The 69,187-nt window shown below is 44.9% G+C and overlaps 5 protein-coding genes across 7 annotated transcripts in view; 2 read left to right on the forward strand and 3 right to left on the reverse strand.

Moving 5' to 3' along the window:
- Window positions 1–1,363: 1,363 nt before the first annotated feature.
- LOC113448384 (uncharacterized) lies at window positions 1,364–9,254 on the reverse strand. Its single transcript, XM_026719050.2, has 6 exons — window positions 8,894–9,254; window positions 6,847–6,898; window positions 6,015–6,202; window positions 3,540–3,698; window positions 2,387–2,497; window positions 1,364–1,879 (listed from the first exon to the last, which is right to left on the reverse strand). Exons 1-6 carry the CDS (start codon window positions 9,035–9,037, stop codon window positions 1,766–1,768), a joined length of 768 nt encoding a protein of 255 aa, XP_026574835.1. The 5' UTR covers window positions 9,038–9,254; the 3' UTR covers window positions 1,364–1,765.
- Window positions 9,255–10,409: 1,155 nt separating this feature from the next.
- On the reverse strand, window positions 10,410–17,329 carry LOC113448362 (uncharacterized). The gene is made up of 6 exons (XM_087940635.1): window positions 17,186–17,329; window positions 16,414–16,465; window positions 14,415–14,605; window positions 14,049–14,213; window positions 11,687–11,797; window positions 10,410–10,634 (listed from the first exon to the last, which is right to left on the reverse strand). The coding sequence occupies exons 1-6, from the start codon at window positions 17,327–17,329 to the stop codon at window positions 10,521–10,523; spliced, it is 777 nt and encodes a 258-aa protein (XP_087796761.1). The 3' UTR covers window positions 10,410–10,520.
- Window positions 17,330–21,266: 3,937 nt separating this feature from the next.
- Window positions 21,267–46,595, forward strand: AARS1 (alanyl-tRNA synthetase 1). Of its 2 annotated transcripts, XM_087940621.1 has the most exons (23): window positions 21,267–21,325; window positions 21,412–21,496; window positions 22,571–22,716; window positions 24,389–24,549; window positions 25,544–25,732; window positions 26,333–26,478; window positions 28,534–28,725; window positions 30,994–31,138; window positions 31,417–31,562; window positions 32,474–32,582; window positions 33,196–33,346; window positions 33,941–34,065; window positions 34,851–34,995; window positions 35,299–35,477; window positions 36,161–36,274; window positions 37,909–38,115; window positions 39,528–39,712; window positions 40,839–40,947; window positions 41,405–41,518; window positions 42,561–42,680; window positions 44,074–44,160; window positions 44,667–44,780; window positions 45,855–46,595. In XM_087940621.1, the coding sequence occupies exons 4-23, from the start codon at window positions 24,409–24,411 to the stop codon at window positions 46,038–46,040; spliced, it is 2,904 nt and encodes a 967-aa protein (XP_087796747.1). In that variant the 5' UTR covers window positions 21,267–21,325; window positions 21,412–21,496; window positions 22,571–22,716; window positions 24,389–24,408; the 3' UTR covers window positions 46,041–46,595. The 2 variants fall into 2 exon arrangements, with proteins under 2 accessions (XP_087796747.1, XP_026574745.1); XM_026718960.2 differs by lacking the exon at window positions 22,571–22,716.
- Window positions 46,596–49,018: 2,423 nt separating this feature from the next.
- EXOSC6 (exosome component 6) lies at window positions 49,019–51,766 on the forward strand. Its single transcript, XM_026719070.2, has one exon. It carries the CDS (start codon window positions 49,213–49,215, stop codon window positions 50,347–50,349), a length of 1,137 nt encoding a protein of 378 aa, XP_026574855.2. The 5' UTR covers window positions 49,019–49,212; the 3' UTR covers window positions 50,350–51,766.
- A 2,450-nt stretch (window positions 51,767–54,216) lies between these two features.
- The window catches only part of LOC113448409 (RNA-binding Raly-like protein), a 17,790-nt gene continuing 2,819 nt past the window's right edge, over window positions 54,217–69,187 (reverse strand). For both annotated transcript variants that reach the window (XM_026719087.2, XM_087940636.1), the window contains exons 2-7: window positions 69,167–69,187; window positions 60,713–60,763; window positions 59,511–59,659; window positions 58,313–58,426; window positions 56,535–56,692; window positions 54,217–54,589 (exon numbers count right to left, since the gene is read on the reverse strand). The exon at window positions 69,167–69,187 is cut by the window's right edge and continues 58 nt beyond it. In XM_026719087.2, coding sequence (XP_026574872.1) covers window positions 54,551–54,589; window positions 56,535–56,692; window positions 58,313–58,426; window positions 59,511–59,659; window positions 60,713–60,763; window positions 69,167–69,187 — 532 coding nt within the window. In that variant the 3' untranslated portion in view covers window positions 54,217–54,550. The remainder of the gene's footprint in view (window positions 54,590–56,534; window positions 56,693–58,312; window positions 58,427–59,510; window positions 59,660–60,712; window positions 60,764–69,166) is intronic.

Consider the following 69,187-nt stretch of genomic DNA (forward strand, 5'->3'; position numbering starts at 1 on the left):
CTGAGGCAGGCATTTTCTCAAAGTTCCATTTTATTAGGGTAGTCATAATGGCACATCTGGGAAACCCCAAATCTGAGAGTTCCAGGTTTCCTCACCCTAATTCAAAACACAAACACAAATCCACCCCCTGCGCCCATCAGTCCATCCCGCTAATATGGCTTCCAAAGCTGACGAAACGGAGCTCGGGAGTCTGTTTTCAGTGGCAGAACGCTCGGGCCTCCACAGGCCCCCCCACAACACAAATGACGTTGAGCTGGCCACGCCCACCCTGGCCCTCCGAGGTCAAACACCACCCTGATGCGGCCCCCTCAATGAAATTGAGTTTGACACCCCTGATCTATGGGAACCTTTCTGGACTGGGAAGTTAACAGGATCTCTTGGTGAGCGTTCCACGGACCATGATCTTCAGAAGCCTTCAGAACCTGGCACTGCAACAGGGAGAACTTGAATTTTGAATTTAAACAATAGATTGTAGCAATTTGATATATATATTTTTTCAATGAATGGAAGGAACAGGAGATATATTGAACTACATCATGAAACATGTCATGTTAGACCGTCCGTCCTGTGGAAGAGAGCCAAAAAAGGAGGCTAAGGCATTTCTACTGTTTTTAACTGCAGTCTTTGGAAATGGAACATTCTGCATCATATTTTCTAAAATGTTTTCGAATCTATTCCCTCACCGCCATATATCTATAGACAATAAATACTTGGTCACACATCCATGTTTTAATATTTAAAGTCTTAAAATATGACTTCCTGGCCTAACTGTTGAACAGCAGGTAGTTTAAGCAACTGGAGTCATGTATGGATGACTTAGACTTTAGATGGGTGCTTCACAAAAGAAAACCAAAATAAGCCTAATAATAATAATAACTTGCTGTGTGATAAAAACAACTGAACTCAATCTAAACATCTGGCTGACTGCAGAACCAATGCAATTGGTAGATAAAATTGTCAAACCCAGTCGAAACATCTGACTGGTTGTGTGACCAATCATGATTATAATAATAGTAACAATAGTGGTGGTGCCTTGGGTTCAGTTCCAAAACATCTGGAACATCACTTGAACACCATCAACATTGACAAAATCATCTGTCAATTGCAAAGGCAGTTTTACTTACTTACATCCCATGGCAACCTCTAACATCATCAAACAACAACATTTGCCGATCTCAAGTCCTTGAGAAAGGCTTGATAGGTAGACAAAAATGCCAAATCCAGTCTAAACATTTGGCAGACTATGCAACCAAGTATAATAACAATATAGCAACTAAGAATCACAGAAAAGAGCTGGAGAATACTTTATGTTGCATTATTTCCAGCAGAGGTAAGTCAAATTTATGGATGACAAACCCACAACTAATTTAGAATTGAAATTTATTCCAGCCAAGGACTTTATCTACAATACAAACAAGTTAAAAGTTGGAGGTCACTCCCTAGTGAAAATTTCCATCTTGATTGATTGGTTGGTGGTTGGACAGTTGGTTGGTTGAATAGTTGGTTGGTTGGTTGGATGGTTGGTTGGTTGGTTGGTTGAATGGATGGATGGATGGATGGATGGTTGGTTGATTGGTTGGTTGGTTGATTAAACATATTTCTATACCATCAAAATCAGAACTACCCTGGTAACTTACAGCAAATGCATTATAAACCATACATGATACAAACACAAAAAACACAACAGTGCTACAAAAATACAATTTTAAAAAAGATCAATATACCCAACACCTTTTTTTTTCTTGGTGGATAGGACAAGCATATCTCACCAAGGGAGTGTGTTGCCTTCCCAGTCGAGAAAGGCCCCATTGGAGGCTGATGATAAATTCGCCAGCACATTGAGGATGCCTTGCACACTGTTCTGCACAGTCACAGGAGCCTGGGAGAGAAAGAGAGGCAGAGTTACTATCCTCAGGGAAGAAAGCTTGAGCCCTGGACTCTTGACCATTCATTCTCCCTCTCTGGCTGAAACCACAGCAACAAAATAATGGCTGCTACAACCACCGTATAGCATAGCATCGTGTTTTTCAACCTTGGCAACTTTTAGATGCATGGACTTTAAGTCCTAGAATTCTCCAGCCTAACTCAGAACTGGCCCAGGGTTGAGATGTATATGGATGGTACCTGACCCCAAACTGATAAATGATCTCATATAACATGTAGATGTCACCAGTCACAAAGAAAAACCATCACAAAATGATGCCCCACACACACACCTCCAGCCCCTGAAGTTGATTCAAAAGGATATTATGATCCACAGGATGAAAAGCTATTGAAGATCAAAGAGCAATGAGAGGGATTACACTGCCCCATCTCAGCACCAGCATGGGACCACGGCTGTCTCTGTCGTAAACCCTGGCTCTCCCTCTTTCATCCTTTATGGTACCTGCTGTGTTCCCATGTCTGTTTTCACCCAGCCGGGATGGATTAGACTACACAAGATCCCTTCCTCTTTTAGTTCCAAAGCGAAGCAGACCGTCACCATGTTCAAAGCAGCCTGCAAAGAAAATTAAACTCTTAAGATCAGCTCCTCATCCTTTTCTTTCATTGGAAACCTCTCTGCTCTGATGCCCTGACCCAATTGCACAATCCACTGCTATCAAAGCGTTGGCGTGATTGAACGCAAGAAGGGCAGGTTTTATCCCATTCAAATATTCTGGGCTATGACTCCCTAACCCCTGGCTCCATTGGCAGGGTTTATATGAACTGTAATCTCAAAGAACTCGAAGTGCTTAAAAGGTTATAAGGATTATACAGGATTAAAGGCTTAAGGGAGAATAGAATAGAATAGAATAGAATAGAATAGAATATAGAATAGAATAGAATAGAATAGAATAGAATAGAATAGAATAGAATAGAGATAGAATAGGAATAGGATAGGAATAGGATAGGATAGGAGATAGGATAGGATGATAGGATAGATAGATAGGATAGATAGATAGAATAGAATAGAATAACAGAGTTGGAAGGGACCTTGGAGATCTTCTAGTCCAACCCCCTGCTTTGGCAAGAAACAATTTCGATTTCATTGTGCACGTGTTGTGCATTGACAATAAACATTTGATTGATTGATTGAACCCTATACCTACACCACTTCAGACAAATGATTATCTAATCTCTTCTTTAAAACTTCCAGCATTGGAGCATTTACAACTTCTGGAGAGGACTAACATAGGACCAGGATAATCTGCAGCAGAATCCACCCCCACCCCAAAACAGCACAATGTCCATGCAAACAAAATTCTGCCTCTTTTTTAGATGTGTCACATCTGCAACACATTTTTGAAAGGGTGGTCTGTGATTGTAAGTGAATGGGCACCATCTGAATAATTCCCAGCCAGATCCAAGGAAAATGGGTGGGATATAAGATGAATGAACGAATGAACGACGAATGAATGAATGAATGAATGAATGAATGAATGAATGAATTGTTCCCAAAAGCAGACAAGATCTGATAGACTGGACACATAGATATGTTCTGCTGTCTCACCAGCTAATTCTGAATGAGAGGAAAATCAGACCCTCCAAGGAAAACCTACCTTGCTTGCACGATAAGGGTACATCGGTGCCTTCATGACTTCAAAGCCCCTTTCAATGGAGGCCAACTTGGAGGTTATATTTATGATGGCTGCCCTCTGGCAGCTCATCTCCTCTATAGCTGCCTCTCGAGCTGCTTTCTTCAGCAGAGGTAGAAATTCCTGAGGGAAACAAGATACATTAAGTTGTGAAATGAGGCCATGATGACCCAGAAACTGAATGGCTGGTATCAGAATCATGTACTTGTCTCCAACATATCACCCCTTGTTTTTGTTGAATAATGCTATCTTTGCTTCCCCTTTTCTTTGTCTCAGCAGACCTATTCCTTCATTACTCTCTTTCACGTCTCCTTAGTCGTCACACTTCCGTCTCACATCCAATTCAACATCCCAACAATCTTTACCACTTTCTGTGATCACTGAACCCACTTCAGTTTTAACTCGGAAGCTTCTACATGTTAATAACACCTTACAATAGATGGGATGGAATTCTTTATTGGCTGAGTGTCATTGCACACAAGGAATTTATCTCTGGGGCATAAGCTCTCAGCATACACACAAACAGCATGGTCATAGATCATAAACCACCAAGGACCTGTATACTGCACGAGTCAAAAAGAGGGCTGTGAAAATATTTACAGACCCCTCACATCCTGGACATAAACTGTTCCAACTCCTACCCTCAAAATAACACTATAGAGCACTGCACACCAGAACAACTAGACACAAGGACAGTTTTTCCCCAAACGCCATCACTCTGCCAAATAAAATAATTTCCTCAACACTGTCCAACTATTTACTAAGCATGCATTACTATTACTATTAATCTTCTCATCCCTCATCACCCATCCCCTCCCACTTGTGACTGTATGACTGTAACCTTGTTGCTTGCATCCTTATGATTTATATTAACTGTTTGCTACTATGATTGGATTGCTTATTGTACCCTGTGACTATAATTAAGTGTTTTACCTTCTGATTCTTGACGAATGTATCTTTTCTTGTTATGTACACTGCAAGCACATGCACCAAGACAAATTCCTTCTGTGTCTAATCACACTTGGCCAATAAAGAATTAATTAATTAATTCATTCATTCATTCATTCATTCATTCATTCATTCATTCATAATATTGTAGAACATGTTGGGGTGTGATGCTAGTTCGCCTCCTCGTGGTGCGCCCTGCCTAGCACAGAAGTGTGAATCAAATGATTAGCAACAACTGGCAGCCAGACTACATTGAAGCATTGGCAGTTAATGACAGTTGGCAGCCAGACATCTTTGCAGAACTCCTGGCTCTCTAAATACATGGCAACAAATACAAGACAGATAGGGGCTAATAGGACCTATTGAGGCTGGTTTCCAGCAAGGCATAAAAACCACAGCTGTGTTCATCGACCTTACTGTAGCAGACGATACCCCTCAGTGTGTCTGTGTCCAAATGTCCGTCAAGAGCTTAGACCAGCCCAATGCCTGGTAAGTCCATGTATTTGCCATATGCTAAATAATAAACAAAATAAATAGGACATGATAGGTGGGATTTATGATAGGATGTGAATCAGTAATCCATCATGCATTGCTAAAAAAGCCCAACAAAGAATGTTCTGTTTGTGTCAAATCACAAAGCTCCAACTGCCCAAGGAGCTGCTGATCCAGTTCTACAGAGGAATTATTGAGTCTGTCATCTGCACCTCTATAACTGTCCAGTTTGGTTCTGCAATCCAACCAGACAGACACAGACTTCAGAGAGTAATTAGGATTTCAGAAAAAAACAATTACTACCAACCTGCCTTCCATCAAGGACCTGTATACTACACAATGGCTGTGAAAATATTTACAGACCCCTCATATCCTGGACATAAACTATCCCAACTCCTACCCTCAAAATGACGCTATAAAGCACTGCACACCAGAACAACTAGAGACAAGGACAATTTTTTCCCGAAAGCCATCACTCCCTCAACACTGTCCAACTATTTACAAAGTCTGCACTACTATCACTATTAACCTTCTCATCACTCGTTATTGCCCATCCACTCCCACTTGTGACTATATGTCTGTAACTTTGTCACTTGTATCCTTACGATTTATATTGACTGTTTCCTAGTATGATTGATTGCTTATTGTACTCTATGATTATCATTAAGTGTTGTACCTGATGATTCTTGACTCTTGACAAATGTATCTTTTCTTTTATGTACACTGAGAGCATATGCACCAAAGACAAATTCCTCATGTGTCCAATCACTCTACTCTACTCTACTCTACTCTACTCTACTCTACTCTACTCTATTCTATATAACTCCAACCACCTGCGTGGTGGTCAGTGGTAATAAATATTGGGAGCTGTGGTCCAACACCTCTTAGAGGGCCATAGGTTCTCCCCTGTTGGTTTAGTCTACCATGTTTTGTAATACATGAGATCAAATTGTCATTCTCTTGTTTGAGAATGAGAGAACAAGTCAATGATTCTCTTACCTTAACCACAAGGATGGGCCCTACCACATTGGTGTTGAAAGCAGACAGCATCTCTTGCTGCTCCACAGTTTCCAGAGTGGCATAGGAGTTCACACCGGCATTATTGATCAGCAGGTTTAAGCCTTTACCATGTAGAAGCAACTCAACCGCCGAAGCAGCTGCCTTCACACTGGATTGATCCTCCACCTCTTCCAGGGACATATGAAAAAAATGAGATCCTTATCAGAGAAGCCAAAAGCGGATGTGGGGCCTAGTGGATTGTGGGTCAGCAATTGGGAAGGAACCAAATTTCAGTTGCCCTAGCTGGTACCTACATGACATTTTGTACAGGCGGTCCTCAACTTACAGCCATTTGTTTAGTGGCCATTCAAAGTTACAACGGCACCGAAAAAAGTAACTTAGGACCATTTTTCACACTTATGATCATTATCGCATCCACATGGTCACTTGATCAACATTCAGATGCTTGCCAACTGACTCATAGTTATGACAGTTGTCATGTCCTGGGGTCATGTGTTCAATTTCTGCAGACTTCTGACAAGCAGTCAATGGGAAAACCAGATTCACTTAAGAACCATGTTACCCACTTAACAACTGCAGTTATTCCCTCAACAACCATGTTAAGAATGGTCATAGAATGGGGCAAAACTGACAACAACTATCTTGATTAGCAACGGAAATTTTAGGCTTGCAAAGATTACCTTTATTGAGATACAAACATTTAAAAGCTAAAATACACATACGGCATGGTCAAACTGTCCATAGTCCATGCAGATTCCCCAATGGATTTTAAAATTGTAACAGAAAAATAAAAGCCAGGAAGCTCTCATACCCAGTTGGATGATGTGAATGTTGGAATGCTTGCTAGCAAGATCATTCAAGATCTGGAATTAAAAAGAAGAAGTCAAGACAAGAGAAGAAGATCCAAGGAGCGATGGAAAACATTTGCTTTCTAACTTTGGGTCAGATGTGGTATTAGAATAGAATAAGAATAGAATAGAATAGAATAGAATAGAATAGAATAGAATACTTTTATTGGCCAAGTGTGATTGGACACACAAGGAATTTGTCTTGGTGTAAATACTCTCAGTGTACATAAAAGAAAAGATACATTCGTTAAGAATCAAGAATCACAACGTACAACACTTAATGATAGTCATAGGGTACAATCAACAATCAAATCATACTAGGAAACAGTCAATATAAATCGTAAGGATGCAAGCAACAAAGTTACAGTCCTACAATCACAGGTGGGAGGGGATGGGTGATAAGGAGTGATGAGAAGATTAACAGTAATAGTAGTGCACACTTTGTAAATAGTTGAACAGTGTTGAGGGAATTATTTGTTTAGCAGAGTGATAGCTTTCGGGGAAAAACTCTCCTTGTGTCTAGTTATTCTGGTGTGCAGGGCTCTATAGCGTTGTTTTGAGGGAAGGAGTTGAAACAGTTTATGTCTGGGATGTGAGGGGTATTCAGCAGGTTCTAACCAGTTCTGGAGAACCAGCAGCGAAAATTTTGAGTAGTTTGGAGAACGGCAAATATCACCTTTGACTGGAGATTTTACAGTATCCTTTCCCTGCCATGCCCACCAAACCAGTAGTAAAAAAATGTGAATCCCAGCACTGCCTTGGGTCCTATGGAACTTTCTCTCAAGCCATTCTAATTGTTCTTTGATCTCTTTTACTTAAATAGGACTGTATTTTTAAAAAAAATAATTTTCACGAAAAGGGTTTTCAGCAAAAAAATAAATTTTGAACTGAAGATAAAGAGGAACAGGGAAAAGAATGAGAAAGTCAAAAAGAAATAAAGTAAAAGAAGTTGAAAAGAAAATGCAAAACATAAGAAGTGGCATCTGATCTTAACAGCAGCTATACGTACACTTTTATTTTACCTTCTAAAAAGATTACATCGCAATTTCCTTCTTTTCATAAACTATCCTTTGTAGCCATCAAATCCATAAATCGCCAGTTCATTTCTTTTTCTTTTCTTTGTTCAGCAAAAAGTATTAAAAAGTTTAAAGCGGAACTTTATTTCTGAAAATAATTCATTCTGGATAACTATTAGAGTTGTGCAAAAAAAAAGTTTTATCTAGATTTTCTCTTTCTTGTCCTGTTCTGTATCTCATGTCAGTGATTTTAAAACAAGTCAAGACAGGCAAAGCTTCTAATTTTGCTTTCTGGGTCATGTCTTCCTTCTAGGTAAGGTGTGGCTGACAGCTGGATGGGATTCCCTGTTTCTGTGGGCCTAGAGCTCCCTAGATCACATTTGCTCATTGCAACCCACCATCTCAAGATAGCAAACACACCAAAAGCAATGCTTCAAAAATAATGACAGTGAAATTATGTTGTCTTCCAATAGCCAGTGAACAATTTTTTTATTCTGCCCAAGTTTTGGATCTGATCTTATTTCCTGTGCAACATTGCCCCGTCTGAGTCACCAAAAAGTAATCCATTTTAGAGCTGTAGTTTGGTTAATTGTTTTGCTATTTCCATCTCTTCAGGTGTCTGTTCCACAGTAACTGCCAGCAAGACAGCACTTCCCACACGTGCTGTAGATGAATGCACCTTGCAGAATTATCTCTGTCAGGTGGCTCCTAAAAATAGTACTGCTCTAGATTAAAAGCTAGGTAAATGCCTTGTTTCTTTCTTCTCTGGATTTTTAAGAAGTTTTCTTTTCTTTTCTTTTTTTTTAAATTAAGCTTTATACCTTACTTCTTTGGAGTGAAAAGTTTGTCTGTAGGTTCTGCTAACTTCTGTAGCTTTACTCCTCCAGCAATATTAAGGTAACTACAGACAATAGAGAAGCTACCTAACGAAGCTGCTTGGAGCGCAGCAGGAAATCTTCTCCCTGCTGTTCAATCACGATAACTTTCTACAAACCTTCCCTGGAGATCCAGTTGGGGTCCGGCAAGTTGCAAAGATATGTTCTGGAGGCTCAGCCATCTTCACCAGTTGTTGGATCAGTTCAAGTCCGATTCCCCGATTGGAACCGGTCACCAATACGCTACGAGCTAACGGAGCCATCCTTTCCCCTGAACTTTTACTTTTTCCTACTGCCTGGACTTTGTTCAGTGGTTTAGTAACTGTAGTGTTAGGACTCAGGGAAGAGGTGTGTCTCCTGACACAATCTCTTCATTTGCCTGGGGCTATGGCATGCAAATCTTTCCCTGGGAAGAGCAGGTCTTAAGGCATTGTCTCGGTGACAGATCCTTCGATGGGGTTTTCAAGAGCACAGCAGGAAGAATTGCTGGGGAAAACAGGCCTGGCATGTTCTGGGGCCAATCCTTGACACTTGTCAAAGTTTGTAGCCTTTGGGAAAAGCATCTCCAAGGATGAGAAGAAATGTAATGCTCCTCCTGTCTGCTATCCACCCAATTTGCACATCCTTTGGGATGCTTCTGAACCAGTGATGCGATTCAAAATTTTGTTACGACTGGTTCTTTGGGTGTGGCTTGGTGGGCATGGCAAGGGGAGGATACTGTAAAATCCAATCAGAGGTGGCATTTGCCCCTTCTCTGAACTACTCAAAATTTCCACTACCGGTTCTCCAGAACTGGTCAGAACCTGCTGAATACCACCTCTGTTCTGAACCTTCCCTCTTAGGTCTGGATTCGCACAAATAAATCACAGAAATAAATGGCAACAGCAACCACTCCATGGGAGACAAACTTTTCCATATGTCATGCCCCTGTTGGAGTCTGATTCTGAAAGGTGGAACAGCTGACAGGGAGTGGGAGTGTGGCTCCGGTGGTTCTGGAAGAAACTGGGGAAGGGCACAGTCTGACTGGGCTTTCAGAGGAAGACCCAGGTCCATCGCCTCTCCATCCTAGGGCACGTAGGGAGGAACAGATAAGGGAGCAATGTGAGTTGTGTGGTTTACAGGGGAGGAAAGGGCCCTGATCCCCTTCATTGGCTGCAGCTGGGAAGACTGTTTAAAAGGGCAAACTGTGCATGGCAAAGTTGGTGGAAGCAAAGCATGAAGTTATTCTGGTTTGTCACGTCTTATCTGAGTTCTGGCATCCTCCCAAGTGTGTGTGGTTCGTTATCTTTTGACATCTTCAATCCCTTATCCTCCCCCGTCTCCTTAATTGCTACAGTGCGGTTTGTGTTGGTTTTTACTTATAATTTATATATACTCTGGGTTCAGATGGAATTTCTTCCTTTTAAAAACTGTTTTTGGGAGTTTTTTTTTTCTCCAGTTGATGATAACTGGACCTTGAGGGCCAACTTGGAGGTATTAAAGGGATTTTACCTATTTTTGTGACTTGGTTGCTTTTGTGCCATGCCCTGGGTCATCACACCATATGTGGCACTTGGGATAAAAGGTGATAGCAAGATTTTCCATGACTGTGGTGTGTTTATTGATAATGAACAACAGAGAAGCTGTCATTCTGTGTTTGGAGACAAGGTTCTTCCTGCAACAGAAACCAGAGGGAAGATTTCTCCTTTCAGTTCACAAAGATTGGATTCTTTTCCCCAGAGAGAAACTCAAGGAGGCTTATTCTGTTCACCAGACTATGTTTCTCCCCTGGTAATCCAGAAAAGTGCCAGATGATGATGAATCTAAGCCAGCAGTGACCTTCACCAAACCTTTAGTACTGGTCTCCACTGTCACAGGGGCCTGTGGGAAAGGGAGAAGCCGGATTATGGTTCTGCAAATTGGTTGACCTTCTTATTTTTATTCTTGTTGTTGTTATTTAAGATTTAATTTTCAATTCGATTCACACTCTGGGATTAGAAACCTGGTTGGATGACTTTGGGCCAATCATCAGGAGATGGTGAGTTCTAGTCCCCTCTTAGGCATGAAAGTAGTTGGGTGGCCTTTGGCCAATCATCAGGAGATGCTGAGATCTAGTCCTGCCTTGGGCATAAAAGACAGTTGGTGACCTTGGGCCAATCACCAGGAGACCGTGAGTTCTAGGTCCCCCCTTAGGCACAAAAGTCCCTTGGGTGACCTTGGGCCAATCACCAGGAGATAGTGAGTTCTAGTCCTGCCTTAGGCACAAAAGACAGTTGGTGACCTTGGGCCAATCACCAGGAGACAGTGAGTTCTAGTCCCGCCTTAGGCACAAAAGTCCCTTGGGTGACCTTGGGCCAATCACCAGGAGATAGTGAGTTCTAGTCCCGCCTTAGGCACAAAAGTCCCTTGGGTGACCTTGGGCCAATCACCAGGAGATAGTGAGTTCTAGTCCCGCCTTAGGCACAAAAGTCCCTTGGGTGACCTTGGGCCAATCACCAGGAGATAGTGAGTTCTAGTTCCACCTTAGGCACAAAAGTCCCTTGGGTGACCTTGGGCCAATCACCAGGAGATAGTGAGTTCTAGTCCTGCCTTAGGCACAAAAAACAGTTGGTGACCTTGGGCCAATCACCAGGAGATAGTGAGTTCTAGTCCCACCTTAGGCACAAAAGTCCCTTGGTGACTTTGGGCCAATCACCAGGAGATAGTGAGTTCTAGTCCCGCCTTAGGCACAAAAGTCCCTTGGTGACCTTGGGCCAATCACCAGGAGATAGTGAGTTCTAGTCCCGCCTTAGGCACAAAAGACAGTTGGTGACTTTGGGCCAATCACCAGGAGATATTAGCGAGTTCTAACTGGCTCTCATTTACTACATTTTCAATTTTTTGAGAATATTTATTATTCACTCCCCTCCCCTGCACGCGCCACCTTATAGTACCAGGTCTGTTCCCATTTCAGTCTTCACCCATCCAGGATGGAGCAGAACACATGTAATTCCATCTTTTTTCAGTTCCACTGCAAGGCAGGCATTGACCATGTTCAGTGCCGTCTATTAAAACAAAACATGAGAGAATGAATGTTAGAACCTGAGGGGGAAGATAAAAAGAGGGATCAGCCTAGAATCCCTACATAGCCACAAGTGAACTAAGCAACGCTTCTTGAGTGCTATGGACCCCTATTTAGATCCAAGCAGGTATTAACCTTAGCGGGGTTCTTTTAGAGTAAGGTTTTTTTAGATTAACAGAGTTGGAAGGGACCTTGTAGGTCATCTAGTCCAACCTCCCACCCAAGCAGGAGACCCTACACCATTTCTGACAAAAGGCAGTCCAATCTCTTCTTGAAAGTCTCAAGTGATGAAAAGATTCCTGTTCAAAAAAAATTCCTGGGTGTAGCAATAGCAATAGAACTTAGACTTATATACCTCTAAGCTAATGACGTCTTTAACTCCACCCTCCAGTGCTGCCTACTTTTCTCCTACAGTGTATGTATATCACACCAGTTAATAAAGTTAAATTATTGGAAAAATAGCACTAGCACTTAGACTTATATACTACTTCCCACTGCTTTACAGTCCTCTCTAAGAGGTTTCACAGAGTCAGCTTCTTGCCCCCAACAATCTGGGTCCTCATTTTACCCACCTCGGAAGGACGGAAGGCTGAGTCAACCCTGAGCCTGGTGGAATTCAAATTGCCAAAGTGCAGGCAGCTGGCAGTCAGCAGAAGTAGCCTGCAGTACTGCACTCTAACCACTGAGCCACCAAGGCTCTGTAGGCATTTAGTAATACAACAGTTTGCGATAGTGGAGAATATCTGTAACTTGGGTGTAGGATGAGAGTGAAGGTTCGTTCTCCGAGCTTGTGGGTTGGTTTCCTAATGTTTCATTACCAAACTAGGTAATATCTTCAGCAGAGTTTAGGGGATGTCCAGGTAGGTGTTCTGCTTATAAGGCCAAGTGGTCAATAGGTCTGTGATTGGGAGGTCACATCAGGTGACAGTCATGTCAGGCAAGGATCTCGTGATGGGACTTGTGATGGGTAGATGTGGATCGCATCAAGTGAGAGTCTTGATTTGTGATGGGTCTTGTGTTGGATCTGACGACCCAAAGATGACCCACACCTGACCCATCCCAAGACCCATCAGAAGAACCTGAAATATTTCTATTAGGAATGGTTCCTGAGGATGATAATAAAGAGAAGATTTATTTAATTTTAGATGTATTAACAGCAGCTAAAATTGTATTTGCTCAAAATTGGAAGAAGGATAAGATACCAATAAGACGGAAAAGTAATTGAAAAAATATTTGAAGGTGCAGAAATGAATAGATTAACATTAGAAATTGAGGAAAAAGAAGAATCTGAATATTACATGGCATGGGATTTGTTTTACCAATGGGTAGAAAAATAAACTAAACTAAAAGGAACTAGATGCATTTATAAAGCAATAATTGACTGTTTCCTAGTATGATCTGATTGCTTATTGTACCCTACGACTATTATTAAGTGTTGTACCTGATGATTCTTGACTCTTGACGAATGTATCTTTTCTTTTATGTACACCGAGAGCATTTGCATCAAGACAAATTCCTTGTGTGTCCAATCAGACTTGGCCAATAAAGACTTCTATAAGAGAAACTAGCGTAATAGATATATTGGATATCATATATATATATATATATGTGTGTGTGTGTGTGTGTGTGTGTGTGTGTGTGATTATTGTTATGTTGATATACTGATAAAAAGAATATTATTACTAATTGTTAAGCAATTGAAATATGTACCTAATCAGCACACGATTGAAATGGAATGGATTTATTGTATATAAAAATAAAAAATTAATTAAAAAAACAAAACACAAGACCCACCAGAAGAGAAGACCCTCACTTGATGCGACTCAAACCTACCCATCAGAAATCCCATCGTAAGACCCTCGCCCTCATGTGACCTCCCAAACACAAGACCTACTGATCACACAAAGCTCTTACAAGCAGAAGAACACCAAGACTAACCTCCCCTAAGCTCCACTGAAGATGCTACCTAGGCCGGTAACAAAATGAAACCCTCCACCCTCAATAAATCAATATCGCTAAACCTGCATGTGCGGACCTGAATTTTCATCATCATTTTGACTAGTCTTTCCCTGGTGGTCACACATCTTCTGAACCTTGGTCCTAGTCCAGTTTCACTTTACAAAGACTTCACCTTGATCAGAGGCTACTGGAGCCAGAGACTGACCCAAGAGGGGCTATGGGCACCTTGGACTATCTCGTCGGTTATGTTCAAAATAACAAAATTTCTGAATTACCTTGCTGGCACGATATTGGTACAATGGAGGAAATTCTATTTCAGTTTTAAAACCCTGCCCAATGGAGCTAATGAGAGAAGATATGTTGACCACAACTGCGGTGTGGCCTCCCATGTTTTCTTTTGTGGTCTCCTTGGCAGCCTTCTTCAGGAGAGGCAGGAATTCCTAAAACAGATAGGAAACAGTAGAGCGAAATGTTACATTTCTCTTCTTCCTGGGTCTCACTGAGATCCTTGTTTTATTCTCACTGGCTTTTTTGATTTCCCAAGTCATGGCTTTTTCTTGGTGCCATTTCTAATCCCATTGGGTCATGGTGGACCTTCTTGGACTACCTATGCAGCCCCCTGGCCCCTACACCAAACTTACCTTGACAACAAGGAGAGGTCCCACTGTATTGATCTTGTATGACAATAACATATCTTCCTGATCGACGTTTTCCAGAAAAAAGGCTTGGGAATTTCTGCCAGCGTTGTTGATTAGCAGATTGAGCCCTTGTCCTTTCAGATGGGATTCCACTTCTGATGCAGCCTGCTTTATACTGGCAAGGTCTGTCACATCTACCACAAACAGAAGGAAGCTAACAGGGGCAGGGGTCAGTAAAAATGACTTGGTTCCTAGTTTGATGCATGCAGGTAACGTGTAGTGGAAAAGAAAAGTCTTTTGGAGACAGGCGGGAAAACCCTGCGGCCTAGATAATGATCTCAGAAATGAAATTTGCCCACCTAGCAGTTGGAAAGCATGCAAATAGATAAATAGGTACAGGGATGGGATTCAAATTTTTTAACAACCAGTTATGTGGGTGTGGCTAGGTGGGCATGGCCATGTGACTGGGTGAGCATGGCGTCTTCTTCTTTTTTTGCAGCACCCCCCCTGCACTCCATTTTTGGGCATCCTGAGCCTCAGGGAAGCCTTCTAGGGAGGCATTTTTGATCCCAGGATGCTTCCCTGGGGCTCAGCAAGGCAAAAAATGGAGTGCAGGAGTGTGTGTGTGCACAGGGGGTCCTCCTGGGCCTCCGGGAAGCCTCCGGGGGAGCATTGGTAGGGTAGGGTAGGGTAGGGTAGGGTAGAGTAGAGTAGAGTAGAGTAGAGTGGACAAGAGTGGACAAGAGTAGACTAGAGTAGTAGAGTAAAATAGAGTAGAAGAATAGAATAGGATAGGATAGGATAGGATAGGATAGAATAGGATAGGATAGGATAGGATAGGATAGGATAGGATAGGATAGGATAGGATAGGAGTAGACTGGAACCATGATAACAGAACAGAATAATTTGGCCAAGTGTGATTAGACACACAAGGAATTTGTCTCTGGTGCAGAAGGTGTCAATGTACATGCAAAGCAACAGAGTAATAATAATCATAATATGATGCCAGTAAGAGGTGGTAGTAAAGAAGGTGAAAGAATAATAGTAATAATTCTACAACCACACAACATGGGTAAGTATCCTTAGACATAAGACAATACTGTAGGAAAAAACTGTCCCCGTGTCTAGTTGTTTTGGCATGGAATGATATTTAGTGGCATCCAGAGGGGAGCAGTTGAAAATGTCCAGGATGTGAGGGGTCGGTAGATAGTTTCTCAGCCCTCTTTCTGACCCCTGCTGTATACAGGTCCTCAATGGAAGGCAGGCAGGTGGTATTTTCTGCAGTTCTAACTATCTGTTGGAATATCTGCTCTGTTTGGTTGCTGTACCAAGTCGGACATTTTTTGTGAGATAGTATAGACAAAAAGCACAACAGGACAACAGGCAATCCTCAACTTTTAACTGCAATTGACCCCAACATTTCCATGGCTAAGCCAGACAGTTGTTAAGGGAAGTTAGCCCCATTTTACGACCTTTCTTGTCACAGCTGTTAAGTGAATCACTAAAACTGTTAAGTTCGGAACAGTTCTTAAATGAACCTGGTTTCCCCATTGACTTTGCTTGTCAGAAAGTCAAAAAAAAAGGTGATCCCATGACCCTGGCACACTGCAACCGTCATAAATACATGCCAGTTGCCAAGTGTCCGAATTTTGATCACATGACTGAGAGGATGCTGCCATGGTCGTAAGTGTGAAAACGGTCATAAGTCATAAGAGGATTAGCCGTAGTGGCACTATCTACTGTAAGGCTATATTAACAGAATCTTGGAAATGTGGAATTATGCTAAACAAGGACAAATCTTAGGAAGATTTGCTCCATTTAAAAAAATCACTCACCTGTTCAACTGATAGGGCTACATTTGTTACTAGAGAAATGAGCATTAAAAAATCCCCAAACTGACAATTACACTTGACTTTTTATATACTCATGCAATTTATGATGATAGATATGGTCATGTTTCGTGGCTTTCATTATAATTACCCAGAGAGTAAACATCCCATACCTAACTGAACCACGTGAATGTTGTCATGCTGACTAGCAAAATCCTGCAAAGCCTGCAATTGAGAAAGGAAATGGTAAAAAGAACAGGTCGAATAAATAAAATATAAAAAAGCATCTTCTGCAATTTCAGTTCCAATATAGCAGATTTTCTTTTTATAGCCTTTAAATCCCTTTTATTTGGGTTGTAGTCAGAGAGACTGAGTAGAGCTAAGCATTTACTGGCTGTATGCCCTTTCTGATGCCTACACTGAGTTCACAACAAATATTTTAGCTTTCTGCCCTGATATCTGACATCTGCTGCAGGGATTGAACTCTCAACCTTCCGAGTAGGAGGCAAGCATCTTCACCTCTAACCCACCACACCATTCTTCAATTCCTCTACAGCAGAATATCTCAATGGATTTGTTTTTATCAGCAGCTATTATAATTTGCAGACTGTATTTTCTTAACTAGAACTAGCTGTTCATATACTTTTTTTTGTTTATATTATATTATTTTTTGTTTATATGTTGGTATTGTTGTTCTTTGTGTTAAATTCATTTAAAACAATCCGGGTGGTGCATAAACCAGGTGAGATTTCTGGTTCGGTATGTCTTAGCATGACATAGCCAAGTCACGTTGCATTATTCAGTGGATTGTGATTCAAAAAATCCTGGCTTAATCTTTTGTCTCAAATGCCTCAGGTCATTGATGCCTGCAGTGGAAGCCCACATCAGTACATTGCCCCAGCTTGAATCTTAAAGATGTTGAATTACAGTTGATCTTCTACATACCTTTGATTCAGGTCCACGAGGGTTCATACAAGTTGCAAAAATATGGCCCGGAAAAGGATTCGTTTTCACCAGCTCTTTCACCAGTCCAAATCCAATTCCCTGGCTGGTGCCCGTCACCAGGATATTCTGAGCTGTTTGAAACATCCTGACCGTTGACTTTTGCTCTTCAACCCTGTTCACCTTTGGGCAGGTGGTGACACCTGCATCTCCGAATAAGAAGAGGTTACCATTATTAGACTAGCCTGAAGTGGATTCTCCTGGAAGTATAAATACAATAACAGAGAATCCTTGACTTACAACTGGAATTGGAACCAGAATTTCCATTGCTAAGCAAGGCGGTTGTTAAAGAGAGTTGACCCTGGTTGTCTGACCTTTTGTGCCATGGTTGTTAAGTGAATCACATAGTCATTAATGGAATCTGGCTTCCTCCATTGACTTTGTCAGAAGCTGGTTGGGAAGGTCTAAAAATGGCCATCACGTGACTCTGGGTGGATGCAACTATCGTCAGTTGTACAAAAGCCCAAATTTTGATCATGTGATCATGCTGTGACAGTCATTAAGTGTGAGGACCAGTTTCCCCTGGCACAAAACCATTAAGGAGCGAAGAACATGGTGACTGCACACTGTACATTTTATTTGATGTGTATGGCTATGTAGCCATTTCTGCTACCGATCTATAGGGCGATATAATAATCCTCCACTATCCTTTTTACAGAATAAAGCAGAATTTCTAACACCTACGTTACGTACTGTATCTATAGGCTTCATTGTTGCGGTTTCATGGGTGTGTATGCTCTTCCTGTCTATGTTAGAAAGCTAGACCAAGACATAACTAGGATTAAATTAAGCTAAACCTAGGACATGTATAAGAATGTTTACAGGATTTGGGTTTGACTAGTCTAGAGAAAACAAGGACTCGGCGTGACGTGATGGCAGTATTCCAGTATTTGAGGGGCTGCCACAAAGAAAAGGGGGGATCTATTTTCCAAAACATCAGAGGGCTGGACAAGAAACAATGGTTGGAAAGTAATCGGAGAGAGAAGCAACCTTGAATTAAGGAGAAACTTCCTAACAGTGAAGACAATTAACCAGTGGGACAGCTTGCCTTCAGAAGCTGTGGTGCTCCATCACTGGAGGTCTTTAAGAAGAGACTGGACAGTCACTTGTCTAAAAAGGTAGCAAAGAATTGGACTGGAAGGCCTCCAACATCCCTTCCAGCTCTATTCTGAATTACCTGTATACATATAATATTTCTATCATTACTCACGGCTTAGACTGTGTAGTAAAAGCAGGTTAGAAAGTTCCTGCAGAGTCACAAACATTTAAGATTGGCTTTGCTATTCCTTATCTAATCAGGCTATCTTCCAGGTATCTTACCTGAAGCAAATGGAAGAGTTCCAAAGAGATAGATTGTCCTGGGCAATTTAGACCGAGGGAGAGAAAGAGTTTTATTTGTTGCGATCTATGACTGTCCTACACCCCACCAAAGCAGTATTGTATAACACTTTCCACCTCCTCCTTTCCCTAGCACCATTTCTGTGTTTCTGTTTTCCACTTCATCTAAAATTATGCCTTTCATACCCAAAACTATTTCAGCAGCTGTAAGGACAAAGATAGCTTCCTCACTGACTGCATGACTATTATATTATGACATCATTTCTCTGTTCCTAAGGTTATGATTGCCTGCAGTTTCATTCACTGGACCTCTGTTGATTTTGTGAGGTATTCATATATATTGCTGGTCCATAGATGATGTGCCGTACGCTAAATAAATAAATGTTGACCTTACCATCAAATGGAAAATTTGGATATTTTTATGATGCTTACTGAACTGCACCTGTGGGCAAGGTCATGAATATAGGTGGAAGCTTAACAACGAGAGATTACACTGTCCACAAAAAATGCTGGTTGTTAAAGGGAAACTACAAATAAAACATATACAATAAAAAAATCAAAAACAAAGAGAGATCCTAAGGGAAATTTCCTGACAACGAGAGCAATTAATCAGTGGAACATCTTGCCTTCAGAAGTTGTGGGTTGTCAACACTGGACGCTTTTAGTACTGCCCTCTAACCACTGTGCCACCACAGTGTCGATTTTATCATGAAATGGAAAATTTGGAGACCTTTATGGCGGTTACTGAACTGCAGCTGAGGGCAAGACCAGCAACCAAGGATGGAAGCTTAGCAAAGAGAGATCCTAAGGAGAAATTTCCCAACAGCGTGAGCAATTAATCAGTGGAACATCTTCCCCTTCAGAAGTTGTGGGTGCTCCAACGCCGGAGCTGGCTGGGGAATTCTGGTTGTTGATGTCCATCCATCTTAAAGTGGCTTAGATTTCAAGACACCATTCTATGGAAATAGTTACAATTAGAAAGACTGCAGGGTGTGATAAAAAAAAGTCCACACAGGACCATATAATTGAAGCTCCATCCATTTTTATATGAATTAGTACACCTAAAATAAAAAATTTAAGCTTTGATCCTGTTAGAAATAAGAAAATTCAAAAATAAAATGTAGGTGAATAGAATAGTATATTATAGTATTAAGAAGACCGTTGCTCTATAGACATTTACTATCTTGATGTAACCTGTAGATATATTTTCTAATACATTTACTCATTGTTAAACATGCACCTGCAATCTATCACATCCTCCTGTGTCAAGTAATGCCAGCCCTATGAATCGGTAGGTATCTCAAACTGTCAAGGCAATTCACATACACGTTTGACATAACAAAAGAGCACTTAGGAGGATAATGTGAGAAGAAATAAACCATGGCCCCAACTTTCTTTAATCAATTGAAGTTAGATTTTGTTTTTCAAAATCTTTTACTTTGCATAGATGTTAGAAATGCATATAAGAAGAAGTGCTGAATGTAACGATATGTAACAAGTGTGGTATTAGGAATAGATATTTCTTTGTTCTCAGATGGTTAGTAAAGGGGTCCTGCTGAAGGGACATTCTTTAATGCCAGGAAAGATAAGATGTGATGGGAGGTCATTGGGAGGTATCAAAGTAGATGATGGGGTCTCCATAAGGCATCCCGGATTAGCTGTTCTTGGTCACTGGGTCGATGTAGGAGGGATGTGGCGGAGTGTCGGGATAGAAGAACTATAAAGTGTAATGGATTGAAATCTTAGCTGTGGGTTCTTGGCTCAAACTTCATGTCGAAGTCAGCTGAGATACCCCACTCTTTGCAAACAGCCTCACAAAATAAAATCTCTGTGTTTTCCAAGTTTTTTGTCATTTGGATTCATTTCCAACCATCCCACCCTATCAGGCAGCATCTTGGTTTGTTTGTTTTTTAACCACATACAATTGGGCATCCTTGCTTACGCTATTTTGCCTCGTTTAGCTGATTATCGGGACTTAGAGACCCTTAGTCCTATTTTTGTGTACAACATGCCACTTCAGAGCAGTTTTATGAAAATATTCATTCAATGTTTATGTGATCTTCAGAGGTGATTATCCCTCATAATTTCTATTATGGTTTTTTTTCTTATTTTATGCAATGGGGTGCTGTTTGTACCATGCTTGAAGAGTCCTACACACACACACACAAATCCACATTCACATATCACGGAGCAGAATGTTCCAGGAAGCAAAATTGTATTCAAAATATTCAAAGGACTTATTTTTACACACACATATAATAAATATATAATATAAATATATAAATATTTATAAATGCACCATTCTTTATATATAAATATATAAAGATGGTGCATTTTAAAGACGTGGTCCTTCCCCCATCATCTATTATCCCATCCAACCAATCTCGAATTATTAACTATTCTCTGTAATTAGATCTTCCCTTCCACGCCTCCCGGGCCAGCCCCTTCCCTTAATGGCGGCCCCCTCGCCGCCTTCACGCCCTTTCCTGGCAGACCACGTGATTCCCGTTTCGCAGCCATTGCATCAGCCGGCCCAAAACATCAAATCTCAGCATGCGGTGCGTAAATGCGGGCACTTTCCTTTTTTAAGATGATAGACAAGACTTGACACCAATCGCCACCCACCTTTCAGCCTCCAGGCCAATAGGACGTGCGAGCTAAAGAAAGGTCCGCCCTTTGACTCGGCTGCGTAGTGAGAGCGCCGCCGAAGCGACCTCGCGGGTTTGTGGGGAGCGGCGGGCGAAGGTAGGTAGGCTGGGGTCGTGTGAACGGGAAGAAATGAAATAAACACGTTTCTTCCATTCCGGCATCTCTTCTTGATTGTTTTCCAGGCTCAAAAGGCGGCGTCCTCCTCCTCCTCGGTGGTTCTTTCCTCCTCCCCCCCTTCCAGTCTACCCGGCACAACAGCCCTGCAAGGTAGGCTGGGCGGAGAAAAACCGGCTCTGAGTCCTCAAGCGCGCAATAAACGGGGTGACGAGACGGTTGCTTGTATGTTGTGTGCATGTTGGACGATGGAGCCTCCTTTGCATTTTTGCCCCTTGGCTAAACTAGCTTCCCGCCTGTAAAAAGGATCTGGGCTTAGGTTGCTGGCTTGGGGTGGACAGTTGCTTAAATACCCCATGCTGGGTGTGTGTGTGTGTGCATGTGTGTCCAGGCTTGTGTGTCTACAGAGCTGCTCAATCATCCAGGTCACGGATGTCCCAAAAGTTGTGCTTTTCCCCAAAAAAGATAAAATTGGACTTTCTTGGATTTTTTATTTATTTATTTTGTCAAAAGCTTCCAATACAATAGAAATAAGAATAAGCACAAGTTTAAATATAAGAAATAGGAACTAATAATTGGGGACAATAGGAGCGCAACGTTGACCACTCTGTTGCTGAAATCACTCTTCCAGCAATCAAATTTGTGTTTTTTCCACCCTCCTTTGAAAACATTTCACTTGTCATTCAAGAAGCTTCTTCGGTTCTCACTGACCGGTGGGGAAAGGAAAGACTTGAGTGTCACACCCTCACATCCTGGACATAAACTGTTTCAACTCCTACCCTCAAAACGACGCTTTAGGGCGCTGCACACAGAACAACTAGACACAAGGACAGTTTCCCACCAAACGCCATCACTCTGCTAAACAAATAATTCCCTCAACACTGTCCAGCTATTTACTAAGCGTGCATTACTATTACTATTAATCTTCTCATCACTCTTTATCACCCATCCTCTCCCACTTTTGACTGTATGACTGCAACTTTGTTGCTTGTATCCTTATGATTTATGTTGACTGTTTCCTAATATGATTTGATTGCTTATTGTACCCCATGACTATCATTAAGTGTTGTACCTGATGATTTTTGATGAATGTATCTTTTCTTTTATGTACATTGAGAGCATATGCACCAAGACAAATTCCTTGTGTGTCTAATCACACTTGGCCAATAAACAATTCTGTTAAACAAACAGATGACTGCAAAGGATATAAATCTTTCCATTCTCCAGCGGTCAGTGAAAACAGAAGAAACTCCTTGGATAAGAAGAGAAACGTTGTCAAAGGAAAACAAACAGAGTCCAGTTACCTTTTGAAAAGAAAGAAGGAAAAAAAACACCTTTTTGTAACTCAAACCCTGAGGCTCAGGGTGTCCAAGGTGAATTTGATTGATGGCCAGCAGCACTTCAGCCATGGGTCAAAGTGACATACTGTATCTTAAGGCCCATTAAGGACCCCTTGTCCTAAAGTGGAATCATGGCTTCATCTTAGCCTGTCCTGGGAACTTCGCCATTGTGGTTTGCAAATAGTTTAAGGGGTATCATCTCTTGTGAAGGGGTAGTATTTGCTATGTTACGGAGGAACAAATCCTCAGTTGTTGACAGTTATGTGTTAAAGGGCTTTGGCTTTTGTTCTAAGATTGATTAGAAAAAATGAGTTTTAGGTTTATGTAAAATTTGGTGTGGATGGCGAGTTAATTTCTGAAGCTGGGTGGTCCAGAGTTGGTAAGTCTTAAATATCCTCTGGGTGGTGAATGGAACAATGGTGGAAGATTTGGGAGCATGTTAGAGGCTCCGAGATGGCCTTGTATAAAAAAAGCCAGAACAAGGGAACACCCTTGCCTGGAGCAGAAGGATGGATCTGAAACCCAGAGGATTACAATATTCCTGAAGAACACTAGATTGTGGAAAATGCTGGCTGCAATCCACTTTGGCCAGTTGGACATTTCTCTTCTTTGGCCTGTTATTTTGGAAACTGCATTTGCGTAAGCTGTTGGCAAACTGATCATTTGCTTAGGCCTGCTGTGTAGGGAAGAGAGTGTTTTGCCACAAGTTTTTAACCTTCCCTCTGAAATTCAGAGGTTGCGTTCATACAACACCCTTAACTTGGAGACTGGCTGTGGATCCATTTGTGGTTTGCCTAATACACTGAATCAAAAACATTATAATCAATTAACTAATTCCCCTCTCAAAACCTTCCGCACAATATCCTAACTCTTAGCTCACCATTGGTACGAGAGGGATGACATTGTGCACGATGAACTTGAATGTGCAGCTGCCAAATCTTTTAATTCGTCTTTTAATGATTTTGTGCAGCCCTAAGCAGGTGGCTGATAAAGGTTTTGCTTTCTGCTCGACCCGTTAATATCAACTGCCGTAGGAGTTCTGATTTCAGTCAGTGCCGGCTTCAATTTGATCAGAAGGCCAGCAGCCATTGACAACTCAAGGTGGCAAGGACAGGTATTCCTTGACTTACAACAGTTCATTTAGTGGCCGTTCAAAGTTACAATGGCACTGAAAAATGTGACCACCATTTTACACAGTTATGACATTTGCAGCATCCTTATGGTGATGTGATCATAATTCCGAAGCTTGCCAACTGGTTCATATTTATGACTGTTATGATGTTCTAGAGATCCCCTTTGGCGACCTTCTTACGAGCAAAGACAACGGGGAAACCAGATTTACTTAACAACCAAGTTACTAATTTATCAACTGCCGTGATTTCACTTAACAACTGCGGCAAGAAAGGTTGTAAAATGGAGCAAAATCCACTTCGCGTATGTCTCACCTAACAGCAGAAATTTTGGGCTCAATTGTGGTTGTAAGTCAAGGACTACCCTGTGTATCTAATGCTCCCTCCTCATCCTATTTTCTTCACAAAAACAACCTTGCGAGGTGGGATGGGCTAAGGGAGAGTAACCAACCCCAGATCACCAAGCCAGCTTTCAGGTGGGACTGACATTTGATAACTTTTCCTTACTTTCTTCAATCTGGTGTTTCTTTTTCCCATCTCTCTCTCTTTCTCTCTCTCTCTCTCTCTCTCACCAGTGCTGGGCGGAGATCTCGCAATGGAGACCCTGACAGCCAGTGAGATCCGTCAACGCTTCATCAATTTCTTTGTGGACAACCAGCACAGTTACGTCCACTCGTCTTCTACCATCCCCCTGGATGACCCTACCCTCCTCTTTGCCAATGCTGGCATGAACCAGGTCAGTGATAACAGATGCCTATCAATTGGAGGGAATTGTACTCTCTTTTTCATATTCCAGGAATTTGGCGCCGACAAAAAGAAAATAGCAATAGCACTTAGGCTTATATACCTGTTCTGACTTAAGCTTCACAAAATCAGGAAACAACTCCTTTTCCCGACAAAACCCCTTTTTATTTGGCTAATGTGAATTCCTATCATTCACATCCGGTAAAGTCCAGGCAAACAGTCTTTCAAGGGTGAATTATAACCATAGACCTTATCATGCTTGGACAGTTGCCAGACTGATAGCTTCCAAGCACAAGCTGTCCAAGGAAATACTAGGAGTCTCTGAGAGTCACAATCAAATCTTCACCCTACTTAAATAAACAAATTGTCTCCTGCAAACACCACTCCCCTTTCGCTCCTCTTTATTCCCTATGGGAGGGGCCATTCACCGTCCACCTGTGCATTTACTCCTGAGTCAACCCTTGTTCCTTAACTGTTCCCTTCTCCTGGCAGCTCTGTGCATGTGCACATTGGGAACAAGCTCCAGCTGTTCTTCTGCCCCACTGATCTCTGACTCTGAAGGCAGCTGATAACTGTCGGACAGTCCTGGCCTCATCTCTGCCGCCAATGCAGATCACTTGTCAGAGCCTTCCCCAGACTCTAGGACTGGCCCATGAACCTCCCCAACCTCCTCACCGTCCGAATCTGCTGCCAGCTCCAATGGCCGCTGGCGGGCCTCTCTAAGCAGCTTACAGAGTCAGCCTATTGGACCCAACAATCTGGGTCTCATTTTACCCACCTCAGAAGGACGGAAGGCTGAGTCAGCCTTGAGCCTGGTGAGATTTGAACTGCCAAACTGCAGGCAGTCAGCAGAAGTAGCCTTGCAGTACTGCACTCTAACCACGGCGCCACCGTGGCTCACGTTTAAAAAACGTTTCTTAAAAGCTCTCCGCCTACTTTGCACGGAACTCCAGAACTGAGAATTGTTTCCTTCTTCGTTGTCCCAGTTCAAGCCTATCTTCCTCAACACGATTGACCCTTCCCATCCCATGGCCAAACTGACGCGGGCCGTCAACACCCAGAAGTGCATTCGAGCTGGTGGCAAACACAACGACTTGGACGATGTGGGCAAGGATGTGTATCATCATACTTTCTTTGAGATGCTGGGCTCCTGGTCTTTTGGCGATTACTTCAAGGTATGGCGGGAGCACAGCGGGAAGCTCTCAACTCGGATATTCTGGCCTCGATTGTGGGCATACTGGCAAGGGTGGGCTGCTGGGAGTTTGGGAGAGCCCCTAGCTGTGTGCAGTTCAGAGAACCCCCAAATCTCACTCCTGGCTGGTCCCACCCACGTCTCCCAGGAGTCCCCACACGGCCCGTTTTGGATGCAGGTAAGTGCAGGGTGAGTGGTGGCTTGGGGAGGGTGAAAAACGGGCCTCCCAGAATTTCGGGCCCATTTCCGTCTTCCAGAGAGCCTCCGGAGCCCGGGGAGGCCATTTTCACCCTCCCGGAGACTTGAGGAAAGCCTCCAGAGGCCAGGGAGGGCAAAAACGCCCTCCCCTCCTACCATGGTGCAGGAGGCTGACTAGGCCACACCCACCATGGCCACGCCCACCCAGAAACCGGGCAGAGAACCCGTTGCTAAAATTTTTGAATCCCATCCCTGGCTACCTGTCTCTACGTGGCTTGGTGTTATTATTGCCGCCATTAGAAAAAGGTGACATGTGAAAAGGAAGGCGGTAGATTGTTCTGTCTGGCAAGACTTTCACAGCCCTGTTTTCTCTCTGTCCACTCAGGAACTGGCTTGCAAGCTTGCTCTGGACCTGCTCACCGAAAAATTTGGCATCCCCATCGAAAGGCTCTATGTGACTTATTTTGGTGGCAACGAGGCAGCCGGCTTGGAGCCTGACTTAGATTGCAAACAAATTTGGCTGGATCTCGGGTGAGTTGGGGTTACCCAAGAAATTCTTCCTTAACTGTCAGGAAGCAAACCCCCCAATCCTTCCCCAAAGAAGCGAAGGGGGGTTAAAGACCAGGCAAGGAGGTGTAAGAGAAATCACCTGTCTTAGTCTTTCCAAACTGTGCTTTAAATTTCCCCCTTTCTTTGCATCATGCAAAATCTCTTGTGCTCTAAGAAAAAAAATAAACATGGAATAAATTTAACGGATTCCAGGTTTGTTGTTACTTTTGAATTAAGAATTGTGACTTAGAAACAAGTTTACTTTAGTACAGTGCTTCTTAAAGTGTATTCCCAGGACCTCCAAAAAGGGTCTGTGAAATTGAAATTATTTGCTGTGTTTAAAAATAATAGTGCCTTAAAATCCCATCACTGTTTTTAGAGTCCTCTGTAATTTTTGAAAGCGGGAAGGGATCCTGAAAGAAAGAAAGAAAGAAAGAGAGAGAGAAAGAAAGAAAGAAAGGAAAGAAAAGAAAGAAAGAAAGAAAGAAAGAAAGAAAGAAAGAAAGAAAGAAAGAAAGAAAGAAAGAAAGAAAGAAAGAAAGAAAGAAAGCTTTGGTTTAGTAGAAAGCAGGCCATTCAGAAACCACATCTTGATCTTCTGGCTTGCTTCTCATATTGGATGTTTTAAACCACCATTTTTATCAAGAATCTTCCAAAGTGGTTTATTATTTGGCTGTACAAAATAAGAAGGGAGCAACCCAGCTGATGGGGTGTTCCTTGTCAGTATTTATAGTTTTGAAATAGCACTACCTTAAATTTGCTAGTGTAATAACAATATTCTTTTAAAAAAACTTGCTAGGTGGACTACGGACACCAACTTTCCTAACCTTATACCGTCCATTTGTGATGGGACTACTGTTCTTGGAGTTTTATATGTTCCCAGGGTCACATCTGGAGAGCACAAAAGTGGGGGGAAATAGCAATAAGCACTTAGACTTATATACTGTTTTACAGCCCTCTCAGCAGTTTGCAGAGTCAGCATATTCCCTCCAAGGATCTGGATCCTCATTTTACAGACCTCGTAAGGATGGAAAGCTGAGTCAACCTTGAGCTGGTCAGAATCGAACGCCTGGCAGTGAGCAGTTGGGTTAGCCTGCAATACTGCCTTCTGACCACTGCACCACCACGGCTCTTATGCCTGGAATTTCATGCCATTCTTTTATTTGTTAAAAGCAACCAAGTCCATTTATTGCATGGACACACCTGCTAGATTTTTGGTCTGGTTATAGCTTTTCCCAGCGTGATTATGTAGAATTGAGATCAAGAAGCTGCTCACCAGCTATTGAATGATTTAAAAGCTGCTTAAAAATATTGTGGTCACCTAATTAATCCAGAGCGTTGTGGCCCACTGGCGGCTAGCGGAGCTGGCCGCAAAGTCAGACAGTGAGATGGTTGGGGAAGAACCTGGGCCAGTCCTGGAGGCTGAGGAAGGCTCAGAGGAGGGCTCTGCGTCAGAGACAGAGATGGGGCCAGGGCAGTCTGGCAGTTATGAGCTGCCTTCAGAGTCAGACTGCAATGAGGCAGGGGAGCAGCTGGAGCCATTTCCCAGCCTGCACATGTGCAGAGCTGCCAAAAGACAAGCACAGTTACGAACTAAGGGTCGACGTGGGAGTAAAGCCACAGGTGGACAGTGAATGACCCCTCCCATAGGGATTAAAAGAGGAGCCAAAGGAGAGGGGGCTTTTGCAGGAAGCAATTCGTTTGTTGCAGCAGTGTGAAGATCTGTCTGCAACTCAGAGACTCTGTGCCGAGTCCTTCCTTGTCAGCATTGCGTTTGGAAATATTCACTTGGCAACTCTCCAAGTTAGATAAGTTCTGTGCTCCTAATTACACCCTTGAAAGACTGTTTGCCAGGCCTTTGGCTGAATGTGAGTGCAAGAAATTCACCTTTGTTTAACAAACGGGGTTTTGCTGGGACAAAGAGTCTGCTTAGTGCTTTTGGGGGAAGAAGCCCAGGTCAGAACACAGAGCACTGAAGTTATGACTTGTGAGCTCTTTCTTCATGCTTGTTACTCAGGGAGTTTTTTTCTCCTTCAGTCTGGCAGAGAGCAAGGTTCTTCCAGGTAGCATGAAGGACAACTTCTGGGAAATGGGAGACACTGGGCCCTGTGGCCCCTGCAGCGAGATGCATTACGACCGGATTGGGGACCGAGACGCTTCCCACCTTGTCAATCAAGATGATCCCAACGTGCTCGAGATCTGGAATTTGGTGTTCATACAGTTCAACAGGTGATGCAGGAATTGGTTTCCTTTGGCTTGACATCTAGCTGTGGGCTTTCCAGTCAGCTGGAGGAAAAGCATTGAAGAATTCCATCCCCACTTTTATATTGATGCATATATGTGCATGATATATTTGCTCTATCTACGTACAGGTAGTCCTCGACTTTTGACCACAATTGAGCCCAAAATTTCTGTTGCCAAGTGAAACATTTGCCCCATTTTGCGACCTTTCTTCCCGCCGTTGTTAAGTGGAGTTAACAATTGTTAAGTTAGGAAAACGGTTATTAAGTGAATCTGTCTTATCAAAAGCCACAAAAGGCAATCCCGTAACCCCGGGACCAGTGGTGGGTTTCAGAGCACACACTTTGCATGCATGCACCAAATGCACACTTCGCGCATGTGCAGTGGCTTCCCTACTTACCTCTTGCACGCTCCTTGTGTCTCCCACGGCTGACGCGCGCGCACGAGAGAGAGAGACTTTTGGCTTCATGCAAGGAAAACAGCAGAAGTCTTTCTTTCTCTTCCCCAAACTCCACCAGAAATGAGTCTTTGTGAGATTTGTCACAGCCTCTTGGAGCAGGAGGCCTTGCAGGTCCCAAAGACTCATTTTTGGCAGAGTTTGGAGGAGAGAAAGAAAGACTTTTGCTGCTTTCCTTGCATGCAGCGAAAAGCAGAAGAAGAAAGAAGCGGAAAGAAGCATCCCAGTGGCCAGGCCAGGCGTGTGGGGCAAGTCCCCCCCTCCATCCTTTCCCCCATCCCCTCACTACCTCGTGTTGTTTGCAATGCAAGCAACGCAAGCCTTGTGTTCCCATGAGCCATGTGGATGGCGCAGCCTTGTGTTCCCGTGCAGCCTGGATTTATTGCTTTGGAGGGAACATTTCTCTGTGGACATCAAAATTTTCTCACAGACCACCAGTGGTCCCCGGCCCACTGGTCAGCGACCACTGGTTTACTGTCATTGCACCTTGTACAACGAAATTAAATACCACCTTCAGTGTGCATTATGACTACGAAAATAAACAAACACACCTCCTTCACATTCTATACCCAGGATGGCGAACCTATGGCATGTGTGCCAGAAGTGGCACACAGAGCCGTTGCCCCAGCTCAGTTCCACTGCGCATGCGGGCATGCCTCCCACCAGCCAGCTGATTTTCGGGTATCTTCCACGCACATGTGAAGGGCGTGGCGCATGCGGGAGATGTGTACGCATGCAGAAGGGGGCGTGGGGAGCGCAGGGGGGTCCTGCACACACGTGCGGGGGGCGCGGGCATGCATTGCATTATGGGTGCAGGCTTACATACGCACTTTCGGCACACAACAACAAAAAGGTTAGCCGTCACAGTTCTATACGTTGAATGGAAAACGCCTGATACTGCATTAATATTGCACTATACACTAGAATTCAACAGAGCTGCTGCCAGTGGTGGTATTTGCCCGGTTCTGCCCGGTTCTGGAGAGCCGGTAGCAGCAATGAGCACTGGAGACTGAACCGGTTCTCTTCGCTGCTCTGTGGTTGGCTCACCTGCCCGCCTGGGCTCCCATACTCTTATGGCCAGAACTCAAAGTGCAGCTGCTTTGCACAGCGCAGAATAGCGCCGCACGGCAGCTGCTGCAGCGACCACCATCGTGCAGGCTTGCAGGAGGCAAGTTAGAACGCCTCTGCGCCTGCGCAGAGTGCGTGTTTGGCACGTGCATGGAAAGTGTGCATGCGCGCAAAGCCACCAAGCCACACCCACTGAACCGGTGGCAACTTTATTTGAATACTACCACTGGCTGCTACCCTGGGATAGAAGCTGTTTTTCAGCCTGTTTGTCCTTGTTTTTATTATTATCCTCTACCGTCTGCCAGATGGTAATAGTTTTAAAAAAATAGGGTTCCCAGGATGAGATAGATCTTTGAGAATGTTTTGAACTTTCTTAAGGCAGCGGGAGCTATAAAGCTCTTCCAAAGAGAGGTTAAAAAAAAATATTTCAAAGATTACTTGAACATAGGGATCCTGCAATGGTCATAAGTGTGAAAAACGGTCATAAGTTACTTTTCAGTGCTGTTGTAACTTCGAGCGGTCACAAAAAGAACCATGTTGTAAGTCAAGGATTACCTGTATTTCATTGCTCTATATTGGTTTTAATTCGCTTTTAAATACATGGTTTAAAATTGGAATTTCTAGTTTGCATGAAGTTGGGATGAAAGGGAAGGACTGGACTTCTGCTCATGTTTCCTAACCATTATTGTTGTTGTTATATATTATATATTATTTTCTTCTTCTTGGGCCAGAGAGGCTGATGGGACCTTGAAACCACTGCCGAAGAAAAGCATCGACACTGGGTTGGGGCTGGAACGGCTGGTGTCCGTGTTGCAGAACAAAATGTCCAACTATGACACCGATCTTTTTGTGCCTTATTTCGAGGCTATTCAGAAGGTAGGCCCCCAAGTTGAGGGTGGGTCAGTGTGTCAATACATGGTTCGGCCTCTGGACAGCTTAGCTCGGGCTGCCCTTGAAAGCCTTTTGGAAAAAATGGAGTGTAACAGAATAACAGAGTTGGAAGGGACCTTGAAGGTCTACTAGTCCAACCCCCTGCTTGTTGCGGTTCGCCGGCGGCAAGTGCGGATGGCTGAGGTTTCAGAGAGCGAAGACTCAGGTGAGGGGCCTGCGTGCGATGCATTCCCGTTTTCGTTTCTTTTCTTTTTTTTCCGTAGGGGACTGGCTGCCGACCGTACACCGGGCAGGTTGGTGAGGAAGATGTCGATGGCATAGACATGGCTTACCGAGTCCTGGCTGACCACGCCCGAACCATCACCATAGCCCTTTCAGACGGGGGGAGACCCGATAACACCGGCAGAGGGTGAGGCTTCCCCTTAATTCCCCAGGGTGAAGCCTGGATGAAACCAAAGGGAATTCCTTGAAACGGCACTGAAGTTTTTTCCCCCCCTAATGCAGTGATCCCCAATTCTTTCCAGCTTGGCAGCCCTGGTGGGGGAAGGAGAGAAGGGGGGGTTCCGTGCAAGGGGCAAGCGAAGGGCAAACAGCTCTGTGCTGTCCAGACAGTTTAGAGTTAATGGGATTTGGGCTAATTAGGAATGGTGAGCTGTCCCCTTAAGGGAATGTATCATGGTAAATGGCGTTAAGGTATCCTGGGAAATGTAGTCCATGTCTAGTGGCCACATCTGTAATCCTGATTGGTCACTAAGTTGACCCTTGTTGGGTTGGAGAAGGCTCCCTCTCTCTTTGCCTGAACACACAGCCTTGTAGCATCTCTACCCCCTGCCTCTACGGCTATGGGATAGAAAGGTTAATATCATTTACACTACGATTTCAACTGTGCAAAGAATTGGACATTAGATGCATCTCGACATAACTGCGAGTCGCCTTGAGGATACCTTAATATAATCCAATAAAAGAAACTTTGCATGGAAGGATTTGTAGAGTTATTCTTATCTGCCTTTATATTCAGCAAGTGAATCGTAAGACAGGATAAGCTCCATTTTTGTGGCCAGCGGGCATGGCTGCTCACACAAACAGCGGTTCATGTAAGTGTCAAGCACCCGCCATTTATGCAAACACACACACACACTTTGCCTTTCGTGGCCCAGTTCCAAATGAGCCACAGCCTAGTATTGGACTGTAGCCCCTAGATTGGGGACCTCTGCCCTAATACACTCCTCGTCGGTTCTCTCTGCGTCTCAAATGTTTTCAGAATTAGGACTGGTCAGAATGTAAACCAGATGTTTGTTTACCTCCTGTTCCTTCCTGCAGGTATGTTCTGAGGCGCATCCTCCGACGTGCTGTGCGCTACGCTCATGAGAAGCTCAGTGCTCCCAAGGGATTCTTCGCCACCCTGGTCGATGTGGTGGTTCAGTCCCTGGTAATCCTACCCTTGCCTTTTGCTCTCGAGTGATTCCGCCCAATGTCCTGGCCTGTAATTATAAAATAGAATCACCCAGAGCCACTGGAATTCTGGGAGTTGTAGTCTCCACATTAACTAGAAAGCACTCCAGAGGGTTAGCATCATTGCCCAGAAGACCATTGGTTACCCTCTCTCCTCTTTGGAAGAGTTTTATATCTCCTGCTGCCTTAAGAAAGTTCAAAACATCCTCAAAGATCTATCTCATCCTGGGCACCCTTTTCTTTTGAACTATTACCATCTGGCAGACGGTACAGGATAATAAAAACAAGGACAAATAGGCTGAAAAACAGCTTCTATCCCAGGGCAGTAGCTCTTTTGAATTTTGCTGTATAGTGCAGTGTCGGTGCGGAGTTGGGGGGTTTTCGGTTCAATGTGTGGAATGGGAAGGATGTGTGTTTGTGTTTATTTTCATGGTCACGATGTGCACTGAAGATGGTGCTTGATTTTGTTGTACAAGGTGCAATGACAATAAAGTAAATCAAACTAAACTAAAAAGCATCAGGGAAGGCTGCTCCTAACCCTTCTCTGTGATGCATAGATGGCTGACTTCACTGAATCCTGTTCCTCTCAGGGTGGAGCCTTCCCTGAACTGACCAAAGATCCAGACATGGTGAAAGATATTATCAACGAGGAGGAAGTGCAGTTCTTGAAGACACTCAACCGAGGACGCCGCATTCTCGACAGGAAGATACAGAGCTTGGGAGACAATAAAATAATCCCTGGTATGTAACATGTTACCCTTCCTATTAATAGTCCCTATTAACTCAGAAGATCATGTGAAGTCATACATCTCTCAGGATAATCTTACTTCTCTTTAAAGGTCATTAAGGGTAGTAGAACATACGGTAGGGCTGGATAGGAATCTGTCAGACCCGCCCCAGTCTGATCCCTCAGGAAAGAAAAACCCTCGACTCCCATTTGATTGTAGTGAAAGGTATTTGTACTAAAAGATGCTAGTGGCAGTAAAGTCGGGTGGAATCTGAGTTTCTTGGGCATCAATACAGAACTGTTGTCCTTCACTCCCCATCGCTCCCGCTGCGGCCAGTCCAAATACAAGGAATGCAGTGCCGCTGAGGTGTTTGGGGAACACTGAGGAGTTTAGGCTGATAACTTCCCACTCAACCTTGAAGATGCGTGGCACAAACTGGTTCTCTGTGAGGTCCTTCTTTTTCCTTCTCCTCTTGCGTAGAGAGCATGAAGAGAAAGGAAAACTCAGCTATGAGACAGGATGACTCAACAAGGAGTGTTCCTTTTGCAGATCGAGATGTTTTCACGGCGCTTTGACCGTTGGTTCTTTCTTTCTGGTCCCTGTCCAGGAGACACGGCCTGGCTGCTATATGACACGTACGGTTTCCCTGTGGATCTAACCGGGCTGATTGCAGAAGAGAAGGGGTTAAGAGTTGACATGGAGGCCTTCGAGGAAGAAAAAAAGACCGCTCAGGTAGGGCCGTGCTACTGCCAACCCAATCTCAATCTTATAGGGCATCTGTTTCCCTGAAAATACAACCAATCCTGGAAAGTAAGTCCTAGCTTGATTTTACATGTGCACCCAATATAAGCCCTACCCCCCAAAATAAGCCCTAATTAAAATCCCACCCACTTCAGAGTGGACAGGTAAAAACCAAGTTAGGGTAGGAATTGCAGGGTGGAGCTGCCCTACTACTTAGCTTTGGGCAGTTGTAGCCAGGCCTCGCACACTCCTACACCTGTCTTGCCAGCCCATTTCTTCTGCAGCCAGTAAGGCTGGCAAGGCTTTCTCAAGCCCGCTGTAGCTGGTAACGAAGCTCTGAATTGATCCTGAGCTCTGTTAGCGGCTACAGAGGCCTTCAGGAAAGCCTTGTCAGCCGCAGAAGAGGCTCCTCTGACAGCGAAAAGGAGACCGGGGGTGACATCCCCCCCCCCCCAAAATAAGACCTGGTGCCTTTTTTGGTGGGAAAAAAAATATAAGACGGTCTTATTTTCAGGGAAACATGGTAGGTGGTCCTTGACTTACAAATATTCGTTTTGTGACCAGTTCAAAAAGTGAAAAGGGTGGCTTTTTATTCGTTTATAATATAAAACACAAAAAAAAATAGTGGGAAAATAAGGGAGGGGGAAAAAGGGAAAAAGAGGAAGAAAAGGTGTTGACTTCTGACTTCCTTTGGTGCAGTAGAGTAAGATAATAGCATCAAACCTCAACTTAGTCCCTTAATCCAGCCTTCACGCTTAGGTTTGTTACATTCCTAGCTGAAGTCCCAGGGCAAGGGAGGTGGTGATGAAGATCTCATCATGTTGGACATCTATGCTATTGAAAGTCTCCGTGACAGAGGTCTGGAGCCCACCGACGATTCCCCAAAATACAACTATCGGTCGGATCCAGAAGGCTTCTACGGTGAGTTCCAGGCTGTTCCTTTAGTGCAGCCTCTTCTGCCTGTCCCAGGGCCAGCATGTTTTCCTAGGTATCTAATAAAACCTTCAGATGAGTAGGGACTCGCAGGCAATAAATTCTGGGGGTTGTGTCCCAACACGTTGAGTTCAGGAAGGCTGGCCCTGAATGGTCTCTTCTGCCGGGGTCAAGGCTGTCCTTGCCCATCTTCTGCATGGTCCTTGTTGCTTCCTGATGGGATACGAAGTTCACCTGTCTTTTTTTTTTTTTTTTTTAACCCTATTGGGGGTGTTTCGTTTTGACCTACAGAATTTGGTAACCCTGGGGCCACGGTGAAAGCGATCCGACGGGAAAACACCTTTGTGGAGGAAGTCCATACAGGCCAAGAGTGTGGGGTTGTACTGGACCAGACCTGCTTCTATGCTGAGCAGGGCGGACAGATCTACGATGAAGGCTACTTCATTAAAGAAGACGACGGCGCTGAAGATGTAGGTTGGCCGAGTAGATTTGGTGGGAACCTTGATGTCAACTCATAAAACGTTCCTTTGCCTGTTTTAGTAGTTGCCATTAAAAAGCGGGGGAGGAGGAAGGAACTCTGGAAGAGCAGTGCAGCAGTTTGGAAGCGAAAGTACATTCCAACACTTCTCTTTAAAAGATTGTAACTAAAATACCAGAGCTTTTGCCCACGAATATATTTAATTGGAGAACGTGAATGATGACACCCAGCCCTTGAACGTCCTTAATTGGGGAATCTGATTGATGACACACCCAGGGGGAGGGGGGAAACAGGGTAAGAGGTGACTGTAAATTATGAATGCCAGAGTTGGCTTCATACAGGGCAGTGCCAGCATGTCGTCTCTAATGAATCCTTTGAAGTTTTTTGAAGTTTGGCTCGAGAATCATGATTTAATTAGGGCGATTGCTGGAATCCTGACAGCATCCCTTTCAGGATGGAGAGGGCTTGGCGGACAAATGCGCCGTCCTCCTCCCCCTTAATGCCTGCTGACTAGCAAGTTGGAGGATCACAACTGGCTCTTCAGTCTAGGAAGAGATGATCAGAACCAGTTCTAGGTTCTGGCATGCTCTCGGTTCGTTGGGATCGGTCTTGTTATCAATCTCCTTGGTTGATGCGATGAACCACGTCCGCTGACTCTGCCCTTTTGCTTTGCAGAAGACGGAATTTACGGTGAAAAACGTACAAGTCCGAGGAGGTTACGTGCTCCACGTGGGCACAGTCTATGGGAGCCTCAAGGTGGGCGATTTTGTGCGCTTGTTTATTGATGAGGTGAGTGGCTCGCGGAGGGAAGAAGGTAAAAAAGAAATTTGACTTGGGTTCTTCCATCTAATCCTTTTCTTATGGGTCAAACCAGGATTAAAATTCGATGCATTCGCCCAGGATTCCCAATCTTTCCGGCTTTGAGGGACAGGAGAGGGTATGATTCCACGCCAGCAGCCAGCAAGTGTGCATGTGTATCTCCATTTGTATGAGTGGCAGGCATACATGCTCCTTGCTGGTGCAAATTTGTTCTGACTCAGCTCCCCAAACACGACAAACCCCTGAAATTAACCCAGAGATTCCTTTATTAGGAGCCCCAGCAGCCCCGACAAAAAGTTTCTCTCTTAACTCAGTTTAACAAGTCCATCCAGCCAGAAGATGAATAGTTTTCTGCCACATCTATTCATCTCCACCTGCTGCCTTTTATCCCCAGAGCTCAGATGGGGCTTCGCTAGCAGCGGTGGCTCTTCCATCCCAAGGACCGGCCCATAGATTTCCACTGCTCTCCTCTCCTCTGCCTTCTGAGCATCTGCAGGTCAGGCAGTGGACCAAGCTGCTCCTCCTCCTCCTTCTTCATCAGTCACCTCCAGTCCTGGGGACTGTTGACTCTCCTGAGGGCTGACGGATGGCCCGGGTTCCGCCTCTGTCTCTCTCTCCGACAGCTTCCTTCCCTCTTGGAGATCTCAGGTTGCTTTGATGCTGACCCTGACTCCCAAGCTGCCGCCTCCTCCTCCTCCTCCTCTGATCCGGCTGCTGGACAGGCCACAACAAAATTGAGTGCTCATGCACGCTCTCGCCGGCTGCTCGCATAAAGTAGGGATGCTTATCGACTGCTTCTGCAGCTCGGTTCCGGACAGCTCACAGCCCAGTAGTGGGCTGCAACCCCGGGGTTGGAGACCCCTGCACTAACCCATTGCCCAGATTGCTTATGGTGTTGTGGTTCACCGGCGGCAGGTGCAGACGGTTGAGGCCTCGGAGAGCGAGGACTCAGATGAGGGGCCTGTGTGTGAGGCAGGGATGGGGCCAGGACCATCGGGGAGTAGAGTGCTGCCATCGGAGGTTGTGGAGGCTGGCAGCGGTGAGGAAGAGGTTCCCGAGGAGCCTGTGCCCAGTGCGCATGCACACAGGGCTGCTTGAAGGAAAGAGCAGCTGCAGCAGCACAGGCGACTCGGGAGTAATGCTGTAAGGTAATGGCCCCTCCCTTAAGGGATAAAAGTCAGCCTGAGAGACCGGGATTCTTTGCAGGAAGCAAAGAAATTCTTGCACTTCAAGCCTTGTGGAAGTTCGGACTATCTTGGTTGGTGTTTGAAGACTTTGTGTTTGGAATATTTCTTAGTAACTTTATCTGGTGTTTATGGCAGCCTTGCACAACCTCGGCAAGGCTCGTTTTTATCAGAGACAATTAGTTTTAATAGCCTTTTAACCGTGAGTGAACAGAATTCGCAGAGAAGCATTCAAAGGTTTTGCTTTTATCTCTGTTTGGTGTTTGTTTCCTTGGAACAAGGTTTGGGTCAGAACACATGATCCCCAGCTGGCTGTCTAGAATTGATCCTAGAATTGATTTTTTGGATCCTTGATGAGACTGGATCCTCCCTTCCCTTGCAGATCCTCTCATCTCCAGTCACGTCTCTCTTACCTTTCAGCCGAGGCGAAGGCCCATCATGAGCAACCACACTGCCACCCATATCCTCAACTTCGCTTTACGTTCCGTGCTGGGCGAAGCCGACCAACGAGGATCCTTGGTGGCTCCGGACCGATTACGGTTTGACTTCACCGCCAAGGGAGCCATGTCTACCCAGGAAATCAAGAAAGTGGAAGAGATTGTTAACGGAATGATTCAAGAAGCCAAGGTAAAGTGAGACAGAGAGTGCCAGTGTCCTTGCGTTGAATCCCTTTGGAATATAATTCCTTCCCCAAGGGGATAACTAGAGACAACTGGATTTCTCTATCCAGATGCATATCAGGGTATACAGAAGATAAGTCAGTCTCTACTTTCCCTACCAATTGGCTTTAGCAATAGACTTATATACTGCTTCAGTGCTTTTACAGTGGTTTACAGAGTCAGCCTATTGCCCCCAACAATCTGGGTCCTCATTTTACCAGCCTCGAAAGGATGGAAGGTGGAGTCAATCTTGAGCCTGCTGAGATTCTATTTTGTCTAGTTTGATGAAAAGAAGGACCAGGGGAGACATGATAGCAGTGTTCCAATATCTCAGGGGCTGCCCCAAAGAAGAGGGAGTCAAGCTATTCTCCAAAGCACTTGGGGGTAGGACAAGAAGCAATGGGTGGAAACTAATCAAGGAGAGAAGCAACTTAGAACTAAGGAGAAATTTCCTGACTGTTACAGCAATCAATCAGTGGAACAAGTGGCCTCCAGAAGTGGTAAATGCTCCAAAATTGGAGGTTTTTAAGAAGAGATTGGATAACCATTTGTATGAAGTGGTTGTAGAGTTTCCTGCCTAGGCAGGGGGTTGGACTAGAAGACCTCCAAGGTCCCTTCCAATTCTATTATTCTAAGATTCGAACTGCTGGCAGTCAGGAGAATTAGCCTGCAGTGCTGCATTCTAACCACTGCGTCCCCATGGCTCTTAACACCTAGATTTTTCCCCCTTCTTTTATTTATTAAAACCAGCCAAGTCCATTTATTGCATGGACACAGCTGCTTGATTTTTGGCCTGATCCTAATTTTTCTCAGCCCGATGATATAGAGTTGAGATTAGGAAGCTGCTCACCTGCCTAAAGGAAATCAAACTGAAGCTTGGGTTGGCATCTTCTGGTATAGTTAGGGGGGGGCAAATTTGGCTCGCCTATACCGGGGCCTTATGCCTTGGCAGAAAAAGAGAATGATCTTGAGATTGTTGCACTAAGAAACACTAGGTACAGCAACTGGATCCTCTCTGCTGGAATTTATTTGTCAGGGTAGTGATTTAAGAGCTGACCAGCTGCTGCAATGATGTAAGGAAGGGAATGAGTCAGCAAGATTTTTGGCTGTTATCCCTTTAAGAGCCTGTATAATAAGAAGAGGCCCTGTTAGGTCGTATTTCTCTCTCGCGCGCACTATGTGTTTTTCCCTGCTGTAACTGCTTCTTGTTTGACCTCTGCCTAGAGCATATGTATGCATAGTATATATTCTTTTGTAGATAAAACCACTTTTTATTACAAACCTCTGTTTGCTGTTATTGCTCCTGGGTTGTCTCGCGTAGTAAAGCTGGCCGCACACTGACACTGCTAATCTTCGGTGTCTCTGTGATCAATTTCCCAGGTTGTGTACGCCAAGGACTGTCCGCTGGCGGCTGCCAAGGCCATCCAAGGCCTCCGAGCCGTATTCGATGAGACTTATCCTGATCCTGTACGTGTTGTCTCCATTGGCATACCTGTTGAGGACATGCTGAACGATCCTTCCAGCGCAGCAGGTGCCGTCACATCGGTTGAATTCTGCGGGGGCACGTGAGTACATCTGGGTCGCGAGGGGAGGCGGGGGAAGCCCTCCACCGGGGAAACCAAAACTACAGATCATGCATTCCCGAGCAGATTAGGTCTTCAAATCCAGACATTGATGCAGGTTGCTGAGACGAGAGGTATTAAAAACTCGCCGTCAGCCTCTGAACTTGCAGAGATTCTCAGTCATCCAGGTCATGGTTATCCCAAGGTGCTTTTTCAGGTGTGGGACAGTCAGTGGTGGGATTCAAAAACTTTTACTACCGGTTCTGTGGGCCTGGCTCGGTGGGCGTGGCAGAGGAAGGATACTGCAAAATCCCCATCATCCGTCCACCCCGCTAACCTGCTTTCCAGCTCCGTTCTCCTGCGCAGGGCAACCAAGGAAGACCCAGCCAATCAGCTGGGACTCGGGAGGCGGAGAATAGATGGGGCGGGACCAGTCAGAGGTGGGATTTGCCGGTTCTCCAGAACTACTCAACATTTCCGCTACCGGTTCTCCAGAACTGGTCAGAACCTGCTGAATACCCACCTCTGGTGTGGCAGTAGGAATGGATTTCCAGAGGAAAAATTGCAGACTCCAGGAACCAGGAGCACTAACTCCGGTGACCCTGAGGATACAGATTAAACCCCCAAGTGCTTCAACGACTTTCTAAAACAGGAGTGTCAAACACGGCTGGATGCGGCCCACGGGATGCTTAGAACTGCTCCGCGGGGCCGCCCTAGCAACAACGAAGGACTGGCCTGTGGTGCCTCTGCTAGCCAAAACAGCTCCATTTTAGTTGACAGAGGGTTGCAGGCGAAAACAGAGCTCAGGAGGCTGTTTTCTCTGGCATTGGGCCATCACAGCCCCTCTCCCCAACACGAGTGACTTGATGGCCACGCCCACCCTGGCCTTCCGAGGTCAAGCAACCCTGATGCAGCCCTCAATGAAACCCGAGTTTGACACCCCTACTCTAAAAGGATGCAGATGACCTGCTGTCTGCAAGGAATATAAATCCTTCCCTTCCCCGCCGTCCTGTCAGAGCCGAAGAAGCTTCTTGGATGAGAAGCGAAATGTCTTTAAAGAAGGAAAAACAAGAAAGTCCTGGGGGAAAAAAAAAACGCCTTTGGGACTGAACTTGCCATGTTTTTACAGGCATTTGCAGAACTCGAGTCACGCCGGACACTTCGTCATTGTGTCGGAAGAAGCCATAGCGAAGGGCATCCGGAGGATAGTGGCCGTCACTGGGGCCGAAGCACAGAAGGTCAGTGGAGAAGGAAGAGAGACGGATGCTCTGGGGAAGCTGAGCGAATTGAGAACCTGACCTGTTTAGATAACACCTGGACTGCTGATCCATTGGACGCCTGTTTAATTTTAAGTGAAGAGACCAGTCCTTGCTCTTGTCAACCTGATTGTTTTCCCTTTAGGAGTGCTGGGGTCTCAAATGGTCTCTCTTCTGTAAACCTTACCACATTCCTTTTCTTTTCTTTTCTTTCTTTTTCTTTCTTTCTTTCTTTCTTTCTTTCTTTCTTTCTTTCTTTCTTTCTTTCTTTCTTTCTTTTCTTTCTTTCTCCTTCCTTCTTTCCTTCCTTCCTTCCTTCCTTCCTTCCTTCCTTCCTTCTTTCTTTCTTTCTTTCTTTCTTTCTTTCTTTCTTTCTTTCTTTCTTTCTTTCTTTCTTTCTTTCTTTCTTTCTTTCTTTCTTTTTCTTTCTTTCCTCCAGGCCTTGAGGAAATCAGAAGGTCTGAACAAACAGCTGGCTGACCTAGAAACCAAAGTGAAGATCCAAACGACACCGAACAAAGACGTCCAACGTGAGATTGTGGATGTTGGCGAGGTAAGGAAAGAGAAAAGAAAAGGACTTTGTAGTTCCTCTCTCCTAGGATCCCCTAGTAAGGCTGGTCATCTCCAAGCTAGCTAAAGAGTTGCAGTTTACACTTTGCGTACCTAAGTAACCTGCGGGTCTGTGCATAGCAAATGCAAATTCAGTAACTGTCATATTTGGAGTCCTGGTGGTACAGCGGTTAGAATGAAGTATTGCAGGCTGACTTTACCCACTGCCAGGAGTTCAGTCCTGTCCAGCTCAAGGTTGACTCAGCCTTCCGTCCTTCCAAGGTCGGTAAAAAGAGGACCCAGATTGTTGGGGGCAAGAGGCTGACTCTGTAAACTGCTCAGAAAGTGCTGTGACACACTATGAAGCAAAATAGAATAGGAACAGGAAATAGAATAGAATAGAATAGAATAGAATTCAATTCAATTCAATTCTTTGTTGGCCAAGTGTGATTAGATACAAAAGGAATTTGTCTTGGTGCAAATGCTGTCAGTGTACATAAAAAGAAAAGATACATTCATCAAGAATCAGAAGGTACAATACTTAATATAGTCATAGGTACAAATAGGCAATCAAATCATACTAAGAAACAGTCAATAAAAATAGTTAGGATACAAGCAACAAGGTTATAATCATACAGTCATAAGTTGGAGGAGATGGGTGAAAGGAAGGATGGGAGGATTAATAATAATAGCAATGCAGACTTTGTAAATAGTTGGACTGTGTTGAGGGAATTATTTGTTTAGCAGAGTGATGGCGTTCAGGGAAAAACTGTCCTTGTGTCTAGTTGTTCTGGTGTGCAGGGCTCTATAGCGTCGTTTTGAGGGTAGGAGTTGAAACAATTTATCTCCAGGATGTGAAGGGTCTGTAGATATTTTCACATATGAGCCTAAGTGCTATTGCTATATGCTGGGGTGCTCTGTGTTTGGCTAATAGCAGAGGGATTACTTTCTTGAACGCTCCAGTCCCAAATGAAAGAACTTTGATTTTACTGATGGGAGCCCACCGCATCTGAAGTTGCACCATCAAGATGTTACTCCTTTCGCAGGCCCTGGCTGCAGCCATCATTCCCCAGTGGCAAAAGGATGAACTCAGAGAGGCCCTCAAAGCACTGAAGAAGATTATGGATGATTTGGATCGGGCCAGCAAAGCCGACATCCAGAAACGAGTGAGCTCATCTCCTGATTATTTTTCCCCACGCTGTTACTCGTGAAGAGCTTAGAAATTGTTCTAAAGTAGTCCTTGACTTATGACTAGCCACCATTCAGAGTTAATGGCGGATCTCCCTGGAGGTACTTAACCTGGTTGTGAAGTTCCAACTCTACCCTCATGTGAAAGCACTTTAGCTGCTTGGCATTCCAGACTAAGTTTATGGCCCTTTGCAGTGTCCCACAGTCATGGACCGTCTTTCGCAAGGTTTTTGGTGAAAATTGGCCTTTCTGGTTTTGCAGAAAAACCAGCCCAGTTAATAACCCTGGAGGTTGCTTTATTACTGCAGTTTTCGCTTAATGACCACTGCACAAAAAATCCTAAGCTCGGGTTAGTCATGCTGGTGACCTGTTTTATGACCATCACAAATGATGACCCTGATTTGATTAGTTATGTTTGATTGCGAATTAATAAAACCCTGGAGGAATGAAACTAAAGGGAGAGAAATTTGGAAAAGAGATGGATAAATGACAATTAAGGAGGGGTTTTTTTATGTCTTGTTTTATGTTATGTATTTTGTGTGCTTATGACTGATTGAGAATTACTAAAACTTTGATAGAAAGAAATATAATTGAACAAAAGTGAAGGGAGATTTGGAAAAGATATATATGTGTAAATGGAAATGTGATAATGTGGAACTATGTTTTAAAAAATAATGCTTTATTTGCCGTGTTAAAATTTATAAGTAATTCTTAGAAAGGAGGTTTTATACTTTTATGTTTTATGTTTTGTTTGTCTTCAAAAATCAATAAAACTTGTTCTTAAAAAACAAACAAATGATGACCCTGATGGGCAGGCCATAAGCTGAGGACTCTCTGTATTTTCCTTTTGAAATCTGGGCAGATGATGAATTGCAAAGAACTGCTGCTGCTACTGCTTGTATCATAAAGAGGAGCATGTAGCTGAAACCTTTTATCATGTGGTGTCGTCTTCTCTCTGATTCTGGACCTTTAACTTGGTCGTCTTTAGAAACAAAATCCTAAAAGAACAATTCCCAATCTGGGAGGTTTTGAGTGTGCATAGACTAAAACTTCCAGAATTCCTAACTGTTGCCACACTAGATAGAAATTCTGGGGATGTGCAACTCTTAAAACATCTGGGAGAACCTCACATTGGCAAAGGCTTGTCCTAACTCGTCCCACCTTCTGTCTTGAATCTTAATTTTAGCAAGCCAGACTTGGCTGAGAAGTTGGCACATTTATTTGTTTTCTCGTGCATGTGCCTTTGCACCTGGCACACTACATAGACCCCAGCTAAGTACAACATGTAGAGTAAGGATTCTCTATGTCTCTGCAAGGAGCATCAATGTTCCATCTCGCACGTTTGTCTCATGCTTCTCTTTCTTCTCCAAGGTGCTGGACAAGATGAAGCAACTCATTGAGGCTTATCCCAACCAGCCTCTGGTCATTCTGGAAATGGAGAATGGGGCTTCTGCAAAGGTACTTACCTTTTTCCAGCGCAGCCATCCTTTATGAGGCCGTGATGGCGCAGTGATTAGAACGCAACATTGCAAGCTAATTCTGCCGGCTACCAGCAGTTCGATCCTGACCCAAGGTTGACTCAGCCTTCCATTCTTCCGAGGACGGTAAAATGGGGACCCAGATTGTTGCAGGCAAGAGGCTGGCTCTATAAACCACTTATAGAGGACTGTGAAGCACTGTGAAGCTGTATATAAGTCTCATGCTATTGGGAAATGGGCAGAGGTGCACAGAGAGATAATGGCTGATGGGGTCGCAGAGATTGATTTAGCTGCTGAACAACAACAAAGGACAGAGAGAAGGTTGCGCACGCACACACACACACACACACACACACCCCTTGGCATGAAATGATCTGCCTGACCCAGATTGCCAAATGATGGGGGGGGGGGCGTTATTTCAGTTTTTCAGTTCTTTCCTGGTCTAGCTTCAAAATGGCAGTTCACGCCATGCTCTTCCTCTTACAGGCCTTGAATGAATCCCTGAAGCTCTTGAAGACGCATTCTCCTGAGACAGCTGCGATGCTTTTCAGCGTGGATAATGAAGCAGGCAAAATTACCTGCTTATGCCAAGTTCCTCCGGTGAGTAAGATTGGGAGCACCTCTGAATCCGGGTAGAATATGGATAATTCAAGAAGCAGAATTTCCCCCCCTCCCTTTTTTAAAAAAAGATATAGATCCAGAGCAATGATGAAAAGCCTGTAAGAATTCCCCAGATGTGACTTGAATCTTAACTCCCAATAGGCTCAGCCTATCTGGCCATTGATGAAGGTTGCTGGGGATTGCCATCCGACTTTTGTTCATCATGGTTTGTTTAGTTGCAGATTTGCAAGTGTTTTGTCTTTCAGGAAGTTGTGGTGTTCTTGGTGCTCTCTGGGCTTGGTGGTTTCTGTTCTGACCTAGGCTTTCCCCAAAAGCACTAAGCAGACTCTTTGTCCCGGCAAAACCCCTTTTATTAAATGAAGGCGACTTTCGTGTATTCACCGTCAGCCAAAGGCCTGGCAAACAGTCTTTCAAGGGTGTAATTAGGAGCACAGGCCTTCTCTAGCTTGGAAAGCTGCTCGGTAAATATTTCCAAACGCAGTGCTGACAAGGAAGGACTTGGCACAAAGTCTCTGAGATGCACAGGCAGATCTTCACACTGCAACGAACTGTTTCCTGCAAAAGCCCCCTCCCCTTTTGCTCCTCTTTTAATCCCTAGGGGAGGGGCCATTCAGCGTCCACCTGTGGCCTTACTCCCATGTTGACTCTTAGTTCGTAATTTTCTTTTCTTCTGGCAGCTCTGCGCTTGCGCAGGCTGGGAACCGGCTCCAGCTGCTCCCCCGCCTCACTGCTGTCCGACTTCTGAAGGCGGCTGATGACTGCCAGACTGCCCTGGCCCCATCTCTGCCTCTGACGCAGAGCCCTCGCCCGAGCCTTCCCCAGACTCCAGGTCTGGCCCATGTTCCTCCCCAACCTCCTCACTGTCCGACTCTGCTGCCGCCTCCGCTAGCCGCCGGAAGGCCGCAGCACTTTCCTTGCAGGCGTTTTCATTCCCACACTAGATAACAAATTTGATCACGAAACGTCTGCAAGAGAACATCCAAGCTCAGGGGAGCACCAAGAGACCTCACAGTTCAACCCAGAGCTACAAACACTCCCTTCTCTCGGTTTCAGGAGATTGCCGGCAAAGGGCTGAAGGCCAGCGAGTGGGTGCAGCAGGTCTCCGTGCTGATGGACGGCAAGGGGGGAGGGAAAGACCTCTCGGCCCAGGCGACGGGCAAAAACACCGATTGCCTCGAGGAAGCCCTGCAGGTGGCCACCGAATTTGCCAAGCTGAAGCTCAGCGAGTTGAAGAACTGAAGCCCACCTGGGGATCAAACTTGGGAAGGATGTTCCTGGCCTTGCAGGCCAATAGCTTAGATGTTTTCTTTTAGCCCCCATCGGCGGAGGACTGGACCCTACGTAGTTGTCCTATATTCCTCCGGCATGAACTCAAGAGAGAGGGTTGGAAAAGTCGATTATCTGGATCCTTGGCCATGAAGCCAGAGCTGTGTTACTTTGAGCCCCCATCTCCTGAGAATAGCCATGCCCGCTCAGGACGCCTGCTGGTAAGGAACGGACCCTCCAGTTGTCACATAAGTGTATCCTTCCTTTCAATGCCACTGTGCAGTTTAAAGGGAATTGTGCAATTTCCTTTTCATCTGTGATTAAGCACTAAGTTCGGGGTATTATAATGTGAAAATACGCAGGGATGAGCCTGACCTGCCCTCATCGCATTTCTTCTTTCTAACTCCCTCCCTTCATTGTTTTAACCTCCGTTAGAACAAGCCTGCCCTCCCTCTGACAAAATGGGGGTCAGATAGGGCCGGCGCTGAATAAAACAAGCAGACTCTGTGTATCGCACAGTGGAAATAACAAGTGTGTCATTTTATGGCGCGTTGCGTGCAGAGCTTCGTATTTACACAATTCGTGCTCCTTTATCTCCTTGGCAGAAAAAAAACAACAACATTGGGGAAATGAAGCCTTTTCCCTGTCGCGTAACAAGCTGGGGGTTATGGGCTTTGCTGAGATCCTAACTCAAAATAGGTATGAGGCTTATTGAAATCATCTTGATTACTTTAATTATGCCCAGCTAGGTGTCAGCATCCAAGTGAGCCTAGGGCAATGATGGTAAACCTTTTTGTTGTGTACCGAAAGCGTGTGCGTGTGCCGGCACCCACAATGCAATGTGCCCTGCCCCCCCTGCACATGTGTGCGCAACACACATATGCACCCCGTTTCCTTACCTGCACTGCGCAGGCAGTGATTTTCCCAGCTGATTTTCAGCCCGTTTGAGGCCTTTTTCGCCATCCCAGAGGCTTGAGGGGAACCTTTGCAGCCTTGGGAGGGCGAAAAATGGCCCTTCCAGAAATACCAGAAGTGCCCGTTTTCAGCCTCCGGAGGGCCTCTAGAGCCTGGGGGAGGCCATTTTCGCTCTCCTGGGAGCTCAGGGGAAGCTTCTGCAGCCTTGGGAGGCTGAAAAACGGGTCTGTTTTGGCACTTCTGGTATTTCCGGAAGGCCTGTTTTTGCCACAAAGTCATCCGAGACCTTGACTGGAAAGAAACTTTATTAACTTGAACAACTATTCTCTTTGAAGCCATGAAAAAAAGGGAGACCCAGAAGTCTCAAAATCTATTGCAGCTTAGTTCGGTGGTATATACAAACACCAGTGAGCATGCTGCCGTGTTATGGGTTCTCAGAAGTGGAGGGTTTAGAAGTGAACATATAATTAGCTTTCTTCTCTTTGCATACAGCAGGTTGATTGGTCTTTGAAAGGTAAAGAAGCCTTAAGACAAATTCTGTTGCCATGCAAATCTTCTCAGCAGCATTGCAGAATTGGTTTATTTTTTTTCTTTAAACTTCCCAGTCTGGCCTACAGCCCTGGAATTCTCCCATGTCAGTACTAAGCTCGGTTGATCCTGCTTAGCTTTGAAGAAGGACTGATCATAAAGTCCACTCACCTTAATTTTTACCTCCATCTTATAGCTGCATAGCATCGGGCAGTTAAGAAATGGTAGAAGTTGCGACCTTAAATTGAGGCCAGGAAAACCAGTACTGTTAGAAGTAGGGCAACTATCCTTGTTGGGTTTTTTTGCATTTCTAAATGAATGGCCCTTGTATTCAAAAATATCGGCAGATAACAAGCAGTGAAAACATTGTGGGGTCCCTGATGCTCTCGAGTTTGAAAGTTCTCTTGCAGACATTTTATTACCAAACTAGGCAATGACATCAGTGCAAAATATTTGCACGCTGTCCTCCTGGGTCCTAGTTCACAGCTACATATAATTTACAGAAGAAGCACTTAAAAGGAAAAGGAAGTGACCGCACCATTTAGTGGTGGCATTCTACTTGAGGGAGAGTTCTTGAAAGCTTGCCCATCATTTGTAGAGTAATAAAATGAGACTAATAAAACTATTGCTATTGTGGGCAATAGGCAAATTTTATAATGAACAGAATATCATGAGTTTTTTCACTGTGAATTAATTTCCCTGCTTTTGAAGTAAGCAGCCTGCATGATTTCTAAATTCACCACTCCAGCAAAGTTGGGGGTAGAGTTTTTCTGCTCTCATCCAGTGCATCATTAAACTCACTACTGGCTACCTAAAGTCACTCTGAAGTTACTCTGTGTAACTTATTGGTTTTTTTATTTTTTATTTTTATTTTTTTGGGGGAGTCTCCAGGTCATGGTTGTCCCAAAGTTGTTTTTTTCAGGAGGCAACTGGACTTCAGCTCTGGCTGGATGGTGGGGAATGGAAGGATTTATATTCCTTAGGTCATTTGCATCCTTTTAGAGAGAGAATGCAAATTGCCAGCTGTCCTTCAATTCCCCACCATCCAGTCAGAGTTGAAGAAGCTTCCTGGACGAGAAGCAAAAGGTCTTCAAAGAAAAACCCAGAAAGTCCAGTTGCCTCTTGCAAAAGCATCTTTGGTATTCTTCATTTGATGAGCTGTGTGTGTGTGTGTGTGTGTGTATACATATGTACACACACGTGTATATGTATAATTAAAATGTGTGTAAAGCATATGTGTGTGTATATGTATATATAATTAAAACGTCTGGTATTCAGCTTTGTTGGGGTATTTTCCCACGTCATTATAGTTGTGCTTTTAAAGTTGTAGCAACGTTTCAGCAGAATCTCATCTGCCATCATCAGGCTTCTGTATTGTGTTTGTCTGTGAATCAGGCACAATTCAGAATACAGTACAGACACAATACAGAAGCCTGATGATGGCAGATGAGATTGCTACAAAACATTAAAAGCACAACTATAATGACATGGGAAAATACCTGAACAAAGCTGAATACCATATATATAAATACCTGCATAAACTTAAGAAAACAGTTAGTGTGTGTGTGTGTAATTAAAATGTATGTAAACTAGATATAGATAGATATAGACACACACCCAGAGAGAGAGATACCGAACAGTTGCAAAGAATGAAAATGGTGTTATAAAACGAGAGAAATTGTTTAATAAAAATATTTAACGAATGAGCACCTTTGGGACAACCATGGCCTATTCATCTCCACGGACGGTCCCCGCAAACGGAGCGGCCCCTGCAATGCAAGCCTGCCGCCAAAGCGCTCCAGCGGCGGAGAGGCTCCAGCCGGGGCCCCGGAAACCACCTCCGAGAAGCAGCAGCGGCGCCGGGCGCCTTGGAGAACCGAAGCCGGCAGGGGGAGCTCCCGGGGAAACTTCGGTGGCCGCCTTCCTCCGCCGCCCTTCCCCTTCCGGAGCCAGGCGCGCCAAACCTGGGGCCATGCCGCTGGATCACCGGCGTGTGCCGGGCCCGGAAGAGTCCCAGTCGCCGCTGCTGTACGTGCCCGCCGATCCGGAGGCGAGCGAGGCGGCCGAAGGCAGCCGGGACCCGTCGGCGCTGCAGCCGCTCTTCGCCCGCGTGGGGCTGCTGAGCCAAGCCAAAGGCTCGGCCTACGTGGAGCTGGACGGAGGGACCAAGGTGCTTTGCTCCGTCGCCGGGCCGCGCGAAGCCGGTGGCGGGGGGATCGGCGCTCCCCCGGCCGAGCAGCGGGGCCGGCTGGTGTGCGAGTTCCGCCGGGCGCCTTTCTCCGGCCGCGGCGCCCGCAGCCGGCCGGGCGAGAAGGAACCCGAGTTGGCTTTGGCGCTGCAGGAAGCGCTGGAACCGGCCGTGCGGCTGGCGCGCTACCCGCGGGCGCAGCTGGAGGTGAGCGCGCTGCTCCTGCAAGACGGCGGCTCCGCCTTGGCCGCCGCCCTGTGCGCCGCCGGGCTGGCGCTGGCCGACGCCGGCATCGAGCTCTACGACCTGGTGGCGGCTTGCGCGCTCAGCCGGGCGGCCGGCCCGTCGTCGGGGGCCGAGTGGCGGCTGCAACCCACCGAGCCCGAGGAGCGCGCCGCCGCCGCCCGCCTCACCGTGGCGCTCCTGCCTTCCCTCAACCAAGTGGCCGGCCTGCTGGGCAGCGGCGACGGCGGGCAGGCCGACAGCTGGGCTCAAGCGCTCCGCCTGGGGCTCGACGGCTGCCAGCGCCTTTACCCGCTGCTGCGCCAGAGCCTCTTGCGCGCCGCCAAGCGCCGGGCGCCCGATCCACAGGAGCCCGCGGAGATGGACACGGAGGAGCCGCCGCCGCCTCCTCCCGCGGGGACGGCCTGAAAATCGCCCTCGGGGGCGTTGTTTGTTTTTTCCCCCCACGCGTGGCGGCGTTTTGCTCAGGATCGGGACAGCCGGGGGACAAGGGCGCACGTCGGGACCTCGATGTAGGAAAGCGCCTGAAACATAGACGGATGCGGAGCGAGACACCTGCCTGATCCCCAAATAGGACTTAAATTTGGACACTTTGTGCCCACCACTACCACCACCACCCCCGCTTTGGGGTAACTTTGCTGCAACCTCTCCCTCCCCTTCCAAGAAGTTGTGACTTTTTTTGACTCCCAAGTTTGCACCCTTGTCTTTTTTTTTTTTTTTAGTTGTGTAACTCAAAAAACTCTTCTTGAACCCACAACTGCTGCCCTATTTTAATGTTGAACTTTGTTGGTCCTGCGGAAGCGGCCTCTGACCTGTTTGTTAATGTGGGTCCTTTGGATGAAGACTTGGTTTCACAGGAGTTTCTTGCAAAGTTAGGTTAGGTTGAAGTGATGGCTGAGTTTTCACCAGAAACCACTATCTTGTCTGTCTGTCTGTCTGTCTACCTTATCTATCTATCTGTCTGTCTGTCTATCTATCTATCTATCTATCTATCTATCTATCTATCTATCTATCTATCTACCTATCTTTCTATATCTATCTTTTATTTCTATATCTCTATCTGTATCTATCTCTCTATCCCTATCATCCATCTATCTATCTATCTATCTATCTATCTATCTATCTATCTATCTATCTATCTATCTATCTATCTATCATCTATCTATCTATCTATCTATCTATATCCATCCATCTATCTTTTATCTATATTTATATTCTATATCTTTATATCTCTATATCTCTATCTGTATCTCTGTCTCCATCTCTCTATCCCTATCATCTATCTATCTTAACGATTCAGCTAAAACAAAATAAGGGTAATGTCTTCAGAAGGCCGTGGAGAATCAGGTTATGACCATTAAGCAATATCATGGCTTGTTTTCTTCATTAAGAACCCAGTGTAATCCAGTGGTTAACCATAATTTATCTGGTGCGTTGGACAGATGCAGCCAGTAGCTTGTGTAAATGGATGGTTTTAAAAGTCACATTAATTTTGATACCATTTTTTCCATTTTTTGTGCAAAAATGGGAGGGTGAGGGGAACCACCAGTCTGTTTTGTTTTTCCTGCCTTCTTCTGTCTGGGAAATAAGCCACATTGTTATCTTTTATTTCTTGTGTTTTTTTTATCCTAAATTGACTAAATCCTTGTTAGTACATTTTGTCTCTCCCTTCTTGAGTCTCCTTTGGCATTCTCCTGGCTTGGATTGAATGTGATTTTTTCCTTTGATGATCATTCACTGGAATTTGCTTTTCTGACTGTTACTTGAACATATCAGTTCAACAGACTGGTTGTCTTGTTTATAATTAAAACACCTCTTTTGTAAATCTTCGGGGGGTTTTTCTATAGGTTGCTTTGTATTGAAACATTTACTTCCTCCCGTTGTAGAGAATAAAGAACATTATTTTAATGAAAATAATCAGATTGGGAAAGAATCTATTATAGTGTTAGAACAAAAGTCCATCTGGATTCAATTCCAAGTGGAGAAAAGACACTGGAAACATGGTGACTTCTTGGAAAGATGGTTTAATGGTGGACAGGATCACGCACCTTGGGTGAAGAAAGAAGGGCAGAGATGCTGAGAATCCCTGGGTTTTATGCCCTCTGTTGGGATTTGAATTGGAGCTTGTATTCTGATTGGTTGTCAGACTCCCATGAGGCCATGCAGGGACAACCCTGTAGGTTGTCCTGAGTCCCAGGCTTGGTTGAGCCTTGCTGGATGATGATGTAATGAAAGGGCTTTGGGCAATTCCTATTATGGCTCTGCCTGAAGAAGGTAGATCTTTGTTATGTCAAATAGACTGACCCAGGCCTTAATGGCCCGTTAGCAAAGGTTGAGTTTCTGCCTCTGAGTTTCTACTTCTCTCTTAGGGAAAATATTCTGCCTTTTTAATATATCCTAAAATATTTCATTTATCTAGGAGAGAGGGGTGGGTTTTAACTTCAAACAATAGCCTATTTCAATCAAAGTAGTTTTAAACCTTGTGTGGAGGTGATTTCTTGGTCTGACTTACCTAGCGTGCTGATACCCATTCTGAGAATAAAGTTACTCTCTAAAACCAATGGGCAGAGAAACTAAAGGAAACACATTCATATGGCAAATGACTAAGATGTGGCATTTTGAGTGACAAGGTAAAAGGGTGGCACTGGCTTTGGTTTCTTAATGGTCTGCAGTTATTGCACGGCTACATCGTACGTCCATAGTCCAGTTCTATTACCATTTGGTGGACAACTTTGTGAATTTTGCAGAAACATCTAATTGGTCCTATTATACCTGATCTGGTAAGATTGATTCTTATGATAAATTTGTAAAGTGCATTAAGTCAGAACATGAATTCATTCTGCGTGTTGTGTAAATCCAGATGATGATGTGGAGCAGGCTACAGTCTATTCCCATTCCAATTCCTATTCTATTCCTGTTTTTATTCTCTGGCCATTACCAGTCTAATACATTTTCAAACCTCAGCAAATTTTAAGATGTGTGGACTTCAACTCCCAGAATTCTCAACCCAGTTTGACTGACTGGGGAATTCTGGGAGTTGAAGTCCGCACATTTTGAAGTTGTCAAATTTCAAAAAAAGGTTAATTTAGTATGTCCAGTAGCCCCAGCCATTGTAGTTAATTCAGTAAACTATGGTTAAAATAAGCTATGGTGAGTACAACGACAGACCAGCATTATGCAGCCATCTATGACACGTGGTTTTCAAAACATTCCCGGAGTAAGCAGAGCAAAAAATGTGTACAGTATGTGCAGTTTTGATGGAGTTTCTTGGACGCCTTTTACCCCTTAAACCACACAGATAGTCTTTCTTGTGAGGGACTAGAGCAGGGGTGTCAAACTTGTATCATCAGGTGATGTATCGCGACTCTTTTCCCCTTTGGTAAACTGGGCATGGGCGTGGCCATGACACATCTGGCCCAAGGGCTGTGAGTTTGGCAGCCCTGGACTAGAGGAATTTGCACCAAAGGCACCCATGGCATCTATCATTAATCACCCAAGAGCCCCCCTTTGAGGGAGATGGGTGGTTTAAAAATACGAAATATTATTTTTTTCACGCTGTTGGAAGTTAAAATCCACCCCTCTCCTGGGAAGAGGAAATATTTTAGGATATACTAAAAAGGCAGGATATTTCCCCTAAAAAGAGAAGTAGAAACTCAGAAGCAGAAACTCACCTCAGAAGCAGAAGCTCACCCCCCCACACACACCTTTGTTAATGGGCAGGCTATTAAGGCCTGGGACAGAGTATTCTACATAACAAAGGCCTCTACCCATCTCATCACCTGGCCTGGGAAGATTGCATCAGTCAGCACTCAGGTGATCCAGACAAAGTCTACAAAGTTATCTAAGACCCTCCTGCCCCGGGGAGTCTGGCAGCCAATGGGATACATTTCTCTACTGGGGCCCAACAGAGAGTATAAAAAAAATTTGCACACTCAGCATCTTGCTCCTTCTTCTTTTCCTTCACCCAACATCTTGAAGCATGTGAATTCACCTTGAAGCTCCAAGCCACGTGGTCCTGTCCACCATTAAATCATCTTTCCAAGCAATCATCATTTTTCCAATGTCTTCCTTCCCCACTTGGAACTGAACCCAGAAGGTTATTTCTTCCAACAGCGCCATAAAATCTTCATCCTGCCTTGCTTAGAACAATGTGCGCCACACAAGTCCCAGAACGACATCCTTTGATGCCTGGAGATAAAGATTAACCTGGACTCGAAGCGTCTTAAACCTGACGTGCAATTGCTCTTTGGGTACCCATAAAAGAATAAGAACAGGTTTGATCTGTAGCACATCGCTACTGTTTATTTCGGAGCCACAATGATTGGTTCAAATGTGCAGTCACGGTGCTTGCCTTTCCTCCCCTCTTTCTCCCATCCTGGACCTGTGTTTAAGGTTGCTTTCTAACAAGAACACGCACGGTCCTTAAATTGACAAGAGGAAGCTCTTCCACCAGCTTAGGGGTAGCAGCAAAGCTGCAGCTGGACCTCTGTTCTCCTCTGTACCACCGCGGATTGCAAGGAAGCGACGTCGGAGGCTGCACAAGCTGAAGTCATGGGAAGGAAACGCAACACAGAAGAAAGGAAGAGGGATCCCAGCAAGGTAGCCCTCCTTACTTGCTTCCTTCGGGATCCGGTGTGTGATTTTTCACCTGCAAGGGAAGAAAATATTCACATGGTAACTCTGAGCTTGTCCAATTGTAGCTTCTCTGTTTTCAAAGCAGATTGGCGGTCAACAGGGCTTGATTTAAGTCAACCGTGGCTTCCAATGGCATCTCCCCATATCTAGAGCTGTAAAAAAATTATATTTCATAGTTCCCGAATGTTGGATGCTGTGGAGAGAGCCATTAGAAGCTGGAAGGAAAAAATATATATATTCAGTGCTCAATGTATCTTCAGAATTATTTGGGTGAGCATCTGATACGGTTTAAATACATAGCCTCAGTATAGATTTATTGCAGTAACAACCCAACGTGGGCTGTGTATACTTCTAAAGGCTGCAATCATCAATGAGTTTCCTAGCACAGGGGTCTCCAACCCTGGCAACTTTAATAAGACTTGTGGAATTCAACTCCCAGAAGTCCACAAGTCTTAAAAGTTGCCAAGAAGCTACAAAGGCTGAATCAGGTCAGTGTTGATCCCAAGTTCACCATCTGGCACATCTCATGAATCTGCTGGTTTTCCCATCGGATTCTGAGCCTTTCGCAAACAACGCAGGTTGTTCTGCCAGGGAACCAAGGCCTTTTTTTCCAGAATGCCTAAGTTGAATCTAATTGCAGTTAAATCAATTGCCTTATTTTCTTGGTTCTGCTTCCCTTTTTGCGGTCTTGTCCTTTGGAAGCACCTTCTCACTCTTGTGTAGTCCTTAAGTCTAAAATAAAGTGGGACCCCCCTGCCCTACATTACAGGGCCCCTGATTGTCCCTCATCAATCTCTTGACAAAAACCCCCGTGGTGCTTTTTTCAAAAGGCAACTGGGACTTTGCTTTTCCTTAAAGATATTTCGCTTCTCATCCAAGAAGCTGCATCAACAGAGGGATAGAATCAAGATCACGTGAAGTGTTCATACCACTTTATCATGCCTTGGGAAGGCCACGCTTGGAATACTGCATCCAGTTTTGGTCTCCACAATGTAAAAAAAAAAAAAAGGAGACTCTAGAAAGAGTGCAGAGAAGAGCAACAGAGAGGATTAGGAGGCTGGAGGCTAAAACATACGAAGAATGGTTGCTGGAACTGGGCATGTCTAGTTTGATGAAAAGAAGGATTAGGGGAGACACGATAGCAGCGTTCCAATATCTCAGGGGCTGCCCCAAAGAAGAGGGAGTCAAGCTATTCTTCAAAGCATCTTGAAAGCAGGAAAAGAAAGCAATGGGTAGAAACTAATCAAGGAGAGAAGCAACTTAGAACTAAGGAGAAATTTCCTGACAGTTAGAACAATTAGTCAGTGGAACAACTTGCCTCCAGAAGTTGTAAGTGCTCCAACATGGGACGTTTTTAAGAAGAGATTGGACAACCATTTGTCTGAAGTGTAGGGTTTCCTGCCTAGGCAGGGGGTTGGACTAGAAGACCTCCAAGGTCCCTTTCAATTCTGTTATTCTATTCTCCTTCAGTTCAATTCTTCTGAAGAACTGAAGGAGCTTCCTGGATGAGAAGCGAGAGGTCTTCAAGGGAAAAACAAAGTCCAGTTGCCTTTCAAACAGCTGCGGCCTGAATGACTTGAGAATCTCCGTAGACGCTCTTGGCAAATAAATAACCTGAGCAGCTTCCACCCAGACGTTAATCCGGCGACCAAGTCTTCTTCGCAGCTCTGTGTTTTCCAGCTAACCTACCTTCCACAGCAAAGACCTCTAGAATGGTATCAAAACACTCCCCCCCTGAGCTTCTGCCCCCCACCTTCCCTTCTCTATCTATCCCTTTCTCCCCATCTCAATGCTTCTGAGCCGTCTGATAATAGGAGGAGGAAAAAACAGCAGCGTAAACATGCCATTGAGGCAAATGGAGATGGATGCTCTGATGTGTGAAGGAAATGCAGTAAAATCCCATCTGGTGGGATAAACGCTGCCGCTCCCTTTGGCATAAATCTCAGAGGCCCACTTACCGCAGCTTCTTCGGTGTCCGTGCTCTCCTCTGCACTATCAACCTCTTCCTGAGGGGCCTGACCTTCATTTCGGACACTTCCCTTCATCCTGGTCAGTTCTCCTGCCGGGTAGGAAGCATCCACGCTGGCAAACGGTTTTCTCTTGTTCTCCTTGGCACCTGCGAGATCAGAAATGCCCGCCGTTGGGATTCTCCCATTCCAACAAGGAGCCAGAGCGTTTTGGGGTTCTCCCACGACAAGGAAGGTCGTAAAATGAGGCAAAATGTACCGGCCTCATTAAGCAACAGAAATGTTGGGCTCGATTGTTGTCCTAAGTCAAGGGCTACCTGTACCTCAGGGCCAGGACTTTGAATCAGTGGGGTTCTTGGGTCCTGCTGGCACGTCTAACATGCTAGTGATATATTATGCTAGGCTAGCAAAGAGAAGGATTAGGAGTGACATGATAGTAATTTTCCACCTCTTGAAGGGCTATCACAGGGAGGGGTGAGTCAGCCTAGTCTTCAAGACAGACATCATCAACCTTTTGCCTCTCAGGGACCACTCAATTCATAATTTCAAATCCTGTGGACCTCTAATATGATCTACCTAATGACTGGCTGGGTGGGCGTGGCTAGGTGGTCACGTGATGGGTGGGCGTGGCCAACTTGATGCCACTCATGTCGAGGGGCGCCTCGCCAGCCTCATCTCACCTCTCCCAGTCACTCCTCGCTTACCTGCCTGGGTTCATTAGGGCCCCAACAGGAAGCAGTTGTTGGAGCTAAGCAGCCACCATGAGAAAGAGTTGGCAGAACAGCTGGCTCCGTTCACATTGGATCTGACCGAGGAGGAGGCTCAGCAGAAGCGCCTCACTGAGGACTAGGAGCATAGGCTTTCCAAGCAGAGGGAAGATCTGCGGGAGTCCAAGGCCAGGTACTTATAGAGCCACGGTGGCACGGTGGTTAGAGTGCAGTACTGCAGGCTACTTCTGCTGACTGCCGGCTGCCTGCAATTTGGCAGTTCGAATCTCACCAGGCTCAAGGTTGACTCAGCCTTCCGTCCTTCCGAGGTGGGTAAAAGGAGGACCCAGATTGTTCGGGGCAAGATGCCACTTAGGGTTGTAAAGCATTATAAAGTGGTATATAAGTCTAAGTGCTATTGCTACTGGCACCTGGAGGCCCAGCAGGCTGAGATGGTCAGCCAGTTCCAGGCCATGATGCAGTCCCACTGGAACGAGGCCCTCCAGCGACCCTTCCTTCCAGCCTTCGCCCAAAGCCTCGCACCAGGGGGCTGAAGCAGACCCCAAGTCGGAATTTCCTCTCCGATCTGCTCAAAAAGACCCCAAAAGGGGGAGACTCTGCAGCAAGACAAACATTCATTGCACATGTCTAGCCCAGGGGCCGTAGTTTGAGTATCCCTGATTTAGTGTAATATTAAAAAAAATGCAAATATTTTTTCTGCAGACCACCAAAATTTTCTTGCGGACCACCAGTGGTCCACCGACCACCAGTTGGTGACCCCTGCTCCAAAGCACCAGAGGGCGGGACAAGAAGCAACGGGTGGAAGTTTGTTCAAAAGAAATCCAACCTAGAACTAAGGAGAAAATTTCTCACGGTGAGAAGAACTGGTGATGGGACCGCTTATCTCCCAGCGTTCTGGGTGCTCCATTGCTGGACGTTTTCAAGGAAAAATTAGACAACCATTTATCCAGGATGGTATAATATCTCCTGCCTTAGGCAGGGGGTTGGACTAGACTATCTCCAAGGTGCCTTTGATTCTAAGGAGACCCTTCTCTCCCTCACCTGTAGGGTGTTCCCGCTGCTGATCCATCCTGTTGAGGCTTTCCAGCAAGTTGTCCACCTGTGCTTTGATCTGGCTTAATTCCCCTTTGATGGAGTGCAACTCTTCAGCCCGCACTGCAGGGAGGAGAGGAGGAAAGAGAGACGGAATAATGAGCTACCTTCCTTTTAAACAGACCCTCTGCAGAAATTGAATCGGGAAACGTGGGCTGGGGAAGGAATTCGTTCTAGCTTTTATTGCCGGCAGCCGTTTGCATCCGTGCTAATGAACGGGATAATTTCCCAGCTTTTACAAACAACTAAATCTGAAAAACAGCTGCTGCAAAAAAGACACGGCAATAAAGATCAGGAGAATTGTTTCCCTGTGCACATCTGCTAGCCCAGCCACACACAAATTGGTGCCTATTGAGTGTCGTTTGTTTAAACCCAGAAATCCTGTCCTTCCAAAGAAGCAGAATTGCATAGGAACAGCTTGTAGATTATTCCTGGTTTTTCTGGCTTTTTGTTGGATTAGCTAGCTAGATGGTTTCAGATCAATCTGAAATGCTGATTTAGTTTCTAAATTTCCACCCTCGTTTCTCTAGGTTATGTTTCCTGTTTTGTCTTTTCCCTTACAGCAACCAAAATTCTGCTTTCTCTATCTTCTTTGTTTCTGCCATATTTGAAGACCTCCTTCTGACTTCTACTTGGCCACAAATGCTTTTTTCCTAATTTCCTTTTTGTGTGTGTGTTCCCTAAAAAATGATGAACTGCAAGCAGGTCACCAGCCCTGCTGAGCATCCTAAAGATTTTGCTCTGTGCTCCACACAGCTGCTCAGCCAACCAGAATCGACTGCTTGACAACAGATGCGCAAAGGAATATTTAACCTGGACTAGCTGTCCAAGTCTCTGCATCTGATGTAATGAGCTATAATTCATGAAAGCTTTTGCCTTTGAATAAAACAGGTTAGTTGGAAAAGATGCTACCAGAGCCCTGATTTTTGCCACCCGAAACCAGTGCTGCTCGATCTTGGCAACTTGAAGATATGTGGACTTCAACTCTCAGAATTTCTGGCTGGAGAAACCTGTAAGTAGAAGTCCACAGGTATTCAAATTGCCAAGGTTGAGAAACCCTGCCCTAAACTAACATGGTTCTTATACTACAAGATGGCTCAATAGACCCTCTTGCCACCGAAGCGTCTCTCCAAAACCAAACACTCACATTTTGTACGGCCTGTTGTGGGATTGCTGTTGCTTCTCGAGTCTGTCTGTGGGCTCAGCCTGGTTTTGCTTTCTGCGCCTAGATGGCTTCTTCTGATCTTGATAGGAATGTGTCCAATAAGAGGAGGGATCTTCTGGTATTCATAGATCCTGCAAGAGAAGTTGATTTACTAAGGTAAAAGTAAAGGTTTCCTAACATACGTGCTAGTTGTTTCTGGCTCTAGGGGGCCAGAACTTTTCTTCCTTCTCTCTTTCTCTTTCTTTTCTCTCTCTCTCTCTCTTTCCCTCTCTCAGGCTCACCCCATTGACTTGGTGCACCGCTTCTCTCGGACTTGCTTGGGCAGGTCCCTCTGGTGCAGCGGGCTCAATGGGATGGACCTGCGGGCCCAGCACCTAGAACGCGGCAGTGGTGGCACGTTTGAAAAGTAGAGCAAAGAATCACAAAACTTCCGGGCTGTGCACAAGAAGGGACACACATGCCAGTGCAATTCAGCAACATAAAATAAAGAAATACAAATAAAACAAATCAACAAGAATCAGCAAAGCATCTCTGATTCTATTCTATTCACTACTAGAATCTAATCAGAGATGCTTTGCCGATTCTAGTGCAACGACCTGCTCCAGCAGGGTTAGAAGGGTGTGTGTGTGTGTGCATGGCTAGCAAAACTCCCAAAACAGGTCAAGTAGCTCTGGGGAGGCCACGCCCACCCAGTCACATGACCACCAAACCATACCTACCCGGTCATGTGACCAGCAAGCCATGCCCAGCTAGTCACATGACCAGCAAGCTCATCTCCGTTACAAAGCTGAGGAGCCAGCGCTATCTGAAGACACCCATGACTAATTGCTGAAGGCGCTGGAACACTGTTACCTTCCCAACAAAGTGGTCCCTATTTTTCTACTTGCATTTTTAACATGCTTTCAAACTGCTAGGTTGGCAGATGCTGGGACAAGTAACGGGAGCTCACTCCGTTACGCGGTGCTAGGGATTCGAACCGCCGAACTGCCGACCTTTCTGACCGACAAGCTCAGTGTCTTAGGCACTGAACTACCGCGTCCCTAGTTGATTTACTAGTTCCTTTTTAAAGCCTACATTCAAGATAGAGTAGTGTAGAAATTTAGATCACAATAAAAGCTAAGGAAGCCGCCCTCTCTATGGTTGAAACACAAAGCAAAGAGATGAGATTAAAGCACTAAACTCACCTGTATGGCAAATCATCTTTGTAAAGCTCATAGTCCAGATCACAGTTGCTCCTGCAAAGGAGAAGAAAGGCTTAGAAATGTATATATTCAAGAGCGGATAACCGACCACGTCCTCAGCAGAGTTGAACCAGCATCTCCTTAATCTTGATTCCATTCTCCATCTTTTGTTTTTTAGCCAGTCTAATTATCATCCCCAAAAATCCAAGAAGGACTTTGCTAAAAAAAAAAAAAAAAAACCACTGGAAAATCATTCATATCCATGCACGTTTGAACGAAGGGAGACTGGAACGCGTTAAAGGATAAATCTGCTCTTTTAACCAACAGATACCGCAAAATGGCAGACATGATAAGCTTTTAATATGGTTCCACTTTGGAATTTAGGCTGTTCTATCTTCCTTTGCTTTCAAGGCGTAAAACGCCTTTAAGAGGAAGAGGAGAAAAACGATCCATTTCTTCAAAATTGAATCGAGAAGACCCCTCCCAATATTTTGCTGTTCTTCGAGACTGTTGATATCTCAACTGTTAACCACAACTGTGGAATTACGCTTCCAATTTTCCACTTCTTCCTTTTGGTTTTTCTCTTCCTAGAAGCGGGAGAGAAAATTGCCTTGCCGTTCTGGGAAGGAGCCCTGTCATGAATATGCATGTTTCAGTCTTGATACGCCAATATTTCCCTCGTTTTTCCTGTTCTTTCGCTTGTTTTCTGCATGGCCCTAGAGAGCAACAGCGATTGAAGGGCCCTTTAGAGATCCTATTTGAACAGAAGAAACCTCCGTGCTTACGCAGAGCAGGCAGACTTTTGCAAACAGTGGCTTTTAGAGCCGTTCACTCGGGCACTCTGCTAGAAACTAAGAGGAAGCACGCTGAGCAAGTGGAACTAATATTCTACTTCAGGATGTATTATTGCCAGCGCTATACGCTGTGATTGCACCAGGGAATGGATGCAGAATGGGAATATTGCTATGATAATAATAATGTACTAAGCGTACATGCTACCTGACGCTCAATAATGTGCATAGTTCAGTGGAACAATACAAAAATAGGTTTCTAGCCTTAAAATTGAAAGTGGAAGTGGAAAGTACTCGATGAAAGCACAAAAGCTTAATTTGCAACTCTTGTACTAATAGGCAACACTTGAAATAACTCACAGAGGCATTGAAACCATCAGGATAGAGCTGGAAGGGACCTTGGAGGTCTTCTAGTCCAGCCCCCTGCTCAAGCAACCTATACCATTCCAGACCAAGGGTTATCCAGTCTCTTCTTCAAAGCCTCCAGTGATGGAGCAACCACAACTTCTGAAGGCAAGCTGTCCCACTGCTTAATTTTCTTCACTGTTAGGAAGTTTCTCCTTAATTCCTGGGAAGGGGGTGCTTTTTTCCCACAGCTCCACTCTTCTGGCTCGGCTCAGAGATCTCCAAGTTATTCCAGCTGCAGAACAGCTGCATCAGGTTTTCAGCGTTGCAAACAAGCAGAAAAGCCAGCACAAGGGCTTTGGAGCAGAAGAGGCTGATCAACAGGACCTCTAAACCAGAAGAAGACATCCGCTGGGCCAGGCTTTGGTTTGGAGATGCTGGTTGCCATATTAAATGATGACATAATAAATTAAGACACGATCGCAGGCTGCTAATAGAGTGGTACCTTGGACTCCTTGTGAATTGGTTCTGGAAGGCGTGTTGTATACCAAACCAATTGTCCCCATAAAGAACAATGTTGTGAGTCGCAAAGCAGCTGACATCGGCAAGTTCTAGCTTGTTCATTGAGTACCAAACAAACAACAAGTACCTGGACAAAATGTTTGCATCACAAACCAATCAAGGAGAGAAGCAATCTAGAACTTGTTCTGACCAAGGCTTCCGAGACCGTAATTACGCACACGCTTGTTTTAAAAACAAGCCTTGTTTTATTGCAATGCTGGGAATTATTTTTACTCCCAGTGGGTAATGAATCTCAAACAGTCCCTCGAGATAACCACCCACCTTTCTTTCCTGTAAAGTGCTGCCAATAACCGAAGTGTCAAATGAACTAGAAAGAAAACCAACGGAAGTACAAAGAGCTTCAAGAATTAATCTGAACCGAACAAACGACTTCACTTCCTGCAAAGTTTTTGTCATCTTGGCCTGTCCTTTATACCTTATGGGGGGGGGGGGCAATCACCTCCCAGCCTTACTCCCGAGTTGTCCCTTTTGTTTCAGCTGCTCTCATCTTCTAGCAGCTCTGTGCACACACGCACTGGGAACAGGCTCCCCTGTGTCCTCTGCCTCGCTGCTGCCAGACACCGAAGGCTCTGGACTCATTACCCTACTCCCAGATGGTCCTGTCCACATCTCTGCATCGGACACAGGACCAAGTCCTCTCCAGACTCTCTGACTGGTCCCGTTCTTCCGCTGCCATCTGCACAGGCTGCTGGTGAACCACAACAGAACTAAGGAGAAATTTTCTGATGATGAGAACAATTGATCAGTGGAATAAGGTGCCTCCAGAAGTGGTGGGTGCTCTGACACCGGAAGTTTTCAAGAAGAGATTGGACACCCATTTCTCCGGAATGGTGTAATGTAGAGGAATATATGGTCTCCTGTTTGAGCAAGGGGTTGGACTAGAAGACCTCCAAGGTCCCTTACAACTCTGCTTTTCTGTAATTCTGTACATTCTAAAGAGTTGTTTCTGGGTGTGTTTTGAGGTTTTCTTCCCCTTCTCTTTGGCTTCTTCCCCTCTTTCTATCCTCGGAGTAGCACACTCAGATCAGTTGGTGCCAACTCATATGCCATACCCAAAGGCCGAGACCCGAAAACAGGAGGCGTGTTTTGCTAATTCCAAGGATGTCTAACCCTGAAATGGAGCAGAAAGTGAGTCAGGCATCCAGGAGGAATTTACGAACCCCTCACAACGGCTAATAAAAAGCAACCCTCCTCCTTTTAAAGGCACAGAGAGGCAGCCTGCTGGCAACCATGAGGATGGACCAAGCCAGGAATTCCAGAAAGGCTGTGCAAAGAAGCTATTGTTTTCCCCTGGAAGTTATTTTTGGGTTCTTTGTTAAGGCCTTTTGTTTTCCAAGCTTCCATCTGTTGGCTGCTCCACTGGTCCAGAGGGACCGATTTGTGACTGAAATGAGGCCTGCTTGACATGTTCTCTCAAAGGCACCTAGATTGCAGTTTTGTGTATATCCTAGGACCATGATGGCAAACCTGCGGCATGCAGAGACCTTTCTGTGGGTACATGTGCTGTCACCAGCTGGTCCTTGTGGGTGCCAGAATGCTGAAAAATGGCCTGAAAAACGTCCTGAAAATGGCCTGAAAATGGCTCAAAAAACAGCCAGAAATGGCCCCAAAACAACCCCAAAATGGCCAAAAAACAGCCTGAACATGGCCTGGAAAATGGCCCCAAAATGACCTGAAAACAGCCCCAAAAACAGCCTGAGAAACAACCTGAAAAATGGCCCAGAAAACAGTCTGAAAAACAGCCGGAAAATGGCCTGGAAAATGGCCGGAAATGGCCCCCAAATGACCTGAAAACAGCCCAAAAAACAGCCCGAGAAACAATCTGAAAAACGGCCCAGAAAACAGTCTGAAAATGGCCTGAAAAACAACCTGAAAATGGTCTGAAAAACAGCCTCTAAACAGCAAAAAAAATCCAGCCACAAAACAGGCATGCGGGCACCGGCCAGCTGGTCTTCAGGTTTACGGTGCTCCGGCACATACACATGCACGCAACATGCACACACGTTCCGGTTTGGGCACTCAGTGCCAAAAAGTTTTGCCATCACTGTCCTAGGATCAGGAACTGGGGGGAGGGGTTTTCTAAATTCCTCCAGGTTCTGAGCCATGTAATCTCCTCCCTGCAGCCTCCTTTAAATTCATGTTAGTGTGCTCTGACTATATTCACACAACCGACTTAGCCAGGTAGACTAAACTAGGGGGGGTCAGAAATACCACGCAAAGAAAGCCAACCCCCATCCGTGGGATGCAGGCAGCAAGAGTGAAACCACGTCCCCTCTGGTCCACGCAAAAACCTCTCTCCATGGAAATGGTCCCTGGTACCCCAAAGGTTGGAGACTAAACCACCTCTGTGAGTTAATTCAGATCACGCCCTAAAGCTTGGTTAGATTCACGCTTGGTTAAGCTTAACGCATGGCGACAATCCGTTTGTTCTTTTGTGATGCAAAGTGTTGCGAAAATCTGGTCATCTGAATTGTCTCCAAAGTCTACCCTGGAAGGGCCCTCAGCTGATTTTGATGCTGTTGGGCTTAAAACTTTATCCGTTTTAAAGATGTGTGGACTTCCAACTCCCAGAATTCCCCAGTCAGCTGGGAGTTGAAATCCACGCAACTTAAAGCTGCCAAGGTTGGGAACCATTGTACCCTGTTCCTCCTTCGCTTGGCCAAGGTCTCTTCCCAGCTGTGTCCCTTGGCACTGAGAGGTCATCCCAAGGTTTCTCCTAGCAAATGATTCCCAGATGCCACTAAAATCCAGGGAGATGGAAAACCAGCCTCCAGCAACTGCATTCTGTCTCTCTCTCTCTCTCTCTTTTCCCCCCCTTTGCATGCGTTGACTTCCCACTGAAATACTGTTTGCAACGGAGTCGTTTTTCCTCCCAAGCCATAAATAAATACATACATAAATACATAAACAGATAAACGCCATCAAAGCCCCCATTCTATGCCATCAACTCCCTTCCAATTTCTTTTATTGGCAGCGAAAAGAAGTCCCTTAAGAGGATCAAACCGGAGGAGGAAATCTACGTGTGAGAAAAGATCACACAGAGTTTGCTCATTTTATCTGCAGCCATTTCTGAAAGCAAATGGCTGTCAGGGAAAATTGTCTTCTTGCTGATGGACCAATATTTTATTTAGCATGAAAGTGGAGTTGGCCCAAAGGATAATAATCTCTCTCTCTCTCTCTCTCTCTCTTCCTCCCTCCCTCCCTAGTTTTATATGCTTGAAGCTGAAACAGGAGTGGAGACTTCCTAAATGCAATGGATATTATGTCAATCAGAATAGAGCTGGAAGAGACCCTGGAGGTCTTCTAGTCCAACCCCCAGCTCAAGCAGGAGACCCTATCCCATTTCAGACAAGCGGCTGTCCGGTCTCTCCTCAAAAACTTCCAGGGATGAAACACCCCCAACATCTGAAGGCAAAGCTATTCCACTGGTTAATTGTCCTCATTATTATGAAGTTCCTCCACAATCCCAGGTTGCTTCTCTCTCCTTGATTAGTTTCCACCCGTTGGTTCTTGTCCTGCCTTCAGGTGCTTTGGAAAATGAATTGACCCCCTTTTCTTTGTGGCAGACCCTCAAATAGCAATAGCACTTATACACCGCTTCATAGTGTGTTACAGCCCTCTCTAAGCAGGTTACAGAGTCAGCACATGACAAAGAGCACAACACGAGGTCTGCTGTGTTTAGAAGACAGGCTAGACACACCACTCATAAGTGTGGGAGGTGAAGGTTTCAGTCTCTAGTCTCGTTTTTTGATCCAGCTGTTATAAGCTGTTGGGTTTGGTTTTGTTTTTCAATTTTCAGTTGAGCTTTTGAAAGATCCATCCTTATTTCCTGAATTTGTGATGTAGCTTTTTTTTTAAAGACACTGCTATTTTTCTGGCCTACGCTCTTCCATTGTTCTTTAATTGCTTTGTCTATTTTCCTGTCAACTTCACAAAGTGATGCTCTGTAAAACTCTTAATGTAGTCCATTTCAGCATTGCTTCTAGTTAATTTCATGGAGAAATTGTCCTGATAAAAATCTATCTATCTATGGGGTCACAAGGAATAGATTTTGTGTGTGTGTGTGTAGAGAGAGAGAGAGGGAGGGAGGGAGAGAGAGAGAGATGATGGATGGATGGATGGATGGATGGATGGATGGATGGTTAGGTTAGTGTTAGGGTACATAATCATCAGTATACACATAATCAATCTAGTCAATTTCACAGTACAACAAGCAACTTCCTGCTTTGGCCTTCTCTGCTCAAAAAGAACTTGCATGCTTTCCCTAGTGGCGCTCAGAAGCAAAGAGAAAATAGGATTAGGGTCTACTACCACAACAGAACTACAATTTTGATCCCTAAGCAAGGTGGTTTCATGCCTAAGGGGTGTCCTAGAACTCAGTCACCTGGTTTCTGGGCCAGCCATTACTTCACCATTACTGTGGATTTCACCTCCTTTTTATTTTGTTTCTTTCCCTATGAAAAGTAGGGAATATTCACATGTTCTTAATTAAGGACAAGCATCACGCACCGTCCATGAGAATGTCTCCAAGGTAACTATTCTCTCCTGCCAAAGTGAATGAGGATGACTAGACGGGGGGAAAGGGAGGATTTCTCAGCCCTACAAGCATTTGATTTCCTCTAAGTAAATCTGTTTTAGGTTACTAAGCCCAAAAAGTAACCCTGGATCAAAACTAGCTCCGAACACAAGTTTGGCAACCCAGATGCCTTTTTCTTCTCTCTAGAGTTGCCAATTTTTGAACTGGTCCCTGTAGAAAATTGTTATCCAACATGAATTTAATCCATCCTTATCCAATTCACCCTTTGATTGCTTATTGTACTCTATGACTTTTATTAAGTGTTGTACCTTATGATTTTTGACAAATGTATCTTTTCTTTTATGTACAATGAGATCATTTGAACCAAGACAAATTCCTTGTGTGTCCAATCACACTTGGCCAATAAAGAATTCTATTCTATTCTATTCTACTCTACTCTATTCTATTCTACTCTACTCTACTCTACTCTACTCTACTCTACTCTATTCTTTAAGTTGTGTGGATACTACATCTCCCAGAACCCATAGCCAGAAAGGCCAAGAACTTCAGGAATTATAATCCCAATATATATTGAAGGACACCAAATTAAGGAAGACCAGATTAATCTAAGTTAGCTCAGGTTAGAGATGTAACTTTAATGTCCTGATGTGGGACATCAATATTGGATATAGTGAAGTAGATTTTCTCTTTCCGAGGTCACTTTCCTGCATCTGCCACTTTCACTTCCCAAATCCTCATCATCATTTGCAGAATTCCCTGCAATTATCCTTGAAAAGTTGAGACTTCTACAATAGTCAGTCAGGTTCCCAAAGAGGAACACCTAAATGAGCATTGGGGTAGCATCCCATCTTCTCCTTTTATGGGCTCCATTTATTTCTCCAGGGACAGGACACATTTCTGTTAGAAAACAGCATTCATAGCAAATCCTTGTGTACCACATCTGAGGAAGAAAGAACCTGTTCAGGTGCCTTGGGAACAACGGTTGCAATATTGGTTCAGGAGAGGTGCAAAAATATCTGTGGAATAGCGTCCACAGAAGCATACTTGCCAATTATTGTCCAGGTTGTTAGGTTTAATTATGAGAGCTGTAAACAGCTGGGTTCCTGTCTATCTAAGGGATTCTTAGTCACGTTCCAATTTGTGCCATAGCAAGAACTTCAGAAGCTATATCACCCTGGCTTCGGTGAAACTAACCCCCAGAATATATGCTGGTTGGTTGGTTGGTTGGTTGGTTGGTTGGTTGGTTGGTTGGTAGATTGATTGGCTGGATTGGAAAGAAGTCCAAATCTCCATTGGACTTCTCCATTCACTAACTATCCTGTTCAATTTCATAGGGTAGTTGCAGTGGTGGGATTCAAATTGTTTTATTACTGGTTCTGTGGGTGTGGCTTGGTGGGTGTGGCAGGGGAAGGTTACTGCAAAATCCCATTCCCTTCCCACTCCACTAACCTGCTTTCCAGCTCCGTTCTCCTGTGCAGGGCAACAACAGAAGATCCAGCCAATCCGCTGGGACTCAATGGGAGGCAGAGAATAGATGGAGGTGGGGCTAGTCAGAGGTGAGATTTGCTGGTTTTCCTAACTACTCAAAATTGCCACTACTGGTTCTCCAGAACTGGTCAGAGCCTGCTGAATACCACCTCTGGGTAGTTGTGAGGAGACAAGGAGAAACGACCTTCTGTATGTCTTTCAGGTACTTAGATGGAAGGTTGAACAGAAGGAAATATATCCGGCCCCCAAATCCCATTTCTCTACTTCCAAATTTGCTGCTATCTTTCTACACTGCTACCAAGGATCATTGGGGAAAGTGATATCTTCCTTCGCCATCCAGCCTCCATTGTGGACATGAACACACAATGCGCAAGACATACTGAAAGGAGTGATTCCGCAGTTAGAACGGACAATGAAGGAAGAAGTTAAGAACTGGATATTCTGCGCCTCAAACAGTTCTCACTTTCTAAAATCAACCTACTGATCTTATCTTACCTATTTGCATGCTCATCTCTGAAATATCTATAATTTGGTATTCTAATCCAGTCTCCAAGGAGATTTGATTTTGATTACAACCCTATCTGGGTTTGAGCCAATCTGGAGATTAGCGGAACCATCCCAAGCAATTTAAACTAGAAACCAAGGGTTAAGTTTGGGGAGAACAGCAGCAATGGGGGTGAGAGGAGAGAAACAACAGTGATGAGGTGGACTCACGGATACAAGCTCACGGTCTGC

The sequence above is a fragment of the Pseudonaja textilis genome, chromosome 11 (assembly GCF_049901715.1).
Source record: "Pseudonaja textilis isolate UNSWEBS1 chromosome 11, rPseTex1.2, whole genome shotgun sequence".
NCBI lineage: Eukaryota > Metazoa > Chordata > Lepidosauria > Squamata > Elapidae > Pseudonaja > Pseudonaja textilis.

Excerpts from the sequence above, each read along its gene's own strand:
- LOC113448384 (XM_026719050.2), bottom strand. The coding sequence starts at position 9,037 with ATGGCTCCGTTAGCTCGTAGCGTATTGGTGACCGGTTCCAATCGGGGA. Across the intron at positions 6,899-8,893 it reads CAACTGGATCTCCAGGGAAG|ATCTTGAATGATCTTGCTAG; the intron begins GTTTGTAGAAAG and ends TTTTAATTCCAG. Across the intron at positions 1,880-2,386 it reads CAGACATGGGAACACAGCAG|GCTCCTGTGACTGTGCAGAA; the intron begins GTACCATAAAGG and ends TTTCTCTCCCAG.
- LOC113448362 (XM_087940635.1), bottom strand. The coding sequence starts at position 17,329 with ATGTTTCAAACAGCTCAGAATATCCTGGTGACGGGCACCAGCCAGGGA. Across the intron at positions 16,466-17,185 it reads CTCGTGGACCTGAATCAAAG|GCTTTGCAGGATTTTGCTAG; the intron begins GTATGTAGAAGA and ends TCTCAATTGCAG. Across the intron at positions 10,635-11,686 it reads CTGAAATGGGAACAGACCTG|GCCCCTGTGACAGTGGAGAC; the intron begins GTACTATAAGGT and ends CCTTTCCCACAG.
- EXOSC6 (XM_026719070.2), top strand. The coding sequence starts at position 49,213 with ATGAGCACCTTTGGGACAACCATGGCCTATTCATCTCCACGGACGGTC.
- AARS1 (XM_087940621.1), top strand. The coding sequence starts at position 24,409 with ATGGAGACCCTGACAGCCAGTGAGATCCGTCAACGCTTCATCAATTTC. Across the intron at positions 34,996-35,298 it reads GGATCCAGAAGGCTTCTACG|AATTTGGTAACCCTGGGGCC; the intron begins GTGAGTTCCAGG and ends TTTGACCTACAG. Across the intron at positions 36,275-37,908 it reads TGCGCTTGTTTATTGATGAG|CCGAGGCGAAGGCCCATCAT; the intron begins GTGAGTGGCTCG and ends CTTACCTTTCAG.